At 42.3% G+C, this 60948-nt stretch overlaps 1 protein-coding gene and 1 non-coding gene across 2 annotated transcripts; both read left to right on the top strand.

Moving 5' to 3' along the window:
* The first annotated feature begins 9271 nt into the window (after positions 1–9271).
* LOC117256376 (G-protein coupled receptor 22) lies at positions 9272–34215 on the top strand. The gene is made up of 2 exons (XM_033625759.2): positions 9272–9707; positions 30290–34215. Exon 2 carries the CDS (start codon positions 30415–30417, stop codon positions 32101–32103), a length of 1689 nt encoding a protein of 562 aa, XP_033481650.1. The 5' UTR covers positions 9272–9707; positions 30290–30414; the 3' UTR covers positions 32104–34215.
* A 4469-nt stretch (positions 34216–38684) lies between these two features.
* On the top strand, positions 38685–38757 carry trnaf-gaa (transfer RNA phenylalanine (anticodon GAA)). Its single transcript has one exon. It is a non-coding gene; the product is annotated as a tRNA-Phe (tRNA).
* Positions 38758–60948: the final 22191 nt, after the last annotated feature.

Raw genomic sequence — 60948 nt, 5'->3', positions numbered from 1 at the left:
ACTAGCAGCAAACTAGCTCAAGGACATGGCCAAACGCAAGCACGACACTGAGTATATTGAACATTGTGGACCTTTGAGTAATGACTAAGGAGAAATCTGGACCCCATGGCTGGACCACTTGGAAACCATTGATATAGTGTGTAGAATTTAGGATGATATATATGTATACATAGCAGCCCCTTTGCAATGAGCAGCATCAGAAAACACTGATGTGACACTGCTTTCAGCTCCAAGTAAAAACCTCCTGAACAATGAACACTGCAGGAAAATCCAACCAAGAAAAGTTTCAGCTGGTTGCAATCTGCAATCCTCACCACTAGATGCCACTAAATCCCTCTAAAACTAAGACAATATTTCTTTAAGAGACTCAAAATAGCATTCAGTTTCAATTAAAAACAATTCCCAACAGTCCCTCCCGGATTTCGCGGGCTGTTTTAGTGATTGTTGCGGCCTGAAATATCTGATTTCATGGCAGCTTTTCAAAAAAATTGTGATGACTGTTGCAACGTTTATAGGTGGGGGTTTTTTGCAATGCAATTGTGGGGGCAAGTGAAAAGCTGATCGCTATCAATTGACTGTTAATGCTGCTGGATGCAGCGCTGAAGGACTGCCCCAGTGAGAGGCTCTCCTCCTGCTCTCTCTGCCCAGTTATCCCCACTCATCACATCAACACCAAAACTCCAACTCCACCAAACTCTGTTGTCAAACTTGTTAAAAACTGTTGGGTAATGTTAGCTTTGTGATGCTAACAGTTAGCCCTGTCACTGTGTGTGACCGTCCCAGTCACAGATTTCCGCAGTCATAGTCTCATGATAAACAGAGATAGAGAGAGGGGCTGATGGAATCAGTATGCTGCATGCAGCTCTACAATGAAATGAGATTTTACCTGTTTAAAATAGGCAAATTTGCAGATGGGACAAAATTGCAAGTTCTGCAGAATCCACAGGGACTGGCTTAAGATGCTTTAACTCTCGCGATTGCAACATTGTGAATCTTAGAGGGACTGCTGAAAAATGGGGTTGACTTGAGAAAATTAGCTTTATGAAAATGAAATGTCTCTAATAAGATTTTTTTTTTTTTTTAAGTTAACGATGTGCATAGTTTGTTGTCATTACATTTAGAATAAGTGATAACATTCTTACCTTCAACAATACCTGAATGTGTTGGTTTGCACAATGCATAAATCTCAAAGTCTTAAAAAAACCCTACACAATATGGGCAACCATAAACCAGATGTAAAGAGACATGTTTCTCTCTTAATGAAACATATACCCACTGTTCAAATGTGTCATTTATTTATAAACTAAAGCACATATATGTAAATTGAGGATCAGAGTGTTTGTGCAATGGCGACACTGTATGTCATTTAAAGTGAGAATGCATTTTCCAAACCCGGCCTTTAGGGAGACCAGATAGCCCCAGAATTGTTCTGTAGCCATATTGTGCGCAGAGATAAAACTAATTTCACAGCCCATTACACTTATTTGAAAAGCAGCAGCCGGTAGACTCACAGTGGGGTTTCAAAAAAATTATAGTTTACAGTCACCACAAAATACCAGCTAAAGGTGACTGGCCAGCCGTGGCGGGTTACAGAGTCATGGTGACACAGTCAATATTAGACCCACTGTGCAGGTCCAGGGCTACTTCCTGGGTACACTAATGAGAGGGTAAATCAAGCTGTCAGTCTAACCCCCTCCTTAGGCAGGACACCATGAGCTTATACAAATACACTTCAGAGGTGGCATTTAGTGAAGCGGCCTCTCTCTGCCCTCCTTCCCATTCTTTATGCTGGGAAAAGGTAAATTTGTCTCTCCTTATTCATAAAGCAGGATTGTAATTGGCTGGATTCTGATCAAACAGCTGCTGCAGATCTTCTTGTCTTTCCTCTGATTTCTTTCTCTCTTTTCCTCACTTACTTTATCTATTTTCGCTTTCTCTCTTCGGCTCTTTTTATTGGCTGTCTTTCTCACTCCACCTCACCCATAATCCTGTCCGCCTGCCCCGTGCCCCTGGCTCAGCGTTTGCCTCCCTCAAACCTCGACTCAAGGTCATTTTGTCAAGCCAACCATGGCTTCACAAAGACTTTTTTCCCCCCTTTATTGCCTTCATCTTCCTCCTCGCACCATCTCATGCTTACAGCTATCAGGAGACACAGTTTGATGTTTAATTTTCTCTTCTCTCGTGTCAACTCCTCTGCTTATTTCTTCACTTGTCTGCATCAAAGCGGTCCGCTCATCTGTATCAGTTGGAATTCAGTGAATGCGAAACTCCTTGTTCATGTTGGTTTTATTGCTTCCTCCCCTCTCAGGTCTATCTGATCAATCTTGCCTCTTATGTTCAAGTGCCTTTCATTTGAGCAGGAAATGTAGCTGAGTCAGTGGGTGACACATTGTGACATTTTAATTTGCACTGTCTCACTTTTATGGGGACAATCCGGCTGGCAGTCGTGCCGTCTATACGACTGTAATAAGGTCAGCCATAAGTATGTGTCCACAACATGTTTCTGTCACAGTCAAGGGCACGCCTTATCTGAATATACACATATCCCAATTACAAGTCTGTTTTCAGACCTTGGGAATGGTGGCTGTTATCTATACTGGCAGCTCCCGAGTCTTTGGCAGAAGTTTTGAATGGTAATTGTACAGAATAAGATTAATACTGAGGACATAAGAACAAAAGAAGCCAGATTTTATCTCAACACCAACAAGAACACAAACAGCTTGTCTCTTTTCATAAATGTTTCTCAGTTTCTGGTGTGCATTTTAAAATGCAAGTTTAAAAAACATGTATTTTACATAGGTTATGTTGGATTTGCCTGATGTGTGATGAGAATCAATAGTTATTAGTATAGCTCTAGGGATGGCAATGTCAGATGGTGCACTTTGGTCCAGACTGAAATATCTCCACACCAGATGGATTGCCCTATAATTCTGCACAGACATTCATTGTCCCCAGTTGATGAATTGTACTGACTTTGATGATCCTATTAGGTGAAAAGTGTCGACTCCTACAGGATGGATTGGTACCACATTTTTGTGTCACACACCTCATCATATTGACTTTGGTGATCCTCTGACTTTTCCTGTAGCAATACCATGGGTCTGACATTTTTGGCTCTTATTTAAATATCCTGACAACTATTGGATTATCCATCCATCCATCCATCCATCCATTTTCTAACCGCTTATCCTCTTGAGGGTCTATCCTCTTGAGATAGTCTACCAGACTATCACAGGGCTGTCAAATAGAGACAGACAACCATTCACACTCACGGACAATTTAGAGTCACCAATTAACCTATCCCCAACCTGTGTGTTGGACTGTGGGAGGAAGCCGGCGTACCCAGAGAAAACCCATGCAGACAGAGAGAACATGCAAACTCCGCACAGAAGGGCTCCCGCACCCGGGATCAAACCAGGAACCCTCTTGCTGTGAGGCGACAGTGCTAACCACCACACCACTGTGTCTATTGGATTAATTAGTTAATATTTATTTCAGACTACAAAGTCCCCAGACTTTGACCTGTAAACACCTTCACCCCCCGATCTTTCAACTAGTTCCACCACCATCAATATTTCTTAATCCAAAACTGTGGTTTATAATCAAAAACCTAGAAAAGTAGTGCTATTCCCATCAGCCTCAGCTATAGTTTTTGAGCGCTTATTAGCAAATATTTGCACGCAAACATGCTTAACTAAGGGTGCTTTCACATTTTGGGTGTTATCACATATAGTCCTTTTTAAATGAACCGACCTCAGTCCTCATAAAGTGGACCAAAAAGTGGACCAAGAGAAAAGGGACTCAGTTCATTTGAAAGAGAGTTCACACTATAGCCTTTATATAATATGTATTGGCATAGGTTTTTTTTGTACTTTGATGTGGCCCTGCAGTACGTTTATGAAGCCCCTCACTTTCAGACGGACGTAAAACTGGAGGAAAACCTTAGTATTTCTGTGCTGTAGACTGTTGCCATGTGATGTGTTCTACATTCACATCTGGAGACATGCAGTATCCTCCGTGGACCAAACTACTCCTCGTCCTGCGTCCTTGCATTACAGACTGATGTGGTTTCATCTGTTTTTTCAAGCGTCCCAGTGCAACAGCATGTGATCTAGAGGGCTAAATACAATGGCAAAGAGCCAAGCGTACCTGGAGCGCTTTGTATTCACAAGGCACAGGTTAGGTAAACCCCACCTCAGACTTGAAGAAGCTTCAGAGGAAATTTTTCACAAAAAAATGCAGTTACCGCTCTGAGTTTGTTTAGAAGGCTGAAAAGGACCAAATGTGAAAACACCCTAAGATGGGAAACATGATACCTGCTAAACATCAACATGCAGTATCATTGTTAGCATGTTAGCATGATGATGTGAGCACTTAGCTGAAAGCAATGTGAAGCGACACAGCACAAATGAGTCTCACAATAAAACGTGGCTCAAAGAGATGTGTCAAGATATTATGAGCTAAGGGGCAGAATAGAAATATAAGACAGATAGACATTATATTAAAATTAGACTCCCTCTCGGCATTGGTAACATGTCCCACATTGTCCCAAACAAACCTACTCTTTGTCCCACATTTGATTTGTTGGGATCTAATCACGCAGTTTGTTACATTTCTAGCACGCGTACTGTTTGAGTGGTGCATTGGGGCAACCAGGCCCTCTGCCTTTCTTTCAGTTGACTGGTCAGTGAGGCTGAAGCCAGATTACGCCCCTGGTCTTGACATGTGTCCAGGCTCACAGGGTCTTCGATGCCATGCTGGACAGACGGAGACACAGACCCCTCTGCCGGGCATGATGTCAGACAGGACAGTGGGACCTACTCAATAACAACAGAGGCTACAGTAAAGGTGCACGACAAAGCACATTATCACTCCAATAAATGTTTCATTTTCACATTGATCTGGAAATGTGACCACAGCTTCGTTCACTACCTTGTAAAAAAAACATAAAACCACAGTGAGAAGACCGATGTGATGCGTTATTGATGCCTGTAGGAGAAATCTCTCTCCAGGGATGAAGCAGGGAGGCATACAGTATATTACAGGCTACAGGAAACATCCTGAGAATTTTGGGATCCAGTTTCTACTTTACATACTAAAGACAAAATTAACAAGCACCTTGTGGTTGTGGGTATATTTTTCATTCATTCATTCTTGTATAATAAGGAGACAAACTGAGGTGTTTCCAGGCTAGCTACAGTGAGGCTTAACAGAAAACTCTCCACTGATCTAACACGTCAGAGAAAAGGTCAGATTTTGATATCCCCCCCTTAAAATCAGAGAGTGAGGGTTTCTTTTTAGCCTCAGCATTTTGTATTGACATTTGACAACCTTATGAGAAGAAATCCTCTGTAGAGGAGGAGATACGAGTCTCTGTAGACTCAGTCACATGTTGCATTTTGAGTTTCTCGACCGGTGCTCTGCTGGTGGTAACCTACAACTGCATGCAGAAAGTTCATGCTCCTTGTTTTGGTGTTGCTGAAAGGTATTCTGGGAAATGTAGATAATCAGGGGATAAGTTGATGGAGCACGCAAGACGAGACAGTAGATATACAGCATTAAGCATAAGATAGCTGCTGGGTTGCAGTGAAACGTTGACGAGACTTTTCCATCATGTTGCAAAGATTCTTGCTGTGACTGATACTTGAATGTCGACCCCCGCAGTTTTTCCAGTATGTCATCTTGCTTTATAGGCTGCAGTCTGTCTGTGCACATAAATGTTTAATGTATGTTTGTGAGTGTTTGCGTGTGTGTTTTCATGTACATGTGTCATTATCATGTGTTTTTATTTGCTTTCTAGTGTTGTGTGTGCATGTTTAGATGTGTTTCTGTAATTTTCCTTGGCTGAATGATGCGGGCATATGGTATGTGGGTGTTTGGCAGATGCTCCTAATCACTGGCTAGCTTTGCATTTGTATGTGACTGTTTTCACAAGAGATTCAGATTGGTAGCAAGGGCAGTTCACTCTGTTTTTGTTTGTCAAAAAGAAAAGAGGCGACTGCGTGCTCACGGGGCTCCTCTGTGTCTTGTAAAATATGTGGCGCAGTGAAAGGAGAAAGGTGGGCTACAGAGAAAATATGGTGATGCAGGTGGTGCGGTGTGAAGTGGGTTAGAGGGGGCGACAAATGTGCAGAAGAACTGCTAAAATCTTTAGTTTGAGATCATGAGGTGTTTGGTACAATCTGTGAAGGATCACACAAAGTAATCCACTGTCTTTTCCTCCCCAAATCTAAATTCTTTCATTCCCTTTACACACATTTCTTTGTTTTACCGTTCGTAGGAAGCGAACATGAAGTCCATGCTGAACCAAACATTTCCCTAGTCAATACAATTTGTATCATATGCCAGACAAATACCAGCACGTAGAAGTATATTGTCAAAATATTCAGTTATTAAAGCAATGATTTCACAGATGAGAAGATAGACACAACTCTCACATCTGTATGGTGGCAACAGTTAGCAGCCAGTTAGCTTAGCTTAGCATATTGACTTGAAGCACAGGGAGCTATAGCCTGGCTATTTCCAAAGGTATATTTGCCTTCCATCACATGTAAAGTTCACTAATTAAGAGACAAAAGCAGTGAAGTTTTATGTCATAGTTATGTGGCCATAGTCTTGTAGTCTTGAGGTTGCCAGGCAACCAGCAGATACTTCAGAGAGTTATTGCTCCCAGCCAAGAGAAAGTGTGGCTCATCAGCCTGGTCCCACTCCCAGGACGTCACATTATGCCTCTTGGGCAGTGACATTCTCTAGTCTCTGTATTAGGAGCACTGGGCTTTTAACCAACATCACTGTAAAACAATCCACATTATTAGAGCAACAAACATAATCGAAAGAGTGAGAAAGTCCACAGGAAGGAGCTGAGCTGGATGTGTCCAACAAGCCCAGGACTTTGACCCAGGAGACTGGTATTCGTATCTTGTGTGAATTTAAAAGTCACCGTTGAGTTATCTTTTCATGTGAGTGGTTAGCCACATGTTAGTGAATCATGTGACTACACCAACCATTATCTTTTCCCAACCAAGTAGTTTTGTTGCCTAACCTTAACCATTGACTGCTTCTTAGTCGTAAGCGTCGACTCACGTGACTGCATTTATTCATACATCTGGACAAAACCCATGCTGACACGGGGAGAACATGCAATATGACAAGTATGGATGAGGTCACGTTACGCACAAACCCCTGTGAGACTGTAACTTGGTGTTTTTACAGTTTTTAAACAGGATATAATCAGCCAGTGGGTTTGCTGTTTACTGTTTCGTGTTTATCTGTAACATGAGAAAGTTTGAGACCCACCCGCCATGACAGAAACAGTCAAGCTGCCATGACGGAAACAGTCAAGCAACGGACTGAGCCATTGCCCACCAGCCAGACCAACTGTCTCATTTTACAGCTAAACAGTACACTTAAATATGTTTCTGAAAACATCTGAGGAGAGAAATAGGCAATGCAGTAACAGAAACTTGATTCATATTTGATCAGCACTGCCGAGTTTGACAGTTTGACCGCAGTTCATGAGCTGTGATTGACATGATTGCTGCTTTAGAGACTCCCTGGCTCTGATTGGTTGTTTTTGTCCCCACGTGGTATGGCTAATAGAAGCACTACAAGGCGATAGAGTAGGCAGAGGAATTGTATGATTTTTAACTGTCTGATTTAGTGCTGTGTGAGTGTAGTGACAGTTTCAGCAAATATGACAAAAGTCTTTTTTTTAATCAAAAGATACCAACAACAGTTAAATGTATTAATTTTCGTAAGGTTGTTGTGCACTGACGCACTATTTATGTCACGTTACATTACTGTTATGTAACAAATGTACTTAGTTTAACCCAAAACAGGATCTTTTTTCTAAACCTAACCAAGTAGTGTTTTCCCTAATCCTAACTACAACCATTTCACAACATTAACCACGTTACAATGTGTTTCAACTATGCGTCACATAGAGGCGCTAAAGGGTGCCCTGTGCGTAGCTATGAAACGCTGAGGGGTGTGACAAAACATCTGTATTTTACAACCTAGGATTGAGAACGGTTGGTTTAAGGCTAGCTGTTTCACCCTGTTTCCAGTCTTAATGCTAAGATAAGCTAACCGGCTGCTAGCTGTAGCTGACTATTCACTGATATGGGAGTGGTATCTATTTTCTCTGAAGTGCATTCCCCAAAATTATTGCTTTAAACATATCACACTCTACAGATAAAAACTGAAGGGCACATACGTTACATAAATCATGATGATACTGATACCAGCAACAAAAATGCACAGTCAAGATTAGGCTGAATATAAATACCTAGGGGGGTGGATGGTGGGTGGAGGTGCAGGAGGGCCTTCATTGATTTTATTTAGTTTTAGAGGCATGAAATGTTTCTTGCTCAAGGTTATATAAACAGCATTTATTCCACCATCTGTTTATTAGCATACGCGTACAAGGTGGAAATTTCAGACACAGGTGTAACCGGTTCTAGGACCCTTTTACCAATTCAAAATTAGTTTGATATTCAGAATCTGGTTTTCTTATAGAGGAAAACACACATAAAAAGTCTTAATGGAGGGTTTTGGGTTTTTTTGGATTTTAGCACATATTCCACCGTGGGAGATTCTGTGCGGCTGACATCATCCTTATTGTTTGCCCAAGGTCACAAATTTACCCGTCAGTGACCTTGATCCCTGCACACAGCTCTCAGTGACCGAGCGCTCACAGTGCATCAGATAGAAAGATGCACCTCACAATGAGATGATAATCTCAGGTGAAATATGGCTTCAAGCCTCATGAATCCGTTCCTTAACCAGCTCATCCTCCACCGGCGATGAAGTCACCACATGGAAATTTAGAGTCTGATATGAGGGCAGACACTCACTGTACAGCCCCCGGTGTGCAGCAAAGCATAGACAGAAGCCTTCAAAAGCCTCCTCCACAGTGGGGGGAGAGTGATATTATCGAATCCAGTCATTTTTCCTCTGAGGGAGATCAGGTGAAGTGTGTGTAATATGTTTTGAGAGAGGAATAGGGAGGGGGACGCAAGTAATTGGTAAATCTCGTTGAATTACTAAAGAGGAGCGTTCACCCTTGAGGAATCTCAGGTCGTCCTTGTGGAAGGCTACCCATCACACACACACACACACACACACACACACACACACACACACACACATTCACATACACACCCCAGCCCCCCAATCCTCCTCCCGCATCCCTGTCTCCTCCCCCTTCCAACAAAACCCCCCTCTCCATCCTCCCTCCCTCCCTCCTTTCCTCCCCCCTGCGCTTGCAGATCACCGTATTGGTCGCTGGGATGGAGCGACTGCGCTCCAGCGAGCGGGTAGCGCATAATCATGCGTTTGGCCGGTCCGCGTGTGGGATGCTGTACAAGTCCGCTGCATAAAAGTGGACAGGTGTAGCGCACCGTGTTGAGTGGGGAATTAAAGGAAAAACGCCCAGACACTGTGATATTACCTGATTTGTCAGCCACTGCTGCGCTCTGCATCTGCAGCCGTGGAGGGTTCCCCCCCTCCACCACCACCACCACCACACCACCCCCTCCCGCTGTAATATTTATGACAAAACGGAGGCAAATTATTCTGGTCACGTTTTTGGCTGACAGCCGGCTGTCCTGGAGAGCTCTGGAGTGAATCGGGGTCCAGCGTTGGAGATAGCGCAGCGCACCGACACCTGCAGTAGGATGTAAAGGGAATTCCCACTCACCAAACTGGTAAGTTTATCAGCACTTCTTCTCATAAGACTCCTATCTTAATTTCAAGTAAAAATCAGCATGATCATGTCTTTACAAATAGCATAAAATAAAACACATGGACTTGTTAGGGATCAAAGGGATCCAGTCTTCTGCAAAATGAAACAAATGGTGGGCTGTCTCTTGGAGGGACAAGACAGTCCGGACCTGTTTTGATTCCGGACTGGAGGAGACAACAACAAATCTCCTCATTGTCACAGCAGCACTTATGACTGGCCTGTGGACAGCCTCGGGACATGTTGCCAGCTGATTTGAATCCCTTATTTGCATTTTCGGACATGAAGTGAGACAAAAATCCTTCAGAGCATTTGGGCTTTTCCGTCCTGCAGCAACAGCCAGACAACACTTGTCCCAGAGAGGGAAGGAAAATCTGAAAATGATGGATAGAAGAAACAGACCTGTAGTGATTTGTTTTGATCCAAGTGGGCTCATAGTAAATTCTGATCCTCCAAGTCAGTCTCTCATTTTCAGGGACCCACGGTGATTGTTGATATGCTTCAGTCACATGGATGCGCCACGCTTTGACACGAAGGTGGCCCGTTTGATCATTTTTAAGAGCAGCGGCTCAGTTTACCAACTAATGTTTTGACATTTAATGCTTTAATAAGATCAAATTATTCAGTGTTGAACTGGCATAACCCCACGAGACTATGATATCAAAGGATTGTTTATCAGGGCTCCTCTGCATTTACTTAGCTTCATTAAAAAAGACAGCAATAACAGTCAAAAAATTGAAATTAAAATTTGCATTTTCTGTGCCCGACTTATGTTTTTCTGTAGATTTTAAATCTGAAATATGATAAGCTATCTTTTTAAACATTTTCCTCCTGTATGATCTTAGTAGTGGTTTCAAAATCTACTGTGTTATTTGTAGTCCAGTCCTGTCCTACCATGTGTTGTGTATGAATATGCAGCAGTGACAGAGAGCATTTGATACACTGCTGTCTTGTTGATGAGATGTGAAATGGGAACATGTGTGATTGGAAGGTGGCAGAGTGTGGTTGGGTTTCTCCCGGCTGATCACTAAAGCAACATATTCTCCAGTTAAGGTTACAGTTACAGTCCGTTTAATGTCAGGCTGCAGCCTGTTTGTATTAGTTTGGGGGAGAAAGGTGCTTTTTATCACCAATTAAAAATCAGATTCTTGTTATCGAGAGCGACAGAGTGTTTTGCTTCCTGGCATGAGGTGTTTGAAATGTGACAGTCATCAAAGATTTTTTGACACATTATTTCAAAAGACATTTTTTGTTTACATGTTCCCATAGGTGTAGATTTTGGGGGAAACTCGAGGGCCACATCCCCCTAAATATTTACAACACGTGCATTTGTCCTCACCAATAAAAACTTAATAGTAGCAGAAGAATTTTATCGACAAAATAATGGACATTTACACATAAATTGATGCAAAAAAGACACAAATTGGTTCATAAAAACTCACCAGAATGCAGAAAACACTTTCTGGGCTCTCCAATTCATTGTATTCTTTTTTTATCACCCAGTGCTTTGCCACAATATGTGGCAACATATTGAATTTTACTGTCATTGTTATCATTTCGTAAGTGTGATTATGTAATTAGAGAACAACTGGCAGATTGGAGACTTTCTAAAATAAAAGGCCATAATATGGAGGATGTAGCCTCATCGGTAAAATTAAAAACTACAGTAAATGTTGAGAATGTAGCTAGAAAGGAGGATAGCATTGCATGGTAACGTGACCATTTTATTTTTCTCTCAATCTTATCAGTCAGTCTTTTTATCAGACACTTCGGTTACGTAGCTACTCTGAAAATACATAACGAGCTCATCTTAATATTAAGTAGTCTACATTAGGACTGTTCACCCCCAAATGAACTTTTTTTCGATGAGACTGCACAAACATAAGGAGATTATAAAGAGTGAGCACCTTCTCTGTGTGTGTGTGTATGTGTGTGTGTGTGTGTGTGTGTTTCTCTCTCTGTTGTGTGTAGAATCCCAAAGGGATGGTAATTGTTTTAACGTACTCCCATTTGCAGTCACTCTCACGGTGGCAGCCCGTGTGTTTGCTTTGCATGTGGGTCATTGTGTGTTTGCGTCTGTGCGTGTATTTATAGAGAAGCTTTGATGCTGCTGGTGGGGAAATATTCCACCACACGTGTCACTCTCCGGCTAGATGCCGCAGCGTAGTTGAAGGAAGCTGTCATATTTTGTTTAAGCTCAATGAGCAAAGGAGTACTGTACCTGTGAGCTGATGAGTCTTATTTACCTTTCATATGTAACAGTGCTGAGGAGGAGATGGTCGGAGTCTTGCTGAGGTTATTATAGGACAACAACAGTGTGGGGAAAAAGCACACAAGATTTATGTAAGAGCTGCTCTGTTGTCATAAAAGGCTCCAATAAAGCTTCAGTCTGTGTTGGATTTGATTTGGCTGTAATGTGATGGCTGGAAGACTTCTTACTTGTCAAAATGGTTGCGTTGGGTTTACATAGAGGACAACACAGCTACACTGCTGATACGCACACATTTTAAAGGGCTGTCAACAGTTATGTCGTAACACAAAGTCCCAAAAGTATATGTTTCACTTACAATTCAGCTGTTATTTTATTTTGTATTGCATCTTTAACTTCCCTTGATAAAATGGCTAGACTGTAAGCATGGCAGATGTTGAATGAGCATGTGCAAAATGTCCCTGCAGCAAAGAAACAGTCACATTTACTGCTGTAAAAGCCTTCAGCAACTTGATTTGCCACCTCTCTTTTTAAGTGCGATAAACAAGTTGTCAAACCTTTGTGGTCGTTTTAAAGGGATAGTCTGGATTTTTTGAAGTGGGGTTGTATGAGGTTGTTATCCACAGTCAGTGTATTACATCAACGCCCAACTGGTCAAACACCAACACCTGATCAATTGCCCTAAACATTAAACTATGACGCTCAGGGTGCCCCTCCTGCATCGGTTTGGGATGTTCAGCTACAGCGTGTCAATTTTATGCTCACTTCTTCCACTCTCACCAACCCAGTCTCACTCCAAAGTTGTTGAAATCTGGCACTCGGGCAGTGACTTGCAGCGTCAGACACCGACGAGAAAAGCTGCCCTTTATCATTGGCATGATATGTGGCCTGTCGGTCGATAATAAGGCAACAAAAGTCAGAGTGGGTCAAAACAAAAGTGTATTTTGAAAGAAGACAACGCACGTAACAGGCAGAAGTTGACATATTGTCACAGAACGGCAACAACCAATGCACCCAGGGTGGTATGTGGACGTGGAAAGTCTATGACCAAACGTCGATATGTGACGAGGTTAGAGCGAGAATGTGTTGTTCTCACAGGAAAAGTTCTTTGTTCCGCTTGTTAAATGCATGCACTCTCTTTTCAAAATAAACTTAGTATGCAGTTAAAAAAACTTTGTCTTTAGGTTTACTTCTTTAGGTTTAGGCAACAAAGCACAGGGTAAGGTTTAGAAAAAACATCATGGTTTGGCTTAAAATAAATAAATTTCCCACTAACGTAATGTAACATCATGACATATGTCATGATAGGTCAGTAGCAAGTTATACACAGGCCTACTAGCACACTCAGTTGTTATTAAAATAACTCAGTTGACTTTGGTTTCACATTGGACATGAACGGTGGGCTCCCAGGTGAAAGCCTGGAGTTTGCCTGCCCCATCCACCTCCCCTCCAACCCGCCCAATGCAGTCTTTCTTACTCTTTTTACTACGGCTGTTGCTTGTAGAATCAAAAAATGCTGCCACCCGGTGTGTCTCATAACGGCGCTAAAGGGTGCCTCTGTGCCTTGGTGTCTAATGCGCCTGGGTATTAATGAGCTGAAAGTGAGACCAGATTAATTACATGCAGCAGATGGCAGTCGGCACGCCCCCAGTTTGGAGAAGCAGACAGGAGTACTGCCACAAAGGCTGAGTAATGTACCGCTTGATGGGGGCAGCAGCAAAAGGTGCTTTAGACACCAACAAACACTTTAACTGTACACTATACTGAGATTATTTTCACCACAGACAGCCCTTTCCTTTGGCACTACACTTTCTCAATTCTAGAAGTTGTGTATTCCTACATACGTATGAGCGCAATTGTGCCGCACACTGTATTATGTTGCAGATCAGCTGTTTGGGTTAGACAGTTTATGGAACTGTGAAGTTTGATCACAGTCTGATCTGAAAAAACATTTTCTGATCCAAACCAGCTGATCTGCGGTGTAATACAGTGTGCAGCACAGTTGCATTTATGTGTAGGAAAACAAAGTTCTACAAAGGAGAGGGCGGCTTTACTGCTGCCCCTTGTGCACTGCAGTACATTGCTGAGCTTCCGTGATGGTACATCTGTCTGTTTCTCCAAGCAGGGAGCATGCCAACCGCCATCTACTGTAGGTAATACACTGACTGTGTATTAGTGCATTATACAACCACACTGCAAAAAAATCCTGTCCTCACTTTAAGCATTAAACATAAACGTCCATACAGTCATTAAAGGTACGAAATAAGCAGCAGCCTCTGGATGTGTATACCACCAGAGAAAAGTCAAATCATAATAAACATCAGTAACTGCCTTGCACATAGGTGTATTGATTACTGACAGCTGAGGGTCGCTCATCCTTCTCGTCAGTGTGCTCATGTTTACCGTGTGAAATTAAAAGCATACTGTACTTAATTCCCCAGCCGAATACAGTAAACAACAATGTTCCTCAAAGTGCATGAGTGCTGTCGAGTTGAAGCAGATCTCAGCAGCAGATAGGACAACAGCGGAAGGATGATGTTAAAAAAAGGTGAGACGCATATAGAGAGCAACTAGAGAGCAGAGATGGAACAATAAATCATTAGAAGAGCAGAGTGGAGTGACCAGGGTGAAAATAGACTATCAACAAGAGGGAGACCGAGGCAACATGGAAGAGAAGACTCCTATTCAAAGACTCAGTGTGGCCACCCAGAGATATTGAAAAGGAATGCAGCTGCTTTTGTGCATATTTGTTGTATATTAAGGCATGTTTTACATAAAATATTTCCATTAGTTGGAAGCTGACAAACATTAAGTGTATGTAAATGAGGTTTAATTTACACTAAGTAATTAATATGCGCCTCATGTACTTTGGCCCTGCTGGTTTTTATGTGATATGTCTTCATGTGAAAATAGAAAATTAATCCCATATTTTTGAGGTAGTGTGTATATGTGTGTGTTGGTCTTCCCTCCCTCGGGTTAGTCCTCTGTCTGTCATTATGGCATGCGAGTACAGATGCCTGCAGGGGTGCTCTCCCCTCTTGGCCAATTTTGTCCTGTCTGCAGGAGATAAATGGCATTAATTGAGTACTAATTGCCTTCTGGAGTGAAATCGCTTAAACACTTTAACCTGCCGCAGACAACTTCAGTCTTTTTTTCCTGGTAACCCATCAGCTCCACTTACTCCTTTGCTCTTATTCCACTGCCTTCACATCCATTTTTGTCTAGTTTTCTGACCTCTTCAGCTGCTCTCTGCTTCTCTAAAGCCCCGTTGTCCATGGACACTGAGCATGAGTCTGTTTCAGACAGCTGTAAAACATGATATATTGGTACATGGAGAGATTCCATTCTCTGCAGGCACTGATCTCCCGGAGAAAGGTTTGATTAAATTCAGGCTGAGGGTGAACACTACAAGAATGCAAAATTCCTGATTCACTGTTTCACTGCAATGTAAATGTGTCCTTTGAAGTTTTTGACCACTAGTAGTGCTATGGAGCAAAGTTTTTTATGAGGGGGTCACTGATTTGTTTCTTTATGTGCACACGGATGAGTAGTATAATCCTGTCAATGGTTTCACACTGTTCCGCTCATCTGTAAGTGGCTGTAATGTGCAGAGAAACATAGCAACTCACCAACAAAGGCAAATTCATTCAAGGATGCAATCAAGGCATTTTTGGTAATTTGGAAAAAAAAAATCTTTGTTTACAAGAACAATGTACAGGGCACCTTTAAGAAAAAAGTTTTCTTCCTTCCCTGTGTGGAAATCAAAGCATCGGCACACTTTCTTCCACTGCGTACACCCAATTCATTGTGTACACATTTGGTCAAACAGACTGTCAGAGCATCTCTGAGAGCTCTGAAAATACATTGGGTGCATACAATAGAGATACGTGTGTGGATACTTTGATTTAGATTTTTTTACATTCTGCAGCTTTTAGACTTGTTTTGTAGTTATTCTGGAAATCACCTCTCCACATAGGTAAGTCAAGGTATACATCTGAGAGTAGAGAGTTTATTACATGCCTTAAAAGGACACTCCAGTGATTTAGCATAGCACGTTTGTCAAAGTTGAAGGGCAAGTCAAGGACAGATTAAAAAACAAAAGTTAAAATGGAAGAGTAATTGTCAGATTCTAACCACTGGATACTACACTTCCCATAATGCTCAGTATCATTCATTTTGTTCACCTTCCCATGTCATCCAGTCTCCACACCCCGAGTTTGTAGCGAAGGCTTTCTGTTCAAAGTCTCAAGTCCAATTTTAGGCAACTGTAATTACATCATCAGGGCTATTTTCTCCAGAGCCACAGAAGACACTATAAGGCTCAGAGTCCACATAGCCTTAACTAGCACCGTATTATGGACAGAGCTGATCTTCTTCCAGGCGCTGTTTATAAGTGTGTAGACCTATTGTCCATGGGACAGATATAAAGCTCTGGCACGTCTGTGCTAAAATAATCAATTTTTCCATATTTATCACAGACTGATATTTACGGAAGGAGGGAAAGATATCTGTCGGCTGTGATTTGTTGTTCCTTGTCACGCAACATAAAGTGCATGCTGCTGGCTTTCAAAAGTTGAATCTGTAATGTCAGGGCACATAGGTGCTTGGGACTGTGTGCACACTGCAACGGCATTGCTCTGGTGTTTGAGCACACCTGCTGTGTGTCTAGATTAAAAACAATGAATTTGAGGGTGCAAAAAACACGGCATGTGCACGGCCCTTAGGGCACAAGAGGAACACCCAGACTTTGACTCCGACTTTCAGAACACACAAAGGCACCAGGAAAGGTGGTGTTGTCACTGTCGCTTCTTTACCGTCACTCCTGAGCTGTATAATGTCAGTCAGAAACACAGACGAGCCCATTTGTGGGAGCAGATTGGCTGGACAGTGAATGTTACTGGTGAATGTTGTGCTTTTATTAACATATCAGCATCGTTAGTTTGTTGTTAACTGTGAAGTCAACCCTCTGTAACCTAGTGTTACATTAGCTACCTAGCTAATGTTAATGTCAAGATGTTGTCAAAACCCATCATCCCACTCAACACTGGAATGAGATAATAAGTGTGTTTTCTAAGGTTTATAATCGCCTGAAAATAAGAATCGTGTTTTCGTTACCTCAGAATGAGTCGTTTACATCTAAACAGGGAGCTGGTCCTCGTTCACACCTTTTTTCTACAGTAGCCCAGAATGGACAAACCAAACACTGGCTCTCGATAGGGCCATTAGCATTTTCACATCAGCAGCTGTTTTAGAAAAACACAGATTTTGTAACCTGAAACTGTTTTGTTCAGTGTTTTTACTGATTTAAATCAGTTTGTTTGTTTTGGTAATGAAGACACTGCTGCAGATAAATTGGCTCCTGACAGAAACCTCCTAAAAAATTAATACTAAAGAAAAGGAATTCACGCTTAGCACATGGGAGAAGTTTCAGCTGTTTGCCATCTGTAACCCTTACCACTAGATGCTACAGTGTTCCTATTAGTTGGCAAAGTGCACCTTTAATTGTAAAAAATAAAATAAAAATCCACCATTGTATATATCTACTGATTTCTGTGAGATTTCCAGTGTGTGTTCATGGATATTTTTGGCCCAGCAATGCAGGTCTGTGTATGTGAGCACAGGGTCAAAGCTTTTTCTTGTTGGGCCTTATATCACATAATCAGCTGTTGGTTTGGTGCTTTGTCACCAGAGCAACATTAAAGTGACCACAGACCTCGCACTGTGACCTTACTGTCTATTCACAACACAAATTAACACAGGTGGGTGCAGTAGCATACCGGCTACTTCAGCTTGACGACTGCATTCAGCCTGTCCATTTAATCCTGATGACAAGAGCTGTTGAAATAGAGAGATGGAGGGAGACGTTGCTAATCACATCCAATCACTTCAGAACACATAGGGAACGTACGATTAATTACTGCCATAACAGAAATATAATGAACGCTGTTTTATCTCCCCAGTTTATCCACTTTTATTGTCATACCATCATTATTACTAATCACTGCCATTCTGCTGGATGGGCCAGTGAGGAGCGTTCCAAAGCGCTGATTTACGTAACAGTCGCCGCTCTCTCTGACTCAGCTTCACTTCATTTCGCCAGCTTTCACACTTGATTTTGATTTCTTCTTGTTTTAAAGACCTGTGATTGCATGCTAGCCTTGATTAGTGCTTATTGATGGGTGGTGCTGGTAATAGCAACATTACAGGCTCGGGGTGTCATAGACAGGTATAGGATACCAAGGAGTGTCTTTAATGAATGTGTGAAGCCAAATGAAATCCATCGAACACGCTGTCAGATGATAATGATGCCTCACACCCTGTGGACCAGAACTGTCTAGAGACCAAGGTCTTCTTCCTGTATGGAGTGGTTTCTATAGATTACAGGCAGTGATAATTAACCTGCCTACCATAGCTTTCTTATTGATGTTCTGGCAGCAGCCTGTCAGAAATGTGGGACATAAAGTGACTGGACAAATGAGTCTTTATCCCTGATGTGGTGACGGCAATCTGTGAGAGGCTGCTTGGACTTCAATATTAAAAAATCTCAGAATATTCTGTCCAGACGATCTGGCGGGACTACACATAGATATTGCATGGTGTACTGTAAACGCGGAGAGCCATGTGCTGGTTGTAAGATGGATGGTGAGGGGAGGCGAGGCAGCGCAACTGGGACTATTCAAAAGAGAGATGGATAGAGGTAGTGAGCAGGGAACAAACATTCCCCTCCAGCGAGCACGCGACTCAGCATCCATCTGCACACCCCTAAGCCTCGCTCTCATCCATCACGCCCTCACTGCACCCACCTCCCATTTTCATCTTACCTCCCGTTACCCCCGTCCCTCTCTCCCTAACTTGTCTCAGGCGTAAGTGCGGATGGGATTCAGCAGTTTCTTAAGCACACAAGGTGTCATTCACCTCAGATGGCAATCCATCTTCTGCTTTATCTGCTGGGGAGCACGTGGGTAGGGAGCGCGTGGGCCGGCGGTGGGTGGCGGCGTGGGTGGATGGCAGTTATCCATACATTGTGGACTACACGGTGTGTTTGTCTGTCCTCAGCGAGCTTGGCAGTGAGTTATGATAACCCATTTTTAAATTATACAGTGTTAAGTGTTTCTTGGCCTCACATAAAGAGCAGCAGTGATGGTTTTAACAGTTCTGGAGTTACACTTAAAGAAGTGTTTCACTGCTGGAGAGATGGTCTTTTCATAACGCTGAGCTGTCTGTTTGCAGTAGACAGACACAAATACTTTTGAAATTTATCCTACATGACCAGAGAAAACAGAGAATCGCTTTTACTTAAAGGTTCAGTGGGTAAGATTTAGGGGTATTCAGTGGCGTCTAGTGGTGAGGATTGCAGATTGCAACCAGCAGAAACTTCTATTGGTTAGGATTCCTTCAGTGTTCATTGTTCAGGAGGTTTAACTGGGAGATGAATTATCTGCAGAAGTCTCTTCCTCTCCAAAACAAAACAGACCAGGAGATTAAAACCTGTAAAAACACTGGATAAAGCAGTTTCACATCAGAAATCAGTATCTCTCAGTGTTTCTCGTCCAACACGCGCTAGTCTGTTCTCACCGCTTTTCTCTGACAAATTAAGATCCAAATATTTAGGAGGTTTTCACCAGGAGCTGAAATATCGACAAAGGTCTCATCCTTTCCAAAACAAATGTACCAGGTGATTGATATTGGTCACACTGATATCGGTCACAATGAATAAGGCCCCGATCACACAAAAAGCATTTTAGCAGCTGGAGGCAGCTTTTTATAATTGTTTTTTAATGAGAATGAGGCTTTTTGCTCGCTGCTTTTGCGTTGCTACGTGCCTCATGTTGCTGCTCTCTGAGTGCCTGGCGCTTTTGCCGGAGCGCTCTGAACTCCTCAAGTTGAAAAATCTTTGACTCAGAGCAGAAAAGTGCCTGACGTCATCTCCGCTTTTGTCCTAATCAAATGATCCGTTCTAGGCTACTGTAGAAAAACAGCAGTGCAACATGGATGAGGACCCTCCATATGCAGATATAAATGGCTCTCTCTAAGGTAAATGCAAACATGAGTCTTATTTTCAGGTGATTATACACCATAAACAAACATACTTAATATATTATATTCCATTTCTATCAATATATCCCCTTAAATCCTACACACTGAAACTTTATTAGGTGGAAAGGATACAACTACCAGAATGCACTGCAGCACACCGGACCAATAAACACTCCCTCTGGTGGGTGAGGTAATGCAAGCGGGTCTGTTTTGGGACAGGTAACAAACGATCTCAAATTATAGTAAACATTCATTCATTCATTCATTTCCTTAAATGCTTGGGGGGGGAGGGGGGGGGGGGGGGGGGGGGGGGGTTGGACAATACAGGAAACAGTATGCCTGTTCACAAATTTAAGAGAAAGAAAGGGAGAGTGACAGCTCTCTGTCTTGATCAGCCTCTATAGTCTTTGTGTTTGTGGTGGTTAGCATAAAAAAAACAAGGATGCATAATCTGTAGTTTAAGCAGCAGCCTTAGAGCCAGCGATTTGAGTTGAGATTTGATGTGGGCGCTGCTAAGATGAAGGGACGTTTACCACAGCTCTACATATACTACCCATCCTGTTATGACACAAAGCTGGTTGAAATCTGGCAAAGTATCCCTTTAACAGGCTGGATTCAGTTTGTTGCACATCAAAACTGCGTTTCACCTGACGTTCCTGAAGCTGTGCTGATCAGACACATATGAGATAGGCTGGGATGTTGTTGCTCTCACTGAGCCAGTTGTGTTGTTGGCCTATCCAGGCTGGCTTGTTGGGAGCCTGCCAGGGATGCTGCTGCCCAGCTGGTGGCTGCTTGCTGTTAGCGCTGCTGGATGAATCGAGTGGGAAAATCAAGCCTTTGATCGATTGTCTCACTGCGGACATTAGGAATACCTAAGACAGCCATGAGTCAGCGTGCTGCATGCGCCATCATCCTGTTTAATGTCTCTCTTTCCCTCCTTCACTCATCCTTCCTGTCTCTCTCTCTCCTCTTGTTTCTCTTTCTTCCCTAAATGTCAACTTTTGGTGTCAGTATCATATAATCAAAGAGCAAAGGCTTCTTTCTAGTTTCACCATTTTGTTCTGACATTTTCCAGTTTTACAAGGAAAAATCCATCAAAGAGGAAACAGATAATGATTTCTCCACGGATAGTAGCCCAAATAAACCTCGACACAATGCAGCTACACTTCCAGCATCTGTAGTCGGATACAGTGCCCTCTTGTAAATGTTTTTTTTTTTTCTTATCTGTACAACCAGGCATGCTTACTACCACAGCGTTTTCTTTTTCCAATCTAATTCAAGGAGGAGAAAGTGACACACATCTACTTCGGTTATTGCTGTCCTCACATAAACAGCACTCATGATCCCCGTCCCTCAGGTGGACGCAAGCACAGAGCCTCACAGAAGAGCTGGATCATTTACAACTGCTGAATATAACCGACAGCAGCAGGTATACTGATTAAAAATAACAACTCCTGCCAACAGGACAGACTAACTAGACTTAAAGCAATCCAGTGCGCCCGACTAAACAAGACTGTTCAGATGACATTAGATGACCGAAACATCAGCTTATGGAAATCTGAGCTGCTTATCTGTCATCTTTAAGTGGTCCTGCTTCCTGCTGTTTAATCTAATATTATATAACTTAAAGCAATAATAAAACCCTGTCTGCACATGTGCTGATATTTTTGTAAAAGGATATTTTCCTCTATGTTTCGGCCTCTCATCCACATGCAGAGTTTTAAGTCACCAAAACTGACATTTTTTAAAAACGCCATCTAAGGTGCAGATTTTTTCAAAACTCGCGGCTTCTGTTTAACTGAGTAGCCTAGACGTTAAACAGAGCATTTGGAGAAACAGTGATGTAATCGCCTCAATTCACACACAACTGTTGTTGCTTTGTGTAATGAGCATACACTTGAAACAACAGCAACAATAGCAGACTACTGGTTTGCTAACGTTTTGTTAGCTTTACACTTGGTTATGTTGCAGCATTTCATGGACAAACAGAGGCACATGCTGCACTCAATGTTGTTGCTCCACTTCAGCGTCCACACTTAAAGTCCCCTTGAAACAACAGTTTTGAATCAGACACGACACATTTTCACTCCGACCTTGTCACATATCGACGTATGCTCATGGACTTTCCACATCCAGTTCTGACATGCAAGGTACCGGGGGTGCATTGTTTGTTGATGTTCTGGGACGCCATGTCAAGTTCTGCCTGTTACATGCATTGTCTTTTCTCAAAATACGTTTCAGTTTTCACAGGCAAAAGAGCGTTTACATATAATTAAATGCAATAGTCAGTACAGCACTGCAAATTCACGTTTTTTTTCTCCTTCAACAACAAACACGCATGGTTATGTTTTGCCAGCACACACACATGTGGTTGGGTTTAGGCAACAAAAGCACGTAGTTGGATTTAGGAAACACAAACAGGGTTTGGCTTTACAATATTACGGGAAGCAAACACTGCCTTCCCGGGTGAAAGTCGGTGGTTATTGGATCCATCCACCACCCCTCCCACTCACCCTACTTAGACTTTCACCACCTTAACTTTCATTCTTGTCTTGTCGCGTTTCCTCTAGACCGGCTGTGTATCATGCCAACATGAAAGGACAGCATGATACGCTGTGTGAAGGTGAAAGTCACTTTCCAAGTGTCGGATGTCGATGACTTCGGAGTGAGACCACTTTGAGCCAGCAGGTGGTGGGACACTTTCTGGAGTGGGATTGTTGATGATGACGAAAACTTTTGCATGTCCACAGCATCACTCGTATATTTGAGTGAGCACCTTCGTCCTTATATCAAAGGGGAATCAACCGTGATTAGATCTCTAGTAAGTGTTTTGAAAAAAATAACATCAGCCTGTACACTTTAGTGCCTTCTTTGTGATGAGGGGAGACTGTAGCAGACAGCTAACACTGGCGAGTGTTTAAGGTTGTTTTTGTGTTCTAGTGTGGATGGAGATATTTTGGAAAACAAAGGTCAGATTTATGTCTTAAAACAAATAAGAATAACAAAAGAAAAAATATCAGTTTTCAAAATCATCTATATACATGACGACAGGACCTAAGACAGTGAGAGAGTCTGATAACAACAAACTACACTTCTCCAAAGCTTAGCAATGATCACATTATAACAGACACAAGCTGTCTTGTGTGGAAAGTCGCTACATCTCAGAAATATGCAAACTGAGCACATAAAGTTTCACAGAGGGCACAGGCGGTGCCTACATTTAAATAATTAGCAAACTGAAGTCTCACGTGTGCCGACCACAATTGTCACATGTCGATTGCAGAGGACCGAGGTGAAAATGGGTGAGTGCCCTCAGGCCCAGTGCAGGATCAGCACTTTCAACAGCATCTGGTTGAAATGCAGAAACACAACGGGCAAATGTCACAGCAAGAAGGGACAGATTTAATAAACCTTTTCTGCCTCATTTCAGACGTCCCCGTAAAACGCCTGTGCGCGTGTTGTTTATCCGACAGGTGCACTGGCCTGGAAGCGCAGTTCATCTGAGGTGAGCCTTGTGTGAAATAAGTGAGGTGTGCCTCCGCTCATTGCAGTGGGATTACAGGGGGAACATTATCATGTATTTTCCGAGTCCATTTGGTTTGTGAGAGTTTTGTGTGGATCTAAAAAGCAGGTGCAGATTTGTGCAGGTTTGTTAATAAAAGACGATATAGTGTGGAACCTGATTTAATAATAAAAACAACTTTGCTGGTCAAAAAAGAGCTGTTATAATAATCATCTTAAAAACACAATGTCTGACTCAACATAGGGGACAAAGACTTGTGGCTTGAATTAATCTTGGCAGCCACCGAGCTGCTGCAGCACTGTTGATTGCACTCTTTTGATAAAACTGTTGCAGTGTTTTGCTGCAGTTATCTTGGGAGTCCAGAGCATATCAGCTGTGTTTCAGCCCTGCTCGTGACCTACACTATTGGACGCTGTCCACCCTTTTCCTCTCAGTGTAGTAATGTTGTGTTATTTCACTAAGACATACCTAACAAATGTGCCAAGATAATGAAATGCCTAACACCGTGTTGCTATCTGGGCCGAAAGCATGCCTACTGTTTGTCTTTGTGCCGGGAAGAAGTAATTTAGCCTCTGGCAAAAAAACGTGTTGTCAGGAGGAAAAAAATTAAATACATGGGTAGCTTAGAGCGCATGCAAGATTATACAAGCAAAGAAAAAACAGAAAAGAAGGAGAGAAACTGAACTCTTCACACTGACAACAGGATCTGCTTGAGCATTTACCCTCTGATACTGTGGGAAGGGGTTTGACAACCTGTCATCTACCACCCAACACCTATAATAACCCTGACAGCAGGCTGCAGGATGCACTGCAGTCCAGGACACTCGCAGTTTTTCGTTGTTTCGGAGGGAAGCACAGAATCTGCAGTGATTGAGACATCGGATTTGATGAAATCATCTGCAAAGTAAAATCTGTAGATGACAGTCACTTATTTGATTACAAGCTGAGCCGACCGGAAACATGATTTAGCTTTCAATACATGATTGTAAATTAGGCTGTTGATTGATGACTTAGGAGACAATGCATGAGTTTACCAAAAACCAATTTAAGACTCCGTGACTGAAAGCCTTCCTCTGTGACGATCATTTTACATCATTTTACAGAACTGAGGCTTAAAAAAAAGAGCTTCTGATTTGTTTGTCTTCAGGATTAACGACCAAATTGGAGCTGTCAGAAAACTTGTTAGACTTTGTTTGGGTCATGTCTTAATATAACATGTTCTGTAGTACATGCCTTAAGCTCCCTCTGCCACTTTCCCCTCTGTCTGACCTGTCAATCACAGGCTAGAGGTCTCACCTTGTTTCCAGCTATTTTCTTTTGCCACAAAGTGCATCAGCTGGCACATACACATGCCACCTCTGTCTCTTAGAAATTACAACTAATTTGAAATAGCAAATATGTTTTTGAGGGAAACATAATGCCGAGCGAATTGTGTTCTCTATTGACATAATGAGGAAATGTTGCTTATTAACGTACCCGGTGAGTCGTAAAAATGTTGATCCCAAACATATCAGCAAAATGTTCACTGACAACATGTTTCTGCCAGAATCCAATCTTGCAATACACTTTCCATTTCTAGTGACTACAGCATTTTATTTATTATTACTATTATTACTTTTATTATTATATTTTTTATTAATAAATAAGGGAGCAGTGTGTAGGATTTAGTGGCAGCTGGAACCTTTCCAGTGTGCTAAGTGTGAACTCCTGGTTAGGATTCCTTCAGTGTTCAGGAGGTTTTTACTGGGAGCCAAATTCTCCCCAAGAGGTTTCTTCCTCTACAAAACAAATAGATCAGGTGATTTAAACCAGTAGAACACAGAATGAAGCAGTTTCATGTTACAAATGAGTGTGCTTGTCACAGACAGGCCACCAGCCCAGCACCTACTGCGCTCACCATTTTTCCTCCGATAACTTAAGATCCAGACGTTCAGAGGGTTTTCACCAAGAGCCGAATTGTCCACAGAGGTCTCTCTCTTCCTCTCTAAATCAAATGGACCTGGTGGTTTAAACCGCTAAAAACAGAGTAAATCTGTGTTTTTTTCCAACCCTACTCATCCTGGGGGGCAGCCAACTGAGGCTGACGCAAAACCAGAAATGGCACTATCTAGAGCCAGTATTTGGTTTGTCCATTCTGAGCAACTGTAGAAACATGGTGGTGCAACATGGCAGACCCCAGGGGCATGGACCTGCTCCCTGTATAGATATAAACGCCTCATTCTGAGGTACATTATATTCCATGTCTGGCAATATATCCACTGAAATCCAAAATCACAGTCTTTCTCGAATCTTAACCAAAGTGCTTTTGAGATCCTGATGTCACAGTCTTGCACTCTCTAGCCCCTTTTACACTGCCAGATTTTCCGCGAATGTTGGGCCATTTTGCCGGCAAGCTGCGAGCGTTTATACACACAGAGCTGGATTGGCGAGTTGATCCGAGGTGGCCGGGAGTGGCTGTTGAAGACTTGTGGGAGGAGCTGTTGATGACGGCGCACGTGCGAGCCACTGGCGGTGGATAAATAGGAAACAGCTGATAGCGGGAATTAGCGAGCAGCTAGTAGCAAGAGGGAAACGCAAACCTGACAGACACAGTAAAGATGAGCAACTGGGGAGACAAAGCATTGCGCGCCCTCCTTGTCCTCGCAAACGAAGAGGCCATTAACCGTCAGATAACAGACAGTGAAGAATGGGCAGATTTATGAGAGAATTGCCGAAAGACTGACTAGCCGCGGCTTCCCTCGGAGTATGTCACTGTTTACGTCACATGCTGAGCTACACGTTTTGTTACTTGCTCACGCCCCCCCTTGCCTCAAAATTGCATTCTGTATGAACAAAATTAGGTAGGCAGCATTTTACGGCGCTTCCCGATTTCGTTTTTATACTGCCAATGCTGAAAAAAGACTGATTGGGCTTTCCTGCAAATTTGCACAGTTCCTATCTAAAAAGGGCTTGTGTCCGTCATCCACCCCCATCACCTCCCTGTGACTCCATTAAAGAAGTGTTTCATTAACTCAAAGAAACATTGTCTCTGAACATAATCCAGGCAATCATGAGCACAGTTTAGTAATATACAAACATTATTTCCAGGAGACAGGGTTATACATGCACACAAACACTTGGTTGGAATAAACAAGCCCCAACAATAACATCATGCAGTCATAAGAACCAAAACACTATTACAGCATACGTCAATGCACTTTGTTTTTCAGTTACCAAGGCCATAAAATCATGAGACTGACCTGCAGCCTCAAATGAACCTGAATATTTACAATTCCCACTGAAAGACCCTAAAACTGGTGATCATTAGAAAAACAACCCAAAGTTCAGCACCCTGTCTACACATTTTAATTTTCCTCTTCCCCCCTCTCCCTGTAAATACCGGAATATTGTGAGTGTTCCTGCCCGCAGGTCAGAGTCACAGCTGTTCATATTACGGGCTTATGACATTTTGTCTTGCCCCCAAACAGCATGCTAACACAGACTTCTTTCTCTACTCTTTTGTTTGCGGCTCTTTGTATCTCTAACCGGTTCATCACACAGCACTGAGTGTCCATTATCACAGGGCCGATTGTGGCTCATTGTTTCTCTTAGTCATAGAGTAGCATAAATGGCTCTTGTTGAAAGCGATCAAGCCTGCTCATTTCACCAGCACACAATCATCCCCTTGTAATTATTGGCAGGACTGTTAAGAGAAACGGATGATGGGCGATGTTTGAATGATGACGGCTGACGTTTGATGAGACTGATCAAATGAGTTACTGCAGAATACCACGCATCATTTTACTAACCCTAACCCTCAATTTTATTTTCACATTATCTTTAATATCGACATTCAGATCACTGTTGATTTTTGTGTCATATCATTTAATTTTTAATCATGGTACATTTACATTATTTATTTAATGTTACTGATATGGTAGCACGCAGTTTGCTCCTGACATTAATGTACTATGGTGCTTCAAAGTCCTGCCACCAACACACTCACATGAGATGGAAGACACTGCTCGGTCAATGTGGTATTGACATGTTCTCTGTGATTGACTGCCAAACATAAAGTGTTCCTTTGCTGGCTCTATCGTTCTCTGGAGCACCTTGATGTCCACCATATTGAACAAATGTTGTGAACACAATTGATTTTGATGACATTATAAGGTCACAGCACATTGAATGTTCCTGTGTAGGACACTTACTTTGAACAGTCTCAAACACAGGGTGGATATAGATATCGAGAATATGTTATACTCCCAGGATGTCTGTGATTATGCTGTAATTTCCACTTCCAGGCCCAATATTGATCGTCACTGCAACATCAGGGTTCCCCGAAACATCAAATTCAAGGAGTTTTTAAGGACTTTCTCAGCCCAATTTCCTCAAATTCAAGGACCCAACATGGCCTAGTTTGAGACAGGGATCAAGGTTAATTACTGTTATAGCACTGAGGATTGTTAAAATGAGAAGCAGCAGGCTTAACAGAAGCTCACAGACAACAATTAAAAAGAGAAAGAGGCTTGAATGTGTGAACACGTCTCATCTGTGCTGTGTTAAAGTGATGACAGACAGTGTCAGAAGAACTTGTGTTTGTATTCTTGTACAATATATATAAATTCAAGCACTTTTAATGACCCATTTCTGTGTATGTCTATTTTCAAGAACAATGTATAGACTCATACAGAAGTAATCCCTCTCAGTTATCACTTATGACCCACTAGAGGTGTGTGGTGGTGTACTTTTCTGCAGAGACTCTGCCCTCTGCTTGTATTTTTACTTCCTTTTTATTTTATTGCCATGTACCCCCACAGCGGTGAAGCTGATGCTGGGCTTTATAAAAAAAAGGTAGGGACCTGGTGCCAGGCTGTAAGCAGCAGGCACTCAAGAGACACAGTGCTACAAAATGCAAGTACAGTGAGGTGAAACACCAAACAGGGGTGAATCTGGGGTTGACTTTTACTTTCACTTTTCCTGGCGAGTGTGTTTAGAAACAGTAACCTACAATCTTGCATAGCGTACCTTTTAAGGTCACATACATCTTGATACTGTGACTTACATTAAAGCAAATTAAAAATTAATTTTAAAAAAAGTAGTATGGATTAATGGAGCCGCTGAGCCGGGAAGGAGGAGCCAACAACCACAACCAACACATCCTCCTATTTCTACCTTTAAGTGCATTCAGTGTGGAAAGGAAGGGATAAAACAAATTTGCTCACAACGATTTTATGCAGCACTTTAAAATGAGAGCACAGGTGCCCGTGAGAGGAACAGATAGAGAGTGCGTTTGTGTGCTCCCTTGCCTCGGGCTTGTTAAATTGGCAGATCGATGATGCTTTAAATCAATGTTCCAGCAACACCACAAACCCCATGGAACCCATTAGTAGATTAAGATAGACCACTGTTCCACACTGAGTCCTGTTCTGCCTGCAGGTCCTTTCCACATGACAAATGGGAGGAAAAACTGTGAAGTAAAACAAAGAGAAAAGGGCAAACGAGAGGGTGAGAACAAAAGCTGCGGCGGAGGAAAGGTCGACGGCAAAGGCCGAGGTTGACGCTGCCAGTGAGGACACACCTGTAGCTCTTCGCTCTGAGACTCAGGAAATAAAATGTTCTTGCTATATTATCAACAAAGGGTCTAATATTTAATCAACTAACACTTTATATGATTCCTTCCACAGCACAGAAGAGCATCCAGTCAGCCCTGAAGAACATGCTACACATGCAAAGCAGTCTGTCTCAGCCTGTACACTGAGAAGGGAACAGAGTAGGCGGGGATGTGAGGGATGTAGGAGAGACAGAGGGGTGTGGAGAGAGGATGCTAGGGGAGCTGGTCTTTCTCTGATAGCATTGTTTATGTGGCACTGTCCGTGGATCATTGATCCATTCGTCTTCATTACGTCTCCCTGTGAGAACTATTAACTGCTGCCACCCTCGGTATGGGGCCTGCTATGTTGACATGCACTGCACGGTCTCTCTACCAGCCCACCAATGTCCCTGCCACCTCTCCTCTTGGAGGCAGACGCTGACGGTTTTATATTGCTTGTAGAAAATAAAAGGAAACATCAGGAGGGCTTTTCAAATTGCCATTTACTGGATTTGCACAGGAATTATTGTCTTGAAAGGTGGGCTGTAAATGGACGGAAAGGTACAGGTAGTTCTATGTCACTAACATCTTAACAGCACAGGTGTGGTTGGTTTCTATAGGTTTCCATATGCCTTATACTGCACGCTTTGTTTCTGACCCATATAATGTATGTTGTGTAATAATGAATCAAACCTCCACCCACTCCCGCTCAACAGAAGCGCGGTTACATCTTTGTAACAGTATATGAACTGTAAGCACAGTTGGGAGATAAATCCCCACTGGTTTCGTTAAAATGTGTAGACAGTAGGGGTCCTTCACCACATCCCTGCTTAATGCACTCATACTCGCAAATGTCCCCCAAGAGACTTCCTGCTCCAATTCCTGTCTGAGCTGCTACCATTGTCTATGCGAAGCGTGCTGTTGTCTAACTGCCTGAGCCCAGTGAGACATCATGGGTCATCAGCAGCAGCTTGAACTGCACCCCACGACTCTAATCGCCTGCCAAGATCACTTTCACCCCGTTGTGTCAACTCGTAGCGTCTCCCCACTTGTGAAATCTGACAAGCTTGACTTGTTCTTGCTGTACAGTGTTATTTTTGAGTAAATATGAGAACAGCTGACTGATATCTGCTTGATCTTTCTCTGTCCTCTGTCTTTCTTCTCCTCTTCTCCTTTCTATCTCTCTCATCTGTTTTTTTTTCACAGAGTAATCCACAGATCTGGCCATCGTCCTCATCACTGTCTCGTTTGAGCCAGAAGAAAATAAGAGACAGAGCATGGTCTGGCGTGGCGGCCGCTGTTGCTATGTGTGAGGGAGTGCTGTGGCGTCAATGGAGACCGAAGGCTATCGTGACCTCCTGGAGACCAGCGATGGTCAGGGGGTAGGCCTGCTGGATGGAGGGGGCGAGGTCGGGGTGGAGGAGGGTTGGAGCACGCCCTACCCCCTGGGCTTCCAGGTGTCTTTGACCACTGTGCTGATGCTGGAGCTGGTGTTGGGCTTCAGCAGCAACCTGACTGTGCTTGTGCTCTACTGTGCTCAGTCCAACCTGGTGGATTCAGTCAGCAACCTGGTCACAGTCAACCTCCATGTGCTGGACATACTGGTCTGTCTTCTGTGTCTGCCGCTGACTGTGGCTGTGATCCTGCTGCCAGCTAATGAAAGTGGAGTCAGCAGCCTTGCTACGCTGTGCTGCTTTCATGAGGCTTGTGTTACGTTCACCAGCGTGGCCACGGCAGTCAATGTGCTGGTGATCAGTTTGGATCGATACGACATCTCAGTGCGCCCGGCCAGTCGTCTGCTGACCCCCAGGCGTGCAGCATTGCTCCTGGCAGCAGTGTGGGCCGTGTCTCTGGCTGTCTTCTTCCTGCCTTTTCTCGAGGGGGATTTCTTCTCATCGAGTGTTGAGGATAGTGAGGATGAGGAGCCGGAGGGGCAGAATAATAACTCTGAGCACACCACAGGACTGACCCCCATTTTTTCCTCCATCTCTCCTTCCCCTTTACCCTCAACCCATCCTTCCTCTCCTTCACACCACCATACTCCAGTATGGCAGAACAGGACACTGCTGTGTGTAGGAGGGCAGGGATACCACACAGGCATGGCTATGTATTACCACTTGTTACTCCAAGTGCCATGCTTCTTCATCGCTGTGGTCGTCATGTTGTTCACCTACTCCAAGATCCTGCAGGCCCTCAACATTCGCATAGGCTCCCACATGATGAGGACCACGCGTGCAAAGGACTCCACCTGCAGGATACGCTGCAGGAGGCAGAAGAAGAAGGACCTGAGCCTGCCCACAGAGGTAGTGTCCTCCAACCAGAACCAGAACCTCAACCACCCTCCTCTCATCCCCTCCCCCACCCCGACACCAACATCACCCCCACCACTCCCCTCCATGCCCCAGGTGATTTCTGACAGTGGAGCAACAGTCACAACTGTCAGCACTGCTGCCACCACCCCCATCGCCACCACCCCGGCCACCCCTGCTTCTCCGACCCCACCATCAGCCTCAGCCCAGACCCATGCCACCACACCACTGCCTGCCTCCTCCATGGGTGTACAGGCCTCAGTTTCTGCCATCATCGCCTTGAGGCGGGCAGTGCGCAGGCACAGGGACCGTCGAGAACGTCAGCGCCGCGTCCTAAAAATGTCCCTGATCATCATATCCACCTTCCTGGGCTGCTGGGCCCCTCTGTCAGCAGTCAATGTTCTGATCCTGTGTATGGGTCCCAGCGACGGCCTGGTGCGACTGCGCCTCTGCTTCTTGGCCATGGCTTATGGAACCACAATTTTTCATCCCCTGCTCTACGCTTTCACAAGGCAGAAGCTGCGCCGTGCCCTCAAAACACGTGTCAAGAAAAGGGTAGTGTCCCTTCTGCAGGTGGACCCGGCTCCCAGCGGGGGGACAGTTATTCATAACTCCTGGGTGGAGGGAGGAGGCCAGAGGAAGAATCGCAAGCCACGTGTGGAGGCCAGCGATGGCACTGATCGATGCCTCACAGAGGCAGTGAGGGAATGAGGCTGGTCTTCAGTGTGTTTGCATGTGTGAGTGTATGTGTGTGAATTTGAAGAATTGTATGTGGCCTACCGGTTTGCCAGAGATGGATCGTGTGTATATTCGTGCATGGGTGTGAGAAAAATGCGAACCGGTTAGTTTACAAAGGTCAGGACAAATCCCATGGCCACTGGTTCCATGCAGATGTGGAGACAGGAGAGTCCTGAGCTCTAATTAGAGCCTGCTATCTGCTCTCCTTACACGGGCCCTCATTAGTCCACTTTCTGACTGACAAGGTGGCCACTGTGTCTCCATGTCAACATTGGCCAAGCATTATGACCACACCATAGCCATGGCTACTGAAAATACTAGTGTGCACTCGACTTGTAGGATAAGGATTAGACGACAGCAAACGCATACATCACTGCTCCTGCGTGCACTTTCAACTTGCATGTGCATGTACATATGCACACACATATACACACACACACACACACACACCTAAAATGCACACTGATCTACGTATATATAGACATTATCTGTGAAAGCACACCAATATCTACCTGCACAGATATTCTCAGTGAGAAAAATATTAATGGAAGTCTATATTTCTCTTTCTTTCTCTCATTTGTTCATGCCTTAATTGAGTTGTTAATATATTCTCGTGGTGCTGAATGTCCTGCTGTATGTTTACAACAATGTATCAGAGTGAAAGTGTTTGCAGATACTGTATATGGTATAGCAAATTAATGGCAGGTAAATACAAGCATCAGATTCAAAGTTTACAGGCTCATATGAAACTACCAGGAAACTGCAAAAAAAAAAAAAATTCCAATTTCATTTCCAGTAAGCACCATACCTTAGAAGAATGTGTGTAAGTTAAAGCTAAAAGGCATGACTTTATTTTTTATTTTTTTTTAAAATAAACTTTAAGAGTAACAGTCATGATGACGTATGCGAGGATGTGTGATTGTGCTGGTGTGTTTGCATGAGTGCACGAATGCATGAGTGTTTGAGTGTGTGGTTGTGTGAATGAGCAACTGAGTGTGTGTGTGTCCGTTATGTGCAATAAATCATGATAAAAGCAATGACCCCAAGGATGTGAACAAAGAGAATGTGAACACAGAATTGTTGGTTTTCTATGTGTGGTTTAAATTCTTGGGGGAAGAGAGAAGAAAGGGGACTTAATCTTCTGATTAACAGCGAGAGGCCACTGGGCGTAATATAAAAGCAGATAACTTGGAGCAAATGTAACCACACAGGCCACTGTAATACTACTGACATTGTATCACTTCAGTTTTTAAGTGGAAATCAAAGGGCAACATTTTGTGGAAATTTCATTAAAACTGTCTGTAGTCACTGCAGGTAAACTAACATCTTATACAGGAGGAATCCCAACGTGGGGCAAAAAAACCTTCTGGTATGGGACGTCTCCACGTGTTAGCTGTTTGTTGCTCTGGAGGGCAGAGTCACTGCTTTTGGACAGCACTTTGAATGACTGCAGAGGCAGAAAGGCCTCTGTCAGCTTCTGGACTGAGTCCTGGACATGTTACACTATATGTGTGTCTCTCTTTCTCCTCAGGGCTTCATGTCTCATTTTCCAATGTGCTGGACATTTAACAATAAACCAGCCCTCAATCAGCTGTCGTATTATGGGTGTTACAGTAGGTAAAGATTTATGTCAGTAAGTAGATAGAGTACACTTTAAACTTTATATGGAATCAAGTCTTGGAGAGCGTCTTTGGGATTTGGGCTATCTCCTTCATCCTCACCCTTTTTACACTATTTGTGAGCCAGACAGAAGACAATAATTCTTGTGTATTCATGTACATTTTTCAGGGATGTAAATATTAAAGTGTCTGTTTTGGGTTTTAGTCAAAGTTTTTTTTTTGGTCACAATCATCTGCCGGACAGAAAATCAGCCATTGTGATAAACTCTGAGTGAGCTGGAAAGTTACTGTAAAGAGAAGATACATGTAAGTGTATTTGTGTTAATACTGTATGTGTGTACACTGTACTGTACATTTATGACCACGTGTATAGAGAAATATTAGTATTGTATAAGATTTATATTATGTGTTATTGTATAGAACAGAACAGAATCTGTATTAAAAAGGTGATCTATCTAAGAATTGATCCATCTCAGTGTCAGTTCATACACGTTTTATTAGTTGTTGTCAGAAGTGTCGACCTGAGTCACTTGACTTGGACTTGAGTCCTACTCGAGTCACAAATTTGATGACTTCAGACCTGATTTGAACTTTAACATCAGTCACCCATGACTTCACTTATACTTGATGTAGGAAAGAAGCAAGCATTCTCAAAATAAATCCACTCGACAGGTGCACGGCCAAAAACAGCAAAAAGAAAAGAAAAGATGCCAGCACTCATAAATGTCCTTTTGGTAAATTTAATAAACCAACTTGGGTGGCATTACCAGAAACACAGACGTTTCAACAGAAAGTCTTCTTCAGTGTGTTCACTTATACTTGAGCCTTTTGACATGAAAATATGTCATACCTTCCCCCAAGCCCAAATATTAAAAACTGTGTTATTTAAAAAGTGTGCCATGAATCAATTATCTCCCTTAATTTCCTGAATCTGAATTAATTCCAAGTCAACACTTAATTCCCCGGATCCACTTTCTTTAAAGCAATCCAATAGCATCCAGTCATGTTATAGGAGGGAACCATGGAGACCTTATATTAAGTTACTGAGCACCAGTTGGAAAAAATGATACTGACGATTATTTCATTCACATACAAAAACTATGCAGTGGTCAACAAAAAAAAATTAATAGCAGATTGTAAAATGTGCATGTCAGAATTTACAGACAGAGATGCAACAACTTCCAGCAAACGTTCTTTTTAACAAATTTTATAAAGAATTCGCTTTTTTTTTTTAATTTGTTTGACATATTATTACTCTATTAAAATGATTTTACATCTGGTGAAGAGCACATCATGACTAGATAAAGTCAAGGCTTGGGACTTGCCAGTCTTGACTTGGGACTGAGAGCAAAGACTTGAGACTTCCGAATCAGGGACTAATTTTGTCACAAAGTTGCATAATTGCCTAGAGATGGTTCGTGTTCTCACGGCAGCATTTACAAGTGGACCAGATCAAATACCTTGCACAAGAAAGCTGCTCTTGATTGGTCAGAATTTCCATGCGGGAAAAATCCAGTAAGTAAACAGAACGTTGAAGAAGAGTACACTTGCAAGATGAATGTGACACTTTCTAATGTGACAATGGAGGGACAGCTACGCAGGTTGATTTTAGCACTGGTCATTGTTCATTTAGACAAACCATACAGTTTGAAAATGAGGCGCTGCTCCAACTACAACAATGCATAATGCAACTGCAGCTGGTTCAGATCACAGTTGGAATGCGTTCTCACCACAAACCAATCGTACCAGAGTTTGTTTGTATACGGGCCAAGACCACCTTCTCAAAAAGGTCTTCGTTTGGTTGTTGTAGTGCACACCCGCAATTGCCGTGTTCACACCTGCCCAAATAAACCACACCTAGGGGCTAAACGAACTTGAGCTTGATTGAACCGAACCAAACAGGGCAGATGTGAAAGCACTCTTACTTGTGATTTCCAAAACAATGATTTGGTCCCACCCAATGACTGATGAACAGCGCGTGTCTACTTCCTCCCACTGTACAAAAATTAAGCCAAAATATCCCTGATACAGCTGCTGACATCTTGCACTGGTGATGTCATTTGGAGCCAGAGTCTGCACAGTAGCGATCTCTATGGCATCGAGGTCCCGCCTATACACCCGTCCCACCAATCACGAGCAGCGCCACTGATTGTGAGCACACTGACTTGCACACACAGCTGTCAAACCTAGTTTTATAGCAATAAACTAAACTGAACACTTGAACATAAATTAGAATGATAAGAACTACCTAAAATGACAGATACCATCTTTGGGAAATATTTGACGTGTACTTTGCTTTTTTTTTTTTTTTTTGTTTAACCCATGTTCAATCCGCTAACATGGAGGGAGGGGGATTTATGACCTACACTGCAGCCAGCCAGCAGGGGGTGATTGAGACATTTTGGCTTCACTTTAGGGAAGCTGTCATGTCCTCCATCTTTATTACACAGTCTGCGGTCCCACCTGTGGTTGTAGTTGATTTAAATATATTTATGTTTTACCTATCAGGACATGTAATTATACATGAAAATGTATAGTATACATGTCTGTGTAGACAATTTAAGAGCTCACAAGAATGTGATCTATATATGGAAGAATTAAATATGATACGTTTGTTATTTTCGTGAAAGACAGCCCGTTCAAATAGAAAGTTTGTCAGTGTGCTTCCATCACCATTGCAGTTGTATTTCTACAGTCTTCTTAAGGAACTGCTTGGATTCATCCTGCTCACTGTGACTTGGGAAGTTCGCCACCCCTCCTCCTCTGGACCTTACTGTCCGAATCTGTCACTCTTTTTTTCCCAGCTGCCCCTCCCTCTCTACATCTCCTGTTTCCACACCCTGTCTCTCTGATCCCTAAATTTAGAAACTCTGTCCCAGATACTTGCAGTATTTAATGCTGACTGTGGTGAACCCTCGCTGTGATGTGACAACTGTGCTAATCACCAGTACTAATGAAGATGAAACTTGTTAGTCAGGTAAGCATCTGTCGAGGCAGCTCAATCTCTTGATGTTGACACTTCATTTTTTATTTTACCAGAACAAATCTGTCTGCTCATGTGGTGTGTGTGTGTGTGTGTGTGTTAGAGAGAGTCTGTTTGTTGCCTTACTGATTTATGCAGTGAGTCAACAACACAGATTCCTCCATTCTGCTTGATAATCTCATCAGTCCACTCCTCTTTCACACCCTCATTTCCTCCCTTGGTTCTCCTTCTCTTTATTCTGCCCGGTCTGCATCTCTCTCATCTCTTATCCACATCCAGGCCTTCCAGAACAAAGCGAGGAACAGCTGCAGTGTCTGTGAAGGAAGGAAAGTCACCTTGGGGGATGACAGAGGAACAAAAACGTGAGGGAGAGAAACAGAGAGCGAGCCAGAGAGAGGGAGAATGAGTGGCAGTATTGAGGGGAGATTAGAGGGGAAAGAGAGAAGAGAAGGGAGGCATAGAAGCTGGCATCGGGACATCATATGACTAATAAAGGGACGACACTGCATCACTGCAGAGCCCCACTGGAAAAAAGAGAAAAACAAAGTGCAGGCTGATAACATTAGCTAGCTTTACTGTTTTCTACCAGTGTTGGCCCGGTAGAGTCTTACAATAGTGCTCCTGCCCCATCCTACTGTAAAAATGACTTCATGTTTGGGTGTCATCCAGAAATACACACACACAATAGCCAAGTAAGTATTTATAGTCCCCCACCCTGCCCTCCTCTTTTGTGATTTATGGAAAACATTCAACCAATAGTGACTTTGAAAAATGTTTTGGCTGTTGCCTGAGCTCAGTGACGGATAGGAAAAAGAACAAAAGACTGTCAGGGCTTTGATGAGACTTACTGTACTTGCTGGTCCCAGTTTTTGCAGAGGATTTTTTTTTAGATTTCAGTGTTATCTGATGGTAAGATGTTTGATCTCAGCATCCAAAGTCTCAATCAAAGTCCATTTGTTCGAGGACCACTGTATGAATGGTGAAATCTGTACCTCGGGAGTGGCTACAATTGTCTGTTGATTATAGCCCTGCAAAGCAAAGAAGCACTTCAGTATATATGTATAGTAGCCTATGTGACATATATGGACCACTGCATATGCTATCATGTAGGCTTAATTTCCTATGAAGCTATGATACACTGCACTTAAGGTTGGTAAACCTATGATAATGCATGCTTTTCATCTGTTAGTCCACATAACAGAGAAGAAATTGTGCGAAATGTATTAACATATTCACTGTATGTTTTGATTGTGTTTGTGGGAAGAACAAGTATTTTGATTTCATATGAATTCAACCTGACTCAATCTACACAACAAAACTTCTTCAAATGCAAATCTCCTCAGTCAGGCCTGGTTGAAATAGAGGCTTTGATTGAAAGTGCACCACAAGATAAAAACAGGAAGTGAGACTGAAAGAAAATGATAAGTAGGCCTACACGCTTATTACGAATTTAACAAGCCTAATGGGATTTGCCATTAATCCAATGATATTTTCAGAGGTCCACAGTGAACAACAGCCAACCGGCGGCTCGTGGTAACGGTGGTAACCTGTGGCGCCATCTTGTGTTCAACCGTTGGCTACAACAGCTCTACCTTAACAGCTAAATGTTTGTATCTCTCCACTGGTGTACTCCTCTGGTGTTACTGCTGCAATTAGTCGCTGACATAGTTTTATTTTATCGTCGGTATCGCGTTTTCTTCGAAAGCAGCGTCCTGTTGGGTAAGAAACCTCCTGCGGTCTCCACACTCAATTCAAAGGGATCGTTAGCAGAGCTGTGTAGCTAGCTAAGTGCGGCTAGCTAGCTAACTAGCTAACTAGATAAGCGTTAGCTGTCAGGGGGAAATAAAACCAACGTTACAAAGATAATATCAGTGTGCAGACATGTACCGGCGTATATATAGGGTTTGGATATATTTATATGTTTCCTTTTGGGGTAAGATAGGTATGTACGTGCCGAAATAGCTCAGTTGGGAGAGCGTTAGACTGAAGATCTAAAGGTCCCTGGTTCGATCCCGGGTTTCGGCAGCGGAAGTGGATACCTTTTTCTTTAGTGAGGCCATTTATCAGAACATGGCACATGGTAAGTATTTACTACCACTGCTAATTAGCACAATTTAACACATTGGACAAATAATACTCAACCTGCTTTCCTTGGGGCGGCTTTTGCAAAATGACAGAAGGCCTGGAACCAGTCACAGCAGCCCTGCATATATCAGGTGTACACAAGGGCAGTTCAGGGATTAAAGGAAACTCAAGGCCTAGCCTAGACCTCTGATAGGGATGTGGAAAATCCTCCCGTGGCACTTTATTTTATTACACAAGCTCTATTTTGATGCTGTTTATGCACCCTGGAACCTTCTATTATTAGTACATACAAATGTATTTACATTGTGAATTAGAAAATGGTTTGGGGGCCACTCAGCCGCATGCCGAATTTGGTCAATAGGCTGTAGTGTGAGTATCACTGTCTTAGACAATTGACTTAGACAAAGACTCACATGGTGTGTTAAAGAATAAAGTCAACATGCCACTTGTCATAGGGTGCATTAGATTGCAGTCTTATGTTAAATGGGGGACAAAATATGAGAAGCACATTGAAGTTTCAAGTTATTAAATTGCTTCACATTGTACTGGGTTTGCATTCTTAATTTGTCATGAGTGAGAAATCAGTGAAGTGGCAAAGCAAGCAAAACTATTAAAGAAATTGTGAAATGAAAAAGTACAGCATTTCCCTCTGAAATGTGGTTGAGAAAAAGTGTAATACAGGAAGTGCTCAAGTAATGTAAAAGTGCTTTGTGCATGTAATTACTCTGGTTTACCTTGTTACTTGCCTCCTCTGTCAAATATGTGGGTTTATAATTCACTGTTTGTGTGCAGTGTGTAACAGTTGGCAGTAAGCTGTATGCAAACCCAACATGGATGTATGTCAGCTACACAAGTGCTTACAATCAAAACAAAACCCATTCTCATGACACCAGGGGGCGATGTTGTCCAATAAATCATGAAACTGGAGCGCTTCATTACAGTTTAAAAACAAGTTGGCCTACAGCCTGCAGTTCATCTCAGGGTAGTTAGCTATTCCAGGATATCACTGTCCACAATATACACATCGACACGTGTATGTTCAGAAACAAAAACATCTCTGTCCCAATTCCTGAGTTTAGTTCCTGGAGCTATTTCAGTTACCACTGTATGTTGAATTTATTTACTGAACATCATATGACTTAAAAACAAGAGGCGACTTTGACACTATGTTTTGTGCTGCTCTGTATATATTTTAGTATTGAGTTTGACATACTTTTAAGTGCCAAATAGGTATTGCAAATTAGCTGAGGCTACAAATTATGTGGTGTGTGGCACTGCTACATGATATGTATGAAATATAGCCTGTTTCCCCTCTGATGAATATGTTAAGGGTAATTGTTTTGTCCTCAACGATTTTGAAAAAATGAAAATAGCAGCCTGACCTGAGAAATTTATTGAAACTAGGAGAGACAGAGCAGGGGGGCCCATTCACTGGACCTTTTCAGGGGCCTAGCTATGTCTGTGCACAGACCTGGTAACATTACTGGAGTTTCAGCATCTTAAGACATTTTCTTAGACCCACAGTAAGATTCTTTATTCAGTTTATTGAGACTAATGTATTGTGAGAATGGGGGGAAATAAGTAAGTGAATAAATAAGGGTAGTGTGACATGTCATTCCAGCTCATTTGCTGCTGTTGTACAATGCAACATTAGCGGGAAAATGAAGTGGAGCAGGATAAAGCGTAGCAAATACTGAGCATAGTATGAATAAGGGGAGCAACTATTTTGACCTATCAAGTAGTTGTATTTATACACAGCAGGTAGAATATCTTCTTGTAGCATGTATGTTGTGTGGCATGATGCAGCTATTTCCTCTGTGATAACTTCCCAGAGCTGCACAGTCAAGCCACAATAGCCCAGAAACCTCTGTGCTGTGTCTTCGTGTTTAACAGGCCTTCAAACTGGATGGCCTGGTTTATATTTTATCTTTTAGTCTGCAGTGACTCGCCCACGCCAATGCAGTCTCTTGCTTTGTTGTACCATCATCTTGCCGTTGGTTTAAATGCAACCTCATCCTACTTCTCATCATTTCCATCTAATCATGGAATCGCATGACTGCCATGTCACCTCATTGTGACGTCATTGTGTAAACAACCCGCAAAGGTAAATGCTGGGAATTCACTTCCACTCACTACTACTGTACTGCAGAACCCTCAGGGATGAGTAGCAACATGTTTATGAAGTTCACTAGACTTTTACTCATTGTTTGGACAGTGTCTGGTTCGTTCAAAATTGATTTACATGCAAATACTTGTGGTCCTTCTCCAGTGTGTGTGTGTGTGTGTGTGTGTGTGTGTGTGTGTGTATTTGTATACTAAGCTCAAATGAAGGCAAACATAGTTCTAAATGGCTGCACAATAACCAAGACTAAACTGTACCATATAGCTTGTGATCATATCCCTCAATCATATTTCATACTATGCATTCCTCATCTGCAGCAATCTGAGGCTCCTCCTACAACCCAGTACCTCTCTCCCCTTTACTCTTTCTTCCTCATTGATTTCACACCATGACTGGTTTTATAAGTTGTCGTATAAATCTTACAAACTCGTTAAAGAAACAAGGTCAATTGTCTACCTGGTGCAACACATCTTTAATCACAGATTAAACATTAGTTTCAGTGGAAATGCTCTTCCAGGACCTCCTCGCTCACTTACTGCCCGCTCTTCATCTACCACGTGTCTGTTTATTTTGACCTTTGTACACAGTGAATTTTATCTATTTCTGTTTTCACCATTACTTCTCTTTCTGTATTTCACTTTTTCCCAGACCTGTTCCTTGGCCTGTGACATCCACCAGTTAAGATACCACTCCTTAGTTTATTTTTACACACCTGTCCCAGGGAAGACTGAACCCGATGCACCCTGAACATGACACGTGATGTGTTTATTTTGCATGTGTGTTGGTGGGTTTGTGAAGCAGACAGATGAGGGGGTGTGTTTAAACATGATCTTAGATTTCAGACACTGTTTACATCTATTCTTCCATATTTACACTATTTACATGAGCTTTTCTCTCAGAAGTTAAAAAGTTATGAAACATCAGGAACAGGATTGTTTCTTTGTATGTTTATTTTCATGAAAAATGCCTAACATGTCAGGTAACATGTCGAAGGTTGCTGTAAAAATGAAATGTCCTTTGTTATGTGGATTGATTGCTGAAGAGCATATCACGTTCAGTGTTAATTATTTGCTAACATGCAGACATTCAGCAGAAAAGGATACAGAAAAAGTTGAAGGACTAGATTATCTGTACAGTGTTTTTGACCGTTAGTCAAACTATAACTCCTCACATGTAACTGGAGTGTTGTTATGTAACAGACTGTACAAGGCAGGGGTTGTGAAAGTCTGGCAGTTATCCTAAACCATGATGTTTTCTAACAGCCCAGCCAAACATGAAGAAATGCGTGTTTTGTGTTACTGTCACGTGTAATTATTTGACTGTTGCATTAACAATTGAGGATATAGTCATGTGATCTGGTCTCCGGTAACTGCATCACCTGGATTTTGTGGTAAAGTCATCTTACAAATCCTTTGGCAGCTTAATAACATAGTGGTAGCATACATGATTCAGATGTAACTCACTAGTTTTTCATCATTTATTTTAATTTATTTAACAGACTTTTTGCAATTTGTGTTTGTGTGTGGGGGATTGTGTGAGACTGAGACATGTAAGGTTTCTAATATATTGTCTTTTAAAGCTGAACTTTTTATTTTTTATTTATTTATTTGAAAGGGACAGTACACATTAATGAACATCAGTATGTGAGTACACGTGTAAATGTGTCAGAGTTAGCAAACCTGCTAATTTACATCCGTAGTCCCTTGGCAGGTAATAGACAGACAGACACATAGGAGGTAGACGAGAAAAAAAGAAGGAGTAATAATAATAACAGTACACAAGGAGTTCACATTAAAATACCCATTCATACATAGACATAAAGTGCGGTGTGAATTCTATAAAGTGCCGGGTGTAAAGTGCCAGTTGTTAAAGTGCAAGTGCCTGATAGTTAAATAGATCCACATGTGGTGGCCCACTCCTGCCGCTTAGAGTGGACCAAGACATCGGATACTTAGCAGCAGATGAAAAGTCCCATTCACAATTTAGGTACACAAAGATAATACATCACAGTGCAGTATAGTACAGTGCATGCATACATACGTATATGTAGGCATACACTGCACAACAACAATAACAACAACAAAGACAGTGCAAAGCATGGCGGACAGTCACAGAGCACGGCACATACGTATATGTATCGGGCTCTGCGAGAGGTCCGCCTAGCCATGAGTACAGTGTTGGTTTGTTTTGAGCCAGTTTTTGAGGTGGACCTTAAAGGTGCTATAGGTAGGGCATTCTCTTATTGTACATGGTATGTTGTTCCAGATGTTACTGCCCTTAACCGACATAACAGATTGTCCAAAAGTCGTGTGTCTGTAAGGTACTTCGCAATCTCCCCTGGAATAGGCTCTGGTGGTTCTGCCACTGCTAACTTTAAGTTTTATATATTCTTTTAATGGAGGAGGTGCAAGTCCATTCAGTGTTTTGTAAATAATACAGGCGTACTTAAGAACTTTAAAATTTTCAAAACTCAAGAGGTTGTACTTCTCAAGGATATGGCAGTGGTGGTGAGAGATCGGTTTTCTGTCAAGGATTTTTAGGGCCCTTTTATATAATGATTCTATTGGTTTAATTGTAGTTGTTCCAGTGAGAGACCAGTTTGTAAAACAATATTCAATGTGGGAAAAAATCATTGCATGCATAAACATTCTGGCCGCGTTAACTGTCAGCGATGGCCTAATCTGCTTGACGTTAAGTAGATTGAATTTGATTGTTTTTGAAATCTTTTTAACATGATTTTTAAAAGAGAGAGTAGGATCAAGAACAACACCAAGGTACTGGAATTCTTTTACTAACTCAAGTTCCTCTCCTCTCAGGAATACATTTGATTGTGTGACCTTCACTGACTGTTTGGAAAACATCATACAAACAGTTTTTTTGGTATTTAAAAGGAGACATGAATTCGTGAGCCAATTCTGGATATCGGACAATGCTGACGTGAGGATAAGGGCGGCTTCTTGGGTATTTTTTGCAGATGTGAGAATTACAGCATCAACCGCGTACATCTGTATGTGAATGTTTTTGCATACTAACGGTAAATCGTTGATGTAGAGCGAAAATAAAATTGGACCAAGCATGGAGCCTTGTGGGACCCCCACTGGACACTCCAGGTATGGTGATTTGACTCCGTTGACCTTGACACACTGTGTTCTGCTTAATAGATAAGATTTCATCTACTTGATGGCTTGTTCCGAGAAGTTATAGTGGGTAAGTTTGGTTAAGAGAATATTGTGGTCAACGGTGTCAAATGCCTTTTTCAAATCTAAAAACACAGCACCAACACAACCATTTTTATCCAGAAAGTTTTTGGTTTTCTCTAAAAACACAGTGATGGCCGACTCTGTTGAGTGGTGGGCACGGAAACCAAATTGCATGGGATGCAAGGGGGTATAGCCCTTGTTCAAATGCTCAGTTAATAATGCTACTACCCATTTTTCTAATATTTTAGAAACAATTGGTAGAATGGTGATTGGTCTGTAGTTATTTTTGTCAGTTATATCTCCAGATTTAAAAATTGGATTAACTACACCTATTTTCCAAGCAGTTGGGACAACAGAAAGCTTGATTGACTGATTTATCAGATGTGTAATCGGTGGTATCAGAGCGTCCTTGTGTGCTTTTAAGAAGTTGGTGTCAAGATCATAGATATCCTTGGCTTTAGAGCTGTTGAGGGATCCAATGATATTGGCTACTTCAGTTTCAGATATCTCCTTTATCTTGAAGATGGGTTGTGTGTGGTTGATAGGAGTATAGTCGTAGTCAGGTGGATTGAACAATTGCGATATCTCATGTACAGAATTAATAAAATAGTTGTTTAACTCAGTAACAAGGATAACAGGATTTTTCACCAACTTGTTGTTAATATTAAGTTCCAGCTCTTTGTTGTCTTTTTTGGTCTGTTTGCCAGTTAGTTTATTAATATTATGCCAAATTTTTTTACCATTCCCTTTCGCACCTTCAATGATAGTCATAACTTCTAGGCCAGTTGAAGTCAAGTGGTGTGTCTCAAATCACATACTTCCGTTAGTATACTTATATGTAGTATACTGTGTGCACTATGTACTCATTGGCAGAGTGTGCAGATTTCAATAGGGTAGTGTTGTCTCAAACCAAACACGGCTGTTGTGCACTCACCGGAAATGACGGCTGCAAATTAGCTAGTAGCAAACTAGCATTAGCATTCGCGTTATCGTTCGCGGTACCAAATCATTACAGACTGCTAAATTAACCCAATAAACATACTGCTGGCTTACACCCGACAACAGTACAGTGGTGCTTAGTGCAAAAAACGTGTGTTTGTACAATGCAGCGACGTTCATGGTTGCACAGTCCTCGCCTCTATTTCCAGTTTGAAAAGTAGTCCCTCCCCTTCCGCTACGTAGCCAAGATGGCGACTATTGAGGGCGAGAAGTGTCTATAGTTCCACACCCAACTTCTTGACCGTTTTGAGTGCACCATCCGGGTACTCATAGTGCACTGCATTTTTCCATACTTCTCAATGTGAACACACTTATGCACTCAAAAGAGTAAGTGTAAGTACAGAAGTACACGATTTGAGACTCAGCAAAGATGTTAATTGTCATATGTAGTGTTAAAAAACAATTTCCCTCTACAGCGAAGCTCTTCCTTGGCCTGCTATCTTGAACGCCATTTTAACAATGAAGCACAAGCTAACATAGATAAAAAGTGAAAAATATAAGTTCAATAGTATACGGAAATAAGGAAATAGGTGGCACAGTGGTTAGCACTGTCGCCTCACAGTCCTGGGTTCGAGCTGGCTTGGTGGCTGGTGCCCTTTTAAGAGTTTGTGGGCTCTAGTTTCGCAGACCGGGCGCGGCGGAGGCGCAGCGCACCTGCGCTTTGACAACTGGGTGTGGCCAGGCGGATTTTGTAAGTTTGGCACACCGTGTGACCTGGCGTTGCATTGTTAGTGTGCGTGATATTCTGGAAACCTGCCTGTGAGGTTTTGGTGACGTGTGCGCACTGTCCGCCGGTCAGCCAAACTTCGGCTTACACCGGCTGCGCTCCACCTGCGCTGACAGTAGACCTGGTTTCAGAAGGCGAGCTTTTAGCGCACCTCCGGGGAAGCCTTTTGGCACGAAACTGTCGCTGCGCCAAGCTGGATCTGTCGACACCGCCCCCTGCTGCGCCGCCACACCCATCTCAGCGCACCTCGGTCTGCCAAACTACCAAACTGAGCGCGCCTCGGGTTGTGCTGCTCGAAACTAGCTCTGCGCGGGGTTCGCCACCCTGCGCCACCTGTGCTGCGCCGGGAAACTAGAGCCCTGTATGTTCTCCCCTGGCAACACAAGTTTTCTCCAGGTTTTCTGGCGTCCAAAGACATGCAGGTTAGGTTAAGTGTTGACTCTAAATTGCCCGTAAGTGTGATTCTGTGTGTCAGCCCCCTGATAGTCTGGCAACCTGTCTCGCCAAACTTAAGCTGGGATCAGCTCCAGCCCCCCCTGCAACCCTAAATGGAGTAAGAGGTTACAGAAAATGGAGGAATGGATATAACAAAATATGATTAAAGATAAAAAAAAATATTATGAGAGACCAGGAAAGAAGAAAATAATAATCCAAAGAACACTATACACAATGTGGGTGGTACGGTGGCGTTGCATGTTCTCCCCATGTCAGCTTGCGTTTTCTCCCGGTTCTCCAGCCTCCTCCCACAGTCCAAAGACATGCAGGTTTGGTTAATGGGTGACTCTAAATTGCCCGTAGTTGTGAATATGAGCATGAATGGTTGCCTTTCTGTGATAGTGTGGCAACCTGTTCAGCGTGCAACCTGCCTCTCGCCAAATGCCATCTGGGATAGGCTCCAGCCCCCACCCCCATCCCCGGCGACTACGGTTATGGGTAATGAATGAAAGAATGACTTTTTCCAATCTGTATAAATATACAGCATCAATACAATTCAAAGTACAAATGAAAGCCACATCTTTACACACACATTGATTGGTTTATAATGTATCTCTGAACAACATGGAGAATAGAGCTGTGTCTAAATTACTACTTACATAATTTAAAAAAATTACAGAAAAGTAGGCTCCATTGTGTGTCTACTACTTCCCATCAGTCCTACAATACAATGCATTATGTCTAAATTACATCTTGTGACATTCGACCTGTCAGCAGTGACACAAATCATAATGATTGATGAGTGTCTGAAATCTTAATGTACTTCTTATTACGGAGTAAACTGATTGGTTATTCAACAGGGACTAGTGAATGAGAGAACAAGGCAATGATTTTCTCACAGCAGACATGTTGGCATGTCCTGACAGGTAGAGAGCAGGTATAACTAATTATGTTAATGATGTTCCAGCTCAGCTCCATTTAAGTGTCCTAGTAAGCAGTGCCAATGAGCCAGCCTGTAACTGGGACATCTAAATTGAATCCAGGCAATTGTTAATTAGTGAGTCAGTGCACAGTGCAAAAGGCCCAAAGTGTTCACTTGTTTGAGCCGTTGAGTCCTCTGTTTGTCCAATATTGTGATTAATAACGGAGAAGATTCAGATGTTCTAGACTCAGCAGTTATATTGACGTCAGCACTGCAGAGACAGAACAGGATGAGCGCTTTTGTTTCGCTCTACAGATACTCAAAGCAGGCCCACTTCCTGTATTTACCCAGCCCCCTCCCAAGTGCACTTCCTCTTTTCAGACCTCAGATTGCACTCCTGTAGCCTTTGGTGTACTGGTCTAACAAAGTCAAGGGCCACTGGACTTGGGTAGGAAACAGGATGAGTGGCGCCGCCCCAGAGTAAAACCCTGCACTAAAGTCAGAGAAAGTGAGAGAGGGGCACAGAAAAAGAACCAAAGACAGATATTGTTGCTTTCAAAGGTGCTGTCATCGAGCGCAGACTGTGGTCTCTCTGTGGGCTACAGGCCTGATGCCAAATACACAAAGAACAGTCTGATCCTCTGATGTCAGGACAGAACAAGGCCTCTTTACCTGCTCCAGTCCCACCTGTCCCAAACCGCTTACAATGTTACTCACGTTTCTGCTCTCAGCAGCTCCTAACACTTTTCTTTGTGTTATTTGTGACTCAATTAAGAAGCCATTCCCCATGTATGTAGATATTTGAATAGTAAAATCATATGGAGATGATTTTCACTGATTTTAATCGTCTCTCCATCTCTGAAAATCATGTATATTATGTAAGCTTATGTGTCAGACAAGTTATATCAGAAGGACTTGCTTTGCATAAATATGCCTGCAGAACAAAAGGCTGGTTCATTTCATTGCCAGTTTCCTCAAGTCAATGTTCCTGCAGCTGCCAGTAAGAACCTACCCTTAGTAACCAAAACATTTCTTGCTTTCGTAGCTGGAGACTAAACTTATAAGTAACTTAACTTAACTTAGTAATTATGGCCATTGCATGGTACATAAAATGATAGCAACAGGTAAAGAGTATATCCCTCAAATTAAAATCCTCGTTTGATGAATTTTGTCAGGGTTATAGTTTGCTTTCTATTGATTTGACTGTAGCCATTTTTCTGTTATCTTACTGTGTACTGACCCAAATCCTGTCTGGCAAACAAATGAATTTGGTTTATTTTACAAATCGATTGCACTTGGCAAAATTACGAGATCCTTCAGAGCTGCGAAATTTAACAATGGGCACATTTGGTCCATTGTTAAAATAATTGTTTCAATCTCATAATATGTGTTAGATAAGAAGGCAGGGGATGTTATGCTGAGGTCTTGGTGCTCCTCCAGCCATTGTGGTCTGTTAGATATTCTAGTCATCCCAAACAGCAACAAAAGTAAAAATAGAAATCCGATGTCTGTATACAGATTTTCCATCAGGTATGTCAGGGTAAAATAAACTCAGTCAAGTTTCCTTTTTCATTTTGATTTCTCTTTAATTTCTCTTGAAGGACCTAGTTTCAGTTTAGGTATCAGTGAAGTGCAGTTCTTTCCATTATTTCAGCATTTGACCTGTGTCTTTGGAAGCATGCCTAAAACTTCCAAGCTATGTAATTGATGTGGAAAACAGCAGGAAGTTCAGTGCATTCAGGCTTACAATTACAAATTAACTCAAAAGTTTCCTGTCGGCACAAAACAATGAAATGGAAAGCTGTACTCAAGTTCTGTTTGCAGAACGGTGTAGGCTAGCTCTTATGTTTCTGGTCAGGTCAGCCATTCAGTTTGAGAATTATAAATATCCTTTCAGGAATTTGATGTACCAACCACACCCTGTGTAAAGCAGTCAGCTGAAACACCTCTGCAAAGCTGGGACGATTCCAAGATATTTAGTATGAACTTTCTTTTGTATGTTAACCAGCAAATCTAGCAGCCGATCTATTACGCACTTGGAAATGTGAGCGTGTGAAGATGTTATTTGGTAGAGAGTATTTAGTGGGTTGTCTTTCCTCTCCCGTTCCTTCCTCTCTTCTCTTAACAGTTGTTGATGGACAGCAGTGTAATAAGATCCAGTGAGACACATGCCACAGTAGAAGAGAAGGACTTGCAGTACTAGGCCGTCTATATGAGGGCAAGAATTCTCATTGACCGGGATGCTGGAAAGTCTCTATTTATAACACAGGAATGGACCTTTAAAGAGCACTGGCATTAGGGGTTGCTGCGATGAGTCAGGGGTTACTGTTTCCATGACCCCTGGATCAGCGTATTCCCCTTGTTTCCTGTTGCTCAGATCAGGAGGACATAGGGTGCTGGCAATGTGGATGTGCACGTATTTGTGAGACTGTCTTACTCAGCACTGACTCCAGCAAAAAGACGATCATTTTCTAAGCCCTCACAGTGCTGCATAAGTTTGACAGAACACAGATAAACAGTTGATGATTCCTATAAGCCCTCTGATGATAGGGAACCTGGTCCAGCCAAAGCCCAATGATACTCCAACTCTGATGCTTCAGGGATTCACAGAGACAAGGGTGTCGTCTGTTAAACACCTGTGGCCAGCAGGGAGTCACTGGCAACGTTTGGCATCACCTTTGCCAGGTGACATTAAGTGCGGTTGGACTGTCAGCTCAGCAGATATGAGGTTTTATAAACACCAGGTGAAGCAACCACTTCTTTGCAAGCCTACCAATCATGCCCCCTCCCTGTGTGTGTTTATGTAGTCCTAATGTCATGTATTCACCGGCCCAGCCGCTGTTTACACAGATCAGACAGTTTGTTGCGCCAGAGAAAGCAGGAGAGAGTGGGCTCAGTTATGTTTGGCCTCAGGACAAGAGAGAAAGAAGCAAACTGGAGAGCACTTGCAAATGTTTTTCAGTTTGGCCAAAGTGTGCCAAAAAAGTACTTGACTACACTGTGGCAACAGGCAGCAACACATGCAGTGAAACACACCATCAGGCAATAGACTGAAATAGTTAATTAGTTAATTTTAAGCCTTCTGGTTCAAATGTTTTATAAATATCTCAGTCATTTTATGCTTTTATTTTTAAACTGGCAAAATATAAACTAAAGTTCCTGTTTCATTTTGAGTGTGGACTAGATCTTGATCCATTTCTTTTGAAATGACTATCCTCTGCTAAGACCACCAATTGACAACAGTGATGCCCCAGTTATCAGGATAATTGTCACACCCTCAAGCTCCTCTCGTCTGTTGCACGTGACGGAAAATAGTTGAGGTCAGCGTGAGATGAGATCATTTTACTCTATTCTTACCGTTTCTCTCAGGAGCCTCAAAAGCAGCCCATCAGGTCGGTATTATTATCTCTCTGAACTCGTTCCATCTTTGTCTCGCTGACAGACATACACTCACGTAGTAGCACACGGGCATATTGACCGTGCGAGGTGCTCTGCGGTGTTAAGTGGCCTGCTGGAGTCATTGAGCCCTCACACATCAGAGGTTGCGTAGTGTAACATTACCGTGTTCTCGTGTCTCAGAACACTAGGTGAAAGGGTTAGGATGAATAAGTGAAGCGCTCAGGCCTTGGGGAGGCCAACACAGAGACACCCTATCATGTAACACCTGCAGCTCCACTGCTACTCTGCCAGTCTAAAAAGCCTTTGTGCTGTGTGTTGCATGTATCCAGGTGTGAGTTTAAGTTTGTTATTAACACATTTGGAGCAACATAAGGCATGTTCAAAGTTACAGTTTTAGGTAGGATGTCCCCTTGTTTTGAATTTTGCTGTCATTTATGGTGCAGAGGGGAGAGAGAGACAGACAGTGGTTGAGACGTGTGACAACCACACTAACCATGCCACTGCAAACAAAACAAAGGCCCCCACAGGTAAAAAGCCAGTAACAGCAATATAATAACGTAATCCATGCAAAGGATGTACGGATGACAGAAATAAACACTCAACAGAATAGAGTTCATTCAGGTGACTCAAGCACAGGCTGCACCAAAGCAACATATGCTTATGGATGGATCACTGAATGGGCAGTTCAGGCAGTTTGAGGGTCAAACTCTTAACCCGTTGCTGTCATTTTATATACCATGTAATGACAATAATTACTCAAAGTTTATTTAGTCTCCATTAGTCTCCAGCTACTAAAGCATGAAATGTTTTGGATAATTAGACTAGGTTCTCATTAGCGGCTGCGGTATCATTGACATGAGGAAACTGGCAATGAAGTAAACCAGCATTTTGTTATTCAGGTCAAACCACACAAACAAAACAAGTCCTTCTGATATAACATGTCTGACGCATGAGATTACATAAAAGATGAAGAGAAAATTAAAATCTGTGAAGATCATTTACATAGATAAACCACACAGAGACACAAAAAGACACAAAATTAACTCAAAGAGACCACAAACCACAAAAAGATGCAAAACAGCCACAAAGAGAAATAAAAAACAAACATAAAATGAGGCAAAACAGTGACGAAATCTGTGTCTCGTGTGTAGGAGATGTAGTAGGACCTTTTGCATATCTTAACAGGCCCATTGTCTCATAATCAGCCCATGCTTACACTGGAGGACACTTATAAAAGAGAGAAATTCTCTCGAGACAGTAAGAAGGCCGAAAAAAGTATAGAGCAGGTTTCTTATTTTAAACTTTATTCTGCAAAATTAATAAACCATTAAGGAACAGCTTGGACTCAGGTTAGTGTGCACTGTGAAGCTGTATTATCTAGGTATTGGCAGATGGGACCTATTCCATATCAAATATCCCGAAATGGGATCAGGGCAAAAAAACTTGATAGGGACAGCCTTAGTTTTTGGTAAAGTAGCTCCAAAATGTATTTAGTTTACCTGGAAAATCTGTGAAGACTGATGGAGGAAATATATTTATAGGATTGAGTCACTGAGTATTCTCTGATGCCTGTAGAGTACATAGAGATATAACAGCACATGTGTAAACATATCAGTAACACAGTACATGTTGTGCATAGACACAGTGTCTCTCTGGTTTAAATTACAGAGTCTCAAATCTCTTTCTTAATGAGTGCGATAATGTTCAGCGCCTCATTATGAAAAGTACCGACATTAAAAGGGACCCCAGGCTTCACTGGAAGCATCTATAGTGATCAGACCTTTTCATTACTTTCAGAAGAATGTGTATTTCCACATATCTCCACATGAGAATGTTTAGTCTGAATATCCTCATATAGTGTGCCCAAACTGAGTAAAGAAAATACAAATGTAATAGTCTAGTTGTAGTGTATACACTATCTGAATTCAGACAAACATTCCAATGTTTCTGAACTAAAAGAAATCATTTTATATGTTCAAGGTTTGGGTTATAATGTTTCACTCTGAAGCACAATTACAACAGTGATGTCCATTAAGGAATTGGCTGGCTTACAAGAAATGAGTTTTATGTAATAGGAGGAAAAACCCTCCCTTGGGAACAGGTCCCTGAACCCACCTACCTTTGTTAGAGAGTTCACAGTGGAGACAATGAGGAGGAGGATGACATGTGACAGGGGTCCCTGGCTCTATTCAAACTCAGTGTATTGCGCTTGTGTAATGTGACGAACTCTTAAAAAGCCCATGTCTGTGCATGCCACTGAAGCACAATGGCTTTATTATTATAGCTATTTTATAATCCCAGTTTATATTCATTATCTTCGAGCATTTCAGGATCAGACAGCTTTACATATCTTACACATAATTATCCCATCCAAAGAACCTCTTAGCCTCCACAGTAGAAATAAATATTACTCATCCACTGCAAGAGCTCTGTCCTCACCTTTCTCTCTAGAGGCAAGTCTGTAAAGAATCATGGGTGTCCGTCAGTGAGTTCGTTGAGAGCTGTGCAGTTATACCATGCAGTCATAGATCAGTTTTCCTGAACCTTATGTAAGCAGAGGATCTTTGTGCAGCACATGTCACCAGTGTCGCTGACCCTTTGCTTGTGCTTTGCCCCTTGTGGTGATGCTTGCAGGGTTTCTAGGTCAGCTAAGCTCTGCTGACACACTGGCTCGCCACAGAAGATAAATGGCTGATAGAGCTGTTCATGCACGCACACACGCACACACACACATACACACACACTGCTTTTAGTTTCTTCTAAAGCAAGGAGAAGTTCTGTGATTACTTTGGCCAGTGACAGGGTATCTGACATCTCACTTTTCACCTCCGTCATACACAAGAGAGACTTGAGGGAACTCTCTGTGGGTGTCTGAGCATGCTCCCTGGGGAGTAAGGTGTGGCATGGAGAAACTGCAGGAGGAAGGAGCACTGACGTAAAGATTGGAAAGAAGAGATGGAGTTATGCATGCGTAAATGCCTCAACTTCTGCTGATGTCTCTGCCTTAAGGTTGGGCTATACTTGAACAACCCAGTCACCAGAACTAATGTTGGCAATGTACATTTCTTCGGTTATCTACTTTAACGTTGTACGTTATGTAGCTGATATATAGAAACTTTACATTTTCAACAACGCTGTGGTTCATGTATGGTTATGTTTAGTTTATCCAGTTTTGGTGACACAATCAGTGCTGGAAACAGTGTCTTGAACAGTGGTCTGCAGCTTGGCAGCCGTCTTGCCAAGGCTTTACTCAATCCACCATCCCCTCCACCTCCCAGTGACAAATTCACCTCACAAACATGTAATCAGGACTATGTCACTTTAGAAACGTTGATATGATATGATATGATATGATATGATAGGATATGATATGATATGATATGATATGATATGTATGTAGTGTGCTGCTGGTGTAACATATCTGGAGTTTGCAAAAACTTTCAGTGCCTACATATTATTCTGATGACTAGACTGACTTGAAAAATCTAGTTCATACGACACATTGTCCAAGAACATTGGTATACAACCCAATCACCAGAATAAATGTTTGTACATTTCGGCAAACCACAGATATGTTATATTTCTGCATTATTTCGTAGTGGATACCTTGAAACATTATGTTTCTCAACAACGCTGTGGTGAAGGTGTGGTTAGGGTATGGTTAGGAAAAGATCATGTTTTGGCTTAAAAACACCCATGTTTGTAAGCACAAAGCTGCTGATAAAGCAGGGACAGGCTGATTAAAAAACACGGGTTTGATGGCTTAATGCTGCTGGAAAACACTTCAGTGTGTCTATAAAGAACATCCAGGTTCAGTGGCACAAACACTGGTGGAAACGCTGCAAGGGTCACCAAAAAAAAACGTTCTGGTCTCGAACAGTGGTCTGCATTGGTCTGCAGCTTGGCAGGTGTCTTGTGTAGGAGAGACGCCATCCACCGTCCCCTCCAACTACTCTAGCACTCTAGAAAAATTGACATGATATGTATGAAACATGCTAATGTAATGTTTCCGTGGTTTGCAGAAACTTACGATGCCAACATTTTACTCTGGCGACTGAGCTGACTTCAAACTAGTTTGTATGACTGTGCCTGTACATTTCTGCAACCCGCAGATTTGTCACATTTGCACATTATTTTGTGCATTGTCCAAACACATCAGTAGTGATGTGACAAATTACTGTAAAGGTGGCCCACTGGCTGTTTTTCTATATAACTTGCTCTAGTTCATTGCCTTAAGGACTAAGAGAATAACATCCTTATGTGGGCATTATATAATGTTTGGTCCCTAGAATATTGTATAAGACCCAGTGGATCTTATTCCTCAAAGACCATTTCAAGCACGTACATTATGGTTCATGTGTCCACCACGTGAAACACGAAAACAACATAGATGTACTGTACGTGTGAGTTCACTGACATAGGATATGAGGTGTCCTACTTGGGAGCATACGTGGAATATGTTATAAGAGATGTATAGAATTATGTGATTGTCAACTCTAAAGGGTTCATTCTCCACCCGCCCTCCCTTCTTGGCTATATTTAAGCTGTTCTCGTTAAGAGCAAATGTGTCCTCTTATCCCCTGGCACAGGCTGTAATTTACCTCTCTTTCTTTCCTACTAAAGAGCCAGGCTGTTTTTAGTACTGTCTCTGAAGGTTACTTCCACCATCCCTCCCTCCAACTTGCAAGACCTACGAAGATTTCTGGGTTTTGATTTTTTTTCTAACTTTCTCAGATACTTAACCTTTCGCCAAGGGAGCCCTGTCCCAGTTCTCAGCTCTTTTTTGGCAGAACTTCTTTTTGAAGAATATGCCCCTTCAGGGAGAATAGGTGGGAAATACGGATTAGGTTAGAAAATCTCCTGACTTCTCATCTGCCTCACATCATTACCTCCAACCAGTACAGCTTGCACTGGCATAATTAACTCTTCACTTGCCTTATTTGCTTAAGCTCTGCCATCTTCTTGTTCCCAACAGCATAAGGCAAATGGACATGGCGTTCATTGGGAGTTTGTGTTGACATATCTTTTCACAGAGTAAGCCGCTCTCTTTCCTGGCTGTGCCCTCCGCCTGCTACCACAGAATTCTCACCCAGTCTGGGTTCTCAGAGGAGAGGGCCAAATGCCCTTTGCTGCCTGCCAGTCAGACAGCTCTCCAGCCACGGCCCCTTTTATTTTATCCTGTCTCTGCATTGTTCGCTCTGTCCTCCTTTTGTCCGATCCCTTTCTTGATCTCTGGGATTTACTGCTGGTAGTGGTGATGGTGGGCTCTGGGGTCAGGGTTATGCAACTCTAGGATTACTCCGTGGGACAAATTGAGTCCGACAGGCTGAAACTACAGTACGAAGGGCAGAGGTTCACACACATTCCTATAGAGCTGGTCAGAGGAAAGAATACACTTCATATTATATGCTGATACATTGAGGCTGTATTTAAGGGTGTCTGTTGTAAGCATGTTTTATTTGTTGGTTACCAAACTACCTTTCAAGGCCTTCCTCATTTTCTCTTTTGGTTTGCTTTGACAGTGTCCCCTGGCTTGTGCATACAAGGGCAGATGAGTGGCACCTGTGGCACTGACCTACTCTGGCCCAAGTCCCAGGCCTTTTGGGATTCCCATGAAACCCCCTCTGTCACTAAGGCTTACTGGGTCTAGTTTCCTTTGGCACCAGAAAGTGACAGAAACAAATGACGGGGATTCAACGAGGAGTGGCTGGGGTTTCTCACATGCACATCCATGCTGGTTGTTACCCTGGATATGTCTGATATATGTCAAACCTGCTTAATCAATTTGTTGGACATGACCCCCAACCCCATTCCTTGATATATTCACAGGCTGGGCTGGGCGCCAAGCAATTACACTAACATCGCCAATCCAATCCAATTCTTTGATGCAGAATTCACAAAGTACTGACTGCAAAAACATTAATCTGTTTTAACAGGTTTATTATTGAGTCCTATTTTGTTTTTTTTTCCAAGAATAAGTGAAAGAAATCGGCATGTAGGGTGAAAGGGTTTTACAGGTTTGAAGGGACAGTTCACCCAGAAATCAAAATCAAATTGTCTTACCTGTAGCACTATTTATCAGTCTAGATTATTTTGGTGGGAGTTGCAGAGTACTAGAGATATCAGCTGTAGAGATGTTTGTCTTCTCTCAAATAACCTAAGCACCACTGAGCTAGCTAACATTATAGCTCAGCCGAGGAGGACGCCATTAATGTTTGCATATCATGCTATCATGAGCACAAGCCTCTTGCCCATGAGTAAATGCATGCTTCCTTCTGTGCAGTGATACGGTTGGCGGGCATAGTTTGGTAGAAAGTAAATAATTCCGACATGAAACTACTCACAACAAGGTCTCTGGATTATCTTGAGTAACCGGGTCATTATCTCTGTAAAAAGACATTGCTGTTGAGTTTTTAAAATTTTATGTAAAAGCTATCATAAAAACTTTTTTTTTATGACCCTTTGAATGCCACAAGCTGATTGCCCTCTACTTCCATTATATTCCAGAGAAGGCAGACATCTCTACAGCCGATATCTCCAACACTCGACAACTCACACCAAAAAAATCTAGATCGATAGATAGCACAAGTAAGAGGAAAGATATGTATTGTTGATTTTTGGGGTTAACTGTCCCTTTAAAATCTTCCCAGAATCAACTGTCATTCTCTGTAGATTAGTTTAAATATAATTATCCATTCAAGCTTGAGTGTGTGAGTGTGTATGCTGTGTGTCCATGTCCCTGCTGAGGTTACAGGAGATGAGGGGTCCTGAACAGCCCCAGGAGGGGGGTAAATGTCATGTACACATCACTAGTGACGCAGGGCAATGATGTAGCTTCACGTTCCCTCTCTCTCTCACCACCAGTTACAACGTCATCATTCTCTGGGCGTCCCAACAGACTGCAGTAAAACCTCCACCGCAGCCATTTACCCATGAAATGACCCCAAACTGCAGTCATTACCACATTACCACAGAGGCCCATTGCCATGCAGTCATCACAGTCACAGAATGTCATTAACACATTTACAATCACCTCCTCCAATTTCACACCGAGGGTGCTGCAGTCCGACTGTGGTGTGACTGTATTCCTGTGGGGACGTTTGTTAGATCAACTGCTGGGAACCGTTCGTTCTTAACAACCAGTCTATCTACTGCTGATAATTGACACACATCCTCCAGCTGCACTCTGTAGTGATGCTCGATTTTATGTTATATAAGTAATCCATAAATGGTCTCATTCATTGTACTTACAAGAGACACTCTTCTTTTTCATACTGGCCTTCAGAGACTCCTTTATGTAAATGCTTTAAAAGAGAAAAACTAGTCATTTCTACTGGAAATGATTTCTCCCTCAATGCACTTGAGAAAATGTAGGCTTGGCTTCTTGGAATTTAGGAGATTATCTAATGTGAGTAGTTTAATAAAGATGTCACTGCTCAGCAATAAGGTTTCTATTGCAAAATGTGGAGGTGGGTATTCAGCAAGACAATGTTTAAAGTGGTTCTCTTATTTTATGTCATATGTATAATTCTAGGATGTTGGATATTCATATTAAACGTGGCCAAAGTTTCGAATAATGAGGTAAAATTATGTGAAAGTAATCCCTGTAAGCAAAAACCTGAGGCTTCAGACTGTTATGTTTCTTACTGTGTTTTCTTCTTTCAGGACAAGCTGACATCAGCTTTTGCTCCTGGCATGCTACTGCAAGTGTTCACATTGCATAGCCTGTGCTGCTACATGTAGCCACATAATCTTGGTTGCCGATGTTACTCATTTCTTACCAATTTTGGATCATATTTCTGCTTGAACATGTCCCGTTGTGAAGGTTTTGGTTTAGAAGTTTGTTTTTATTGGTGATTTTTTTTTCTCAGTGGAAAGTGCTGCTATTCTCTGCTACTGTCATTCCCTGGCTGGAATGACGAAACAATGTAGAGAGGCGGAGTTGAGGAAGACCCGGAGACGCTGACCAATCAGAGCAGAATGGGCCTTTAAAGAGACAGGAGTTAAAATTGAGTGTGACAGACAGAGGGTGAATCTAGTTGTTCCAGCCAGACCGTATGAGGAAAATTAAGTGTTTTTTGAACATTAAAGCATGTAAATATGTTCCAGTAGAAACACAAACATGAACCTGAAAATGAGCTATTTGCTATAAATATTGCAATGATTAAATGCCCCTAATGTGCTGTGTGGAGACTAATTCATGTATTAATTCTTGTATTCCCTTAAATGTAGACCTACTGACTCTGTGTTAATTATTTTTGCCATGTTTTATCACACTTGTATTGTTTGTTAGCATTTTATGTATGTCTTAATACTTGATACCATTAGGACTTAGGCAAAACTAGTATGCTACTATTGATAGCAATGCTAATGCAGCCATTTGATTCCAATTCACAATATTTATAAATTAAGTAGTAAATTAACAAAAAAGTCAGTGTTGTCCCCTTTAAAATAACATGTATAAATCCACCTCCTCAGTATGTTTTGGGGGCTCTCTATCTTTATGTCTGTCTGATATTTTTCCACTGAATTTGTGAAGTTTAGATAAGGTGGTGGGTCCTCATCACAGTGGCTCAGGTTTTTTTTTGTAGTGTGTGTTAAGTAGCGTTCACCCTTCATCCCGCCTCCTTCCCTTTCATCTTCCTTTACGCTGTCACACACTGCAGCGCTCGCTGTGCTCGGAAAATTCCACACTGCAGCAAAGAGAGGGGTGGCAGCAGAGAGAGAGGGAGAGAGACGCAGGTGGGATGAGGGAGGGAAGGGATGAGAATATGCTCGTAAGAAATAATCGATGATGTGAGTTTTCCGTATGTTGTAGGAGGAGTAACGCATTCACACTTTGATGCAAACACTGTAAGTGAGATATGTAGGATAAGAGACAGGAAGGGGGTGTGTGTATCTGCAATTAGGATTAGGTGCATATGCAGACAATGAGGGGAAATGTTACACAGCACTAATGCATTAAAAGATGAACTATATTTTAAATAAAATGTATCTGTATTGTCCACCAGCATGGAAATTTGTCTTTGGCCCACCAGGCACAAGAAAAGACAAAATAAAATGCAGACACCAAACAGATTTTACCCCTTCAGTATACTGTCAGAATAATGAGGACAGATTATAACATGGAGGAGACATAGATAATGATGAGCTATTTAAGATTGAAAGCTATGTAAATATGTTTGAACAGGGTAGGAGAGCTGTGTTTATGCAGAGAGATGGAGAGAAATGAGGGATGGAGGGATGGAGGCGTGCAGCTCTTTGGTCAAAGTAACCTCTGCAGAAACGTGCATCCATCATCACGTGCAGTGAGAATAAGCAGAAAAGCACTGCAGTACCCCAACACTACTTCTCAAAGCTGGCTCCCACAAACACTGAACTCTGAGCTGCAGCTTTAATCCACACCCCCACTCCCGTACAAATAAATACAAATCATGCAAACATGACTTACGTTATTCACACAGATGTATGGGAATGTATGCCTTCTATGTACATGTGTCTGTTCAAACACAACATTGCAGATGATTGATGCACGTTCGGGATTAGGAGGAGCTACAAATAAGGACAGATCATGCTTACATGACTTACATTACTCACACAGATGTATGGAATGGATGCCTTTTACATTCTTGTGTCTATTCAAACACAAAATTGCTGATGACACATATTGTATCATAACCTACATCTACCTGGCACAGACTTTTTTTGTACTTAATCCACTGTTCGATTGACATCAGTATAGGAACTTTAATATGCAATAACTTCTTTTTTGGAAGCAAGTTGTGAACACATCATTTACACATCGCCTTTTATGTTGACATGGTGAAATTGTTTGCAAACAGTTGCTTATTTACACATCCAGCAGCTTTAGATCAACATTATTATTCATGTTTTATTTGTATCCACTCGTCCAATTAATATTCACTCTCTTTTAGCTCTTTTTTGGTCTCTACCTACCCCTGAAGGAAATATCTTGCTCTCTTTAGCTGCTAGATGCTCTACTATGTTCACCAGCTAGTCGCTAACTTTGTCTTTCTGCTGTTTAGTCCATGTAGTGCATAGTGGGTTTTTAGAGCTTTTTTGCTGAAAATAGCTGCCTGCTGCCAACACATTCTCACTCCAACCTCGTCACATATCCACGTTTTGGTCATGGACTTTCCATGTCCACATACGACTGGCAAGGTACCCTGGGTGCGTTGGTTGTTGACGTTCTGGGACACCATGTCAAGTTCTGCCTGTTACGTGCATTCTCCTCTTTCAAAATACACTTCTGTTTTCACAGGAAGTTTATGGTTATATACATTCTCTTAACAACTTTGTCACTATG

This window comes from Epinephelus lanceolatus, chromosome 1 (assembly GCF_041903045.1).
Source record: "Epinephelus lanceolatus isolate andai-2023 chromosome 1, ASM4190304v1, whole genome shotgun sequence".
Classification (NCBI taxonomy): Eukaryota; Metazoa; Chordata; class Actinopteri; order Perciformes; family Serranidae; genus Epinephelus; species Epinephelus lanceolatus.
The sequence above is the reverse complement of the archived record's forward strand: the minus strand, read 5'-3'. Positions and strand labels throughout refer to the sequence as shown.

Excerpts from the sequence above, each read along its gene's own strand:
- LOC117256376 (XM_033625759.2), top strand. The coding sequence starts at position 30,415 with ATGGAGACCGAAGGCTATCGTGACCTCCTGGAGACCAGCGATGGTCAG.